We start from the raw sequence: 60,775 nt of genomic DNA on the forward strand, positions 1-60,775 counted from the left end.
GCTCCTCACCAGTTCCAGGGCCTGGCTTGCCAGGAGCAAGGGCACAGGAAGTGCCATTGTTCTGGAAAAGCCTCCCCATCCTGCTCCTCTCTGCCTTGGGCCATCCCCTGGCCTGTCGTCAGCCGTCCACAAAGGCTGCACTGTGTGACCCTGCGAGCAACTTTCCATACATCAGACAGCGAACAACCAAACCCTTGGGCTAAGTGGCCACGGTGGTGACTGTTGTTGAGGCAGGTGCACAGCACCTGGCTGAGCGAAGCGGGTCAGAGGGCCCAGGTGGGGAGGTGCTGTTGTTTCTGTGGGTGCTGCGGAGGGTGGATCCGCTGGCCAGACTTGGTAAATTGTTATTTACAGTTTCTGAGCCTTTAAAAGAAGAGCTTCCGCAGAATCGGCCCTGATCCCAGACCTGCAGCATCATGACAGCTCTGGTCACACTGCTGTTCCTGCTCCTGCTGGGGGCCCAGACCCAGCATGGGGCTGAGTGGACCTACTCAGGTAAGGCCCATCCCAAGGGCTTCGTGCTCCCTTCCTGCCCTCCCCAGGGAGATGATGCCTGGCCTTTCAGATGATGGGGTATGGCACCTGTTGGATCTCCTCCCAGGGGCTCAGCATCTCCGGCCAGGTAGAGAGCAGCTGACCTCAGACCTAGGTTAAGGAGAAGAGGACAGAGATCCCCCACCCCCAGATCCCTGATTCACCAGCTGGGTTCTTGCTTTTCCGCCTCTGGTGCTAGCTTGAGAGCCTGCTTCCGACAGCAAAGCCATCTGCTCTCTTGCTTTATGGAGATGGAAAATAAAGCGATTAGAGGGGGCGCTCCAAGGCCCCTCAGAGGGTGTGCGAAGTTTGTGAGAGCTTTCTTCCAGGAAGTTTCATGATACCTGGTTTATCCAGAACCTCTGGATTGGCGAGAACCCGCAGTCTCCATGGTTGGCTTCTCTTGGTCACCATGGCCCTGCCGAGACCTCAACCTCACATCCTGAATCCCACTTACAGAACGTGAAGTTGAAAATCCTAGCATCTGGAGTTCCTGTTGTGGCTCCATGGAAACGAACCCAACTGGTATCTATGAGGACGTGGGTTTGATCCCTGGCCTCGCTCAGCGGGTTAAGGACCTGGCGTTGCCATGAGCTGTGATGTAGGTTACAGACACAGCTCAGATCCCAAGATGCTGTGGCTGTGATGTAGGCTGGCAGCTACAGCTCCGATTTGACCCCTAGCCTGGGAACTTCCATAGGCCCTGGGTGCAGCCCTAAAAAGACAAAAACAAACAAACAAAAAACCCCACAACAACCTCAGGGAGCAGTTCCTGCTATTGTGGAATGGGATTGGTGGCGTCTTTGCAGAGCCAGAACGCAGGTTCAATCTCCAGCCCGGTGCAGTGGCTTAAAGAATCTGACGTTGCCGCAGCTGTGGCATAGGTCACAAGTGCGGCTCAGATCTGATCCCTGGGCTGGGAATTCCACTAGCCTCGGGCTGGCCCCAAAAGAAAAACAACAACGACATCCACGAAACCCCCAAAACAACCTAAGAGGGAAAGAGACCTCGATTCTCTGTTGCAAATGGGGGAGACCAGGCCCCACAGCTGTTGGAGGTCAGGTCACCCTGGTAGTGACTAGTTTTTATCACTCTCTCCACTATGACTAGGAACCCCCTTAAAAAGAGAAATCTCCTTACTTTGGTATTTTTTCAAATAATCATTCTAGGTCAACTTTGACCCTGATGCTTCTTTCTTGCCCTGAGTCCACAGGTGTGAACCCAGCGGTCTTTACCAAGCTGAGAACCACTGAAAGTGGGGGAGCCAGAAGGAGGAGGGAGGTCCTGCCATAGAGCATGGAGGGGGCTGTGATAGAGGTGGGGGCTGGGAAGGGGCAACAGCAGTTCACAGGAAGAGAGGAAAAGCCCCAAAGCCCCTGGAAAGTAACCTGGGAAAGCCAAGCTCAAGGAGCCCCCAGCACATTTATCACTGACAGTGAGTCGAAGGAAAAGCCAAAGCTGTGTATTAAATACATTCATTGCTTTCCTCACACTGAGTCAGATTTTCAGGACCTGTGGTTGGAGCAGGAAAGTGAGGGATCCGTGCCAAAGCCCCCAGCCACAAGGTCTATGGAACGGATTTATTTTTTTTTATTTTTATTTGCCCATTTTTGGTGGCCCCTCGGCATATGGAGTTCCACGGGCCAGGGATCAAATCTGAGCTGCAGCGACGCCCGATCCTTTAACCCATTGTGCCGGGCTGGGGATTGAACCTGCATCCTGGCGCTGCAGAGATGCTGCCCATCCTGTTGTGCCACTATGGGAACTCCCCTGGAGCTGATTTAGATGTGACGTCCTTCCTGCCTCCTTTCTAGAAGGCAGACCTCTGAGGGTGGCCTCTGTGGGCCTCCTGCTGGGCGGGCCCTGCTCTGAGCTGTCAGCACTGGCCTCCACGCTGGGTGAGGGGCCCCCGGGGAGGGCCCAGCTGGGCAGCCCCTACACCTGTGACCCCGTTGGCTCTCTCCTGGGTCAGATGGGGAGCTGGATGAAGCGCACTGGTCCAGGGAGTACCCCGACTGCGACGGGAGGAGACAGTCGCCCATCAACGTGCAGAGGAAGAGCGTGCAGTACAACCCTGCCCTGAGGGCCCTGAGCCTGACAGGCTACGAGGCCCAGGAGGGGGAGTTCTCCATGATCAACAACGGCCACACAGGTACGGAGGGCCACAGGCTCCCGTCCCCGGGTGGGCAGCAGGCTGGCGGGGAGTGGCTGTTGGCAGCTGTACGTGCAGAGATCCTCGGGCTGCAGGCCTCAGACTTGGGGTGGAGGGGCTTTGAGGCCCTGAGACCAGGTGACTCTTCCCAAGCTTTGCGGCATCTTTCCACCGACTCCGTTCCCCGCTGGCCCCTTCCTTGCTCACTGGCCTCTTTCCAAGCTCGCTCGGACTCCAGCAGCCCCCTAGCGGGCAACTCAGCCGACAGAAAGGCAATGCCGTCTAGTCACACGCCCCCCTGTGTATTCCGTTGATCTGTGCCCTGGTCTGACCTGCCATGGTCTCTATGTGTGAAGGTCAGACCTGAAAAGCTGGGACTTGAGAAGCCTGGAGTGGCTGATTGTAAAATCCTGCTTTTCATCTGCACACAGCCCTCTGATTGTTCCGGTGGGCTCGTCTCCTCCGAGTCTCAGGACAAGCCTGGGGGGACGGGCAATTTTTAGGTTGAAACCAGAGGCTTTGGGAGGCCGAAGGACTTCACTCAGGCTCACCCAGTCTCTAGTGGCGAGCAGGACCCAGACCCCGGATGTCTGCTTCCTAGGCCATGTCCTCTTTGGAAAACGTCCTTCTCCACCCCCACCTGGGCTGGGCCAATTTACAGCCCATTAGCACAGGTGGGAGGGGGCATGTCATAAGACTGAGATTTACTGTTTGCACGATTGAGGAAATAAAACCAATTGCCTCCGAGATACACAGCAGCCCTCAGGTAACCCATGGTTTGGATCACTCAACGCCACAAATCATTCATGAAAGTCTCATTTCATCATTCATGTCGAGCTCCTGTCTCCAAAGTTACTCTCAGAAGCTTCCAGCAGGTGGGCAGAAGCATGTAGCTTGTTCAGATTGCCTTCTTTCACTTGGTCACATGCATTCGCGATTCTTCGGTGTCTTTCCATGACTTGAGAGCGCCTCTCTTTTTAGCCCTGAGTGAGAGTCCATGGTCTGGAGGCACCAGTATGTTTATTCATTCCCCCCACTGAGAACATCTCGGCTGCTTCCAGGTTTCAGTAATTATGAAGAAAGCAGTGTGTAGATTTTTGTGTGGACCTAAGTTTTTAATTCTACTGGGTAAATGCCCAGGGGTGTGATCGCTGGATCGTATGGTGAGAGGGTGTTTAATTTTGTGAGAAACAGCCCCACTCTCCTCCAAAGTGGCTGCACCTTTATGGATTCCCACCAGCGATGAATGAGAGCTGCTGCTGCTGCTCCGCAGCCTCATCAGCCTTTGGTGTCATCAGTGTTCCCGATTTTGGCCTTTCTAATACAGATGTACAGGGGTCTCAGTGCTGTTTGAAGTTGTGCTTCCCGTGACACACAAGGTGGAGCATCTTTTCATATGCTAATTTGCCATCTGTACATCTTCTTGGGTGAGCTGATGGTCTCTGGGGTATTTGCTCTCTTATTGTTGAATTTTAAGGGTTCGTTGTGTATTTTGAATAGCGATTCTTTACCAGAGGCATCCTGGGGAGCCATTTTCTCCCAGTCTGTGGCTTTCCTTCTCCTCCTCTTGATAATCTCTTTTGCAGAAGAGAAGTCCTACATTTTAATTAGGTCCGGCTTCTCAATTCTTTCTTTCATGGATCACATCTTTGCTATGCTATCTAAAAAGGCATCATCGGGAGTTCCCCTTGTGGCTCCGTGGTAACAAACCCAACTAGTATCCAAGAGGATGCGGGTTTGATCCCTGGCCTCACTCAGTGGGTTAAGGATCTGCTGTTGCTGTGGCTGTGGTGGAGGCTGGCAGCTAGAGCTCCAATACAACCCCTAGTCGGGGAACGTCCATATGCTGCGGGTATGGCCCCAAAAATCCAAAAAAAACAAAAGGCATCATCGTACCCGAAGTCACCATGGTCATCTAGGTTTTCTCCTATGTTATCTTCTAGAAATTGTGTAGTTCTGCACTTTACATGTAGGTCTGTGATCCTTTTTTTTTAGTACTCTTTTGTTGTTGTTGTTGTTGCTATTTCTTGGGCCGCTCCCGAGGCATATGGAGGTTCCCAGGCTAGGGGTTGAATCGGAGCTGTAGCCACCGGCCTACGCCAGAGCCACAGCAAGGCGGGATCCGAGCCGCGTCTGCAACCTACACCACAGCTCACGGCAACGCCGGATCGTTAACCCACTGAGCAAGGGCAGGGACCGAACCCGCAACCTCATGGTTCCTAGTCGGATTCGTTAACCACTGCGCCATGACGGGAACTCCTGTGATCCTTTTTGAACTAATTGTGGGAAGGATGTAAGGTCGGTGTCTGGATTCTTTTTTTTTTCTGCATGTGGATGCAGAGTTGTCCCCGCACTGTTTGAGGAAGAGACTCTCTTTGCTCCGTTGTATCGGCTTTGCTCCTTTGGTAAAGATGAGTTGAATATACCTAGCGGCTATCTTTCTGGGCTCTCTGTTCTGTCCCACTGATCTATTTGTGTGTCCTCGCACCAGGACCACGCTGCCCGCATTACCCAAACTTTATACCAAGTCTTGAGGTTGGGTAGTCTTGGGCCTCCGTCTTTGTTCCTCTCCTTAAACCCTGTGCCAGCTCTCCTGGGTCTTCTGCTTCTCCACGTAAACCTTCAAACGAGTGTGTGGGTAGCCAAAAAATAACTTGCTGGGATGCCGACTGAGATCCCACTGAATCTATGGGTCCAACTGAGAAGAACCAGCATCTCTGAGTTGTGAGTCTTCCTATCCAGGCATATGGAATCGCTCTCCATTTATTTCGTTATTCTGTGATTTCTCTCATCAGAGTTTTCCACTTTTCCTCATATGGATCTTGTATGTAGTTTGTTAGATTTGTACCTATCTATTTAATTTGGGGGACACTCGTGTAAATAGTATTGTTTTTTTTTTGATGTTGTTATTGTTTTTGTCTTTTTTTTTTTTAAGGGCCATACCCGCAGCATATGGAGGTCCCCAGGCTAGGGGTCTAATCAGAGCCGCAGCTGCCGGTCTACACCACAGCCACAGCAACGCGGGATCCTTAACCCACTGAGCAAGGCCGGGGATCGAACCTGCAACCTCATGGTTCCTGGTTGGATTTGTTTCCCCCTGCGCCACGATGGGAACTCCAATAGTATTGTGTTTTTAATTTCAAATTCTACTTTATCTGTCCACTTTATATTCGTATCCTTCCATTTTTATTTTTAGATTAGAATGTAGACATAAAATTACACTTTAACAAAGAGAAATTGAAAGCACTCTTGCAAATTGAGACAAATTTGAATTGCCACAAAATTTTCTAATGCGTATTCTCAGTTTCTCTATTCTGTTGTGGACGTAACAGTTGGTGGACCAGTACTGATCGATTAATAGTGTTTTTTGTTGTTGTTGTTGTTGTTGCTATTTCTTGGGCCGCTCCCGAGGCATATGGAGGTTCCCAGGCTAGGTGTCTAATCGGAGCTGTAGCTACTGGCCTACACCAGAGCCACAGCAACGCGGGATCCGAGCCGCGTCTGCAACCTACACCACAGCTCACGGCAACGCTGGATCGTTAACCCACTGAGCAAGGGCAGGGACCGAACCCGCAACCTCATGGTTCCTAGTCGGATTCGTTAACCACTGCGCCATGACGGGAACTCCCGATTAATAGTTTTTAAATTCCCCAAAACACATATGCCTAGGTTCCAGAAAATCTTAAAGGTGGGAGGTACTAGGCCCTTAGTGTTCAGGAGGAGAAACTGCACTGCTCTCTCTGTCTCCATCTTTTTTTTTTTTTTTTTTTTGGTCTTTCTAGGGCTGTACCCTCGGCATATGGAAGTTCCCAGGCTAAGGGTCGAATCGGAGCTGCAGCTGCCTGCCTACACCACAGCCACAGCAACATGGGATCTGAGCCGGGTCTGCGACCTACACCACAGCTCATGGCAATGCCGGATCCTTAACCCATTGAGCAAGGCCAGGGATGGAACCTGTATCCTCATGGATACTAGTCAGGTTTGTTTCCTCTGAGCCACGATGGGAACTCTGAATACTGCTCTCTTAATAGGTACTATCAGCCACTCCATTTGTCTGGCTCCTTGAAAGGAAGGACGACTTCTCATTCATCCTCGTAGCCTGGCATCTGGCACAGAGTCTGAATAGATGGATGCATCCAAGGGGGAAAGACTTGTGCATGAGAGGACAAAGCCCTAAAAAGCCTCCACGAGGGAGGCAGGATTCTGAGTAGGTTTTGATCTTTGAAAGCTGCAGGAGCAAGGCCGGTTTTGTCTTTGTAAAAAAACGTCTATTTTGAACTCGTTTTAGGCTAGAAAAAAAATGCAGCAATAGTACAGTGTATTCCCAGGTACCCTCCTCCCGCGCCTTCTAATTTTTACCTCTCATAACTGGACTGTGTTGGTACCACACAATTACTCATTCAAATTGCATCCTTTGCCCACAGTGTCCTTCTCTGGGTCCACGATTTATCCAGGATCCCACGGGAGAGGCCCTAGAAAAGGCAAAAAGACAAAACAAACAAACAAAAAAAACCTGGGGTCTTAAAAGAACTTCGTTTCAAAAAAAGGGGAGTCACCTCTGGAAGATCAATCAATTGATTTCGGGGGGCGCACAGATCTTTGTCCCCTGCTTTTCACGAGCTCAGTGATAAGCTCAGAAGTGCTGCCGTTCTCCAGTCTCGCTGTTGTGATTCTGGGGCTAAAGCTGGAGAAGTGAGACGCTGTGTCTGCAGAGAAGTGTGTTTCAGGGAAAACAGGCTGGGCATGGTCTCTGTTACTCCTCCTGCGATGCACTGTCCTCAGCTCTCCAACCTCTGGACACAGATGGCCGCACTTTTTTTTTTTTTTTGGTCTCTTTAGGGCCACACCCATGGCATATGGAGGTTCCCAGGCTAGGGGTTTCATCGGAGCTGTAGCCACCGGCCTACACCACAGCCACAGCAACGCGGGATCCAAGCCACGTCTTCAACCTACACCATAGCTCACGGCAACGCCAAATCCTGAACCCCCCGAACAAGGCCAGGGATCGAACCCGAAACCTCATGTTTCCTAGTCAGATTCGTTTCCGCTGCAACACGACAGGAACTCCTGGCTGCACCTCTCTCTTGTGTGAAGCTGGCCGCATGTTAAGCACCGAATACAAAGCACCTGTTCTGCCAAAGGGCATGTAGAAATTTCTGAGGCTGGTTTCCTCCTTACGAATGGCCTTTTCTGTTATGAAGCACAGCTTCCTGCTGCTTTAGACAGTTTGCAAGGGAAGAAGGGGACACTGAACAATATCAGATACCTAATATTTGCTCTTTAAGAAAACTTACTTGTTGGAGTTCCCCATGTGGTGCAATGGGATCAGCGGTGTCTCTGCAGCGCTAGGACACGGGTTTGATCCCTGATCCAGAGCAGTGGGCTAAAGGATCTGACGTTGCTGAGGTACAGGTCACAACGGCAGCTCAGATCTGATTCCAGGTCCAGGAACTCCATATACTGTGGGGCAGCCAAAAAAGAAAAAGAAAGAAAGAAAACTTACTTGTTTATAACCACCTTTGATGACTTATTTATTTATTTATTTTGACCATGCCCGCAGCATGTGGAGGTTCCCAGGCCAAGGACTGAACCTGTGTCACAGCAGCGACAATGCCGAATCCTTAACTGCTAGGCCACCAGGGAACTCCTTTGATGCCTCTGAGTAAGAAACCTTTGTTAACGGGACAGATGTTACGGTCCCTTTCCAAGTCCTAAATTATACCGTCACCGATATTTTTCTTGGTCCCTTTCTGGGGTCATGGTTCATGTCTCCCTTCTGCCTGGCTCACTGCAGAATAAAGAGGTTTTTCTAAGGCCTGAGCCAGTGGCATGAACAGGGCCCCTGTTGGGCCAGAGTGACCTCCCTGTCGGACGTCTGGAGGGCTTGAGGCAGGAAGAAGCTGGAGGAGGGATCCGCTTCTCCATGGGCAGGAACCTGACATTGGAGCTTATCTGTTGATAATCACACCCCATTCGATTCCAAGCCGAGAGCGCCCGTGGTCCCTGACTTGGTGCAGAATTTGGTCTCTTGTCTTCTAAAGACTCGCTGAGGCTGGTCACTGGCTGTGCGCGCCCAGCTCTGGCCCAGCTCTGCCCCAACCGGGGTGACTCCTTTCTCCGCCGCTGGGTCCCCTTGCCTGTTCATAAAATAGAAGAATTGAAGCCCTGCCCCCCCCCCCGGGCTGCTCCCTTCTATGAAGTGGGATGCGGCTGTTAGCTGGGCTGGTTCTAGAAGCCTGCACGGGATGGAGATTTTAACCACATCGTGGAAAAGAGAATCTCCTCAACTTGACCTTACAGAAGACTCGAGATGTGTAGTCAAAGTAATCAAAATAGTCCCAAGAGGCCCTGTTTCTGGCTTCTCTGCTGTGGGCAAGTTCCAACACCAGCCAGGAGGGATTCCACACTCTTGGGCCACCTTTTATCAGGGCTTCCCCCTTCCTTCGGGCTAACCGCTTGGTGGTCCCTCCTCTGACCTTCGGGTCCTGGGTGGGAAGCTTGTGCCCTGGGAGAAGTGCTTGTCCAGCCCGGGTTACTCAGTGCCTGGTCCCCATCCTGCCCCATGTGCTGTGGCCTCTTCGCCTGGGTGGCCGGGCTGGGGACAGTCTAAGCCAGTCTGCAGTACCAGCTTGCCCCAGGAGAGGGCAGGCGACCAGAGGAGCTGCCTCCCCTGGTGGCCTGACCCATCCTCGCCCATCAGAAGACGACCTGCCCCCACCCCCCTCGGTCTTCTCTTCCAGTACAGATCAGCCTGCCCTCCACTATGCGCTTGACGGCCCCCGACGGCACCCAGTACATAGCCAAGCAGATGCACTTCCACTGGGGTGGTGCGTTCTCCGAGATCAGTGGCTCTGAGCACACCATTGATGGGATCAGATATGTGACCGAGGTACCTTGAGGTCCTCTTTCTTTCAAGCCCCGTAGTCACTTTTCTTTTCTTTTCTTTTTTTCTTGGCCTTGCCTGGGGCATGAGGAAGTTCCCGGGCCAGGGATCAAACCTGCGCCATGGCAGTGACCATGCTGGATCCTTAACCTGCTGTGCCACTGGGGAGCTCCTCACTTTTCCTGTTAAAAGAGCCAAAAAGACTTGGTGCAATGGCGAGTCAAGTCACCCTGAGGTTGAGTTTATTTTTATTTTGTGCCTTTTTAGGGCCATACCCGCGACGTATGGAGGTTCCCAGGCTAGGGGTCGAATTGGAGCTAAAGCTGCTGACCTACGCTACAGGCCCAGCAGTGCCAGATCTGAGCTGTGTCTGCGACTTACATTATGGCTCATGGCAATGCCGGATCCCTGATCCACTGAGCAAGGCCAGGGATTGAACCCACATCCTCATGGATACTAGTCAGATTCATTTCTGCTGTGCCACAACGGGAACTTCTGAGTTCGTTTTTCATTCATTCACAACTATTCACTGATCACTGCTTTATGCTGGGAGTTGAGGCAGGGTTCCTGCCCCGACAGAAGTCACCCCAAGGCGGGAGTTTACAGCCCACAGACTGGGACAAGCCCTCTTTGATTTCAGCTGGATTTCTGTGTGGGAGGTTTGCTGGTTCCCTCTCTTGCTTAGGATGACCACGGGTTCACAGTGGCCTCCTGGGGTAAAAGGGGCTCATGCGCACTCTAGGGAGACCTCAGGAGGACCCCCTGGCCTCACAGGACCCCCTGGGCTCTGCCAGCTTGTCTGCCTGGGGGATGCTGAACTGCCGTCTCCCCAGAGTCCCACTCATGCTCTTTGCACTCTTGGAGAAACTTCTGGTCTTGATAGACCTCGTAGCCCAGATAGAGGGCCGTTATTGACATGGGTCAGGCTGAGGCATCGCACGATGTGTCATTTTTTGTGTTCCTCCTTCTCTGAGAACCTAAAGCCCTTGAAGTCTGCAGGAACTGCCCTTGACCTTCGCTTTCCTGCTCCTGCAGGTTCACGTCGTCCACTACAATTCCAAATACAAGAGCTACGATGAAGCCCAGATGGCCCCGGACGGCTTGGCTGTGCTGGCAGCCCTCTTCGAGGTAGGCCGAGACGGCACAGGCGATGTTATACACGGGTGGCAGAAAAGTCAAAAATCAGGGAAAACTTGCAGCTGTGTCAGTTTGAGATTACAGCCCTCGTGGAGGTGGGGGGCAAGCGGGAGACCAATCCGAAATTTAACTGGAAATGCAGCCGCAAAAAAGAACAAAATCATGCCATTTGCAGCAACATGGAAGGTCCTGGGAGTCTCATATTAAGTGAAGTTAGACCGTGGAAAACAAACATGGGATGATGGCGCTTACATTCGGAAACTTAAAAAAGGATACAAATGGGAGTCCCTGTCATGGCTCAGGGGAAACCAATCTGACTAGTATCCATGAGGACGCAGGTTCGATCTCTGGCCTCGCTCAGTGGGTTAAGGATCCGGCGTTGCCATGAGCTGTGGCATAAGTCACAGATGCGGCTTGGATCTCACGTTGCTATTGCTGTGGCTGTGGTGTAGGCTGGTGGCTACAGCTCAGATTAGATCCCTAGCCTGGGAACCTCCATATGTTGCAGCTTCGGCCCTAAAACAAACAAACAAACAACAATCAGAACTGGGATTTGCTACTATATACTATCTAAAATGTGCAGTGAGGGACAAAAAGTTGGACATGCAAAGAAATGGGACAATGAGAATCATATTTAGGAGAAAAAAAATAGTCAATAGGAACTGACTCTGCGTAGACCAAGAGTGACTCGGGAGATAGAACTTTTTTGGCTGCACCTGTAGCATATGGAAGTTCCTGTTGCTGTGAGCTGTGGTGTAGATATCATTCCTATTTTTTTTTTTTTTTTTTGCTTTTTAGAGCCACACCCACAACATATGGAAGTTCCCAGGCTAGGGGTCAAATTGGAGCTACAACTGTTGGCCTACACCACAGCTCACGGCAACACTGGATCCTTGACCCCCTGAGCAAGGCCAGCGATCAAACTCGCATACTCATGGATTCTAGCTGGATTCATTTCCACTGTACCACAACAGGAACTCCCAGTCTTGTCTTCTTTTAATTTCTTTTCTTTCTTTCTTCCTTTCTTTTTTTTTTTTTTTTTGCTTTTTAGGGCCGTACCTGTGGCATATGGAATTTCCCAGGTTGGGGGTCAAATTAGAGCTACAGCTGCCAGCCTACACCACAGCCACAGCCACAACAATGTCAGATCCAAGCCACATCTGCAACCTATATCACAGCTCATGGCAATGCTGAATCCTTAACCCACTGAGGAAGGCCAGGGATCAAACCTGCATCCTCATGGTTCCTAGTCGGGTTCATTAACCACTGAGCCATAAAGGGAACTCCTAATTTCTTAAAAAAAAAAAACAAAAAAAACAAAAACCGTTAAGATTGTTGAAGCAATAATTACACCCTGGCAGTGTTAGCTTTACAATGTATGTAGATGCTACTATATATATGACAGAAACAGAAGAAAAAGGATGGGGAAGAAATAGAGCTTATATTGGAACAAAGTTGCTCTGTTTTACTGGAATTAAGCTGGCATTAGCCTGACATAACTGTGATAAGTCGTATATTGTAGTCACTAGAGCAATTACGAGTACACTAAAAACATTTGACACAAGAGGTAGAACAGAGGAACCAGAAAGAGATGAGAAGTTCCCACCGTGGCTCAGCGGAAGCGAATCTGACTAGTATCCCTGAGGACGCGGGTTCCATCCCTGGCCTCGTTCAGTCGGTTGAGGATCTGGTGTGGCCGTGGGCTGTGGTGGAGGCTGGTAGTTACAGCTCTGATTCAACCCCTGGCCTGGGAACCTCCCTATGCTGCAGGTGCAGCACTGAAAAAACCAAAAAAATAAATAAAATAAAATAAAAGAGGGGTTTAGAAAACAGACTTATGGCAGTCAGAAATCCAAAAAAGTCTAAATTTATTTGAAAATTGTGTATCGAAGTGTAGTTGATGTACAGAATGTTGATTTTTGCCGTGCAGCAAAATGACGCGGGTATACACATACGTATTCTTTTTTCAATATCCTTTCCCATCCTGGTCTATCCCAGCACAGTCCCTTGTGCTGCACAGTAGGACCGTGTTGTCTCTCCTTCTCTATGTAGGAGTTTGCATCTACTAACCCCAAACTCCCAGTGCCTCCCCCCCAACCCCCTTGGCAACCACAAGTCTATTCTCTAGGTCTGTGGGTCTGTTTCTGTTTCATAGATAAGCTCATTTGTGCCATATTTTGTTTGTTCGTTTGTCTTTTCTAGGGCCGCACCCGTGGCATATGGAGGTTCCCAAGCTAGGGGTCTCATCAGAGCTGTAGCTGCCGGCCTACACCACTGCCACAGCAACGCAGGATCCAAGCCACGTCTTCGACCTACACCATAGCTCACGGCAATGCTGGATCCTGAACCCACTGAGCAAGGCCAGGGATCGAACCCTAGTCGGATTCGTTAACCACTGAGCCATGACAGGAACTCCATTCGTGCCATATTTTAGATTCCACATGTAAGTGATATCATATGGTAATTGTCCACTGAATTTATACCCAGTGGGAGAATGAACATCAGTGATGGGAGAGGACCACTGTCCACAGACTTCTATTCACCAAAAGCAGCTTTTATGACTTCTAAAAAGTCAACACTGGTACAAAAAATAAAGGGTGGCAGCATTCAGAATCGGAGCAGTTTTGCCTTGGACATCTGGGTCTCCTCCGCCCGGTCTAAAGTCCTGAGGATGCAGAGGGAGCGCTGGAGAGGGAGCTCTGGAGAGCAAGCTGCTCTCATCAAGCATGCATCAGCCTATGGCTGACATTGCCCCCGGCAGTCACTGGGGATATTTGAATAGTGGCTTTTGGCCACGCCTTGAGGACACATCACCCGTCACCACCCAGAAGCTCCTTTCCCTGGAAGCTGCCCAGATGCTTTAGATCTTGTGCCCCTGGAGGAGACTGGTGAGCCCAGGCTGCTGGTGGCAAAGTGCAGCTAGACCATCTCCCCCAGAGCTCCTAGGACATGGACGGGCTGCCATGGATGGGCTGCCTCCATCAGCTGGAGGACCAAAGAGCTGGACTGGGGGAGACAGTCCTGGTTAGAGGGCCCGGCCCTGTTACAACTGCTCTGCTTCTCCTGCAGATCAAGGATTACGCCGAAAACACTTACTACAGCAACTTCATTTCTCACCTGAAGAACATCCGGAATCCAGGTAGGAGAGACCAACGGTGGCTGCAGGAAGGAAAAGGGAGGAGCGTGTGTGCGATGGGGCACAGGGGAGCGGGGACGTGTTGCTGGTGGGGAGGGTGGCAGGTGAACCTGCCAGAGGGCACTCCCCTCCCCGTGCCAGGTCTCTCTCAGCAATTCCCGTGGTTGGCACAGGCTGTGCCCGCCTCTGAGAACCTGTTCACACACTCCCCCTGTCGACTCCCACGACTGGAATGTCTGGAGGGCCAGAGTTCCTCTGATGCAGGAGAGCTTCATTTAAGTGCTGCTCACCTCTGGCCCCCAGGGGGTGGTGATGACTCTGGTCTCTAGAGAGGGTGTCTTCCTTGGCGTCAAGCTGAGAAGACTCTGGAGCGTGAAGCAACTCATCATGGGGACGATAGCTGCAGACGCCGGGCTGGACTCCCTCCTCTCTGCCACCAGAAGGCGGGGTTCTTGTTAGAGGGTTCACCCATGCCCCTGGTCCACCCTTGACCTTGAGCGGTAACCACATCCGTATTGTAGCCTTGGCTTGAAGCATCCCATTTTGGCCACATCCCCCAGACGCCAGCTCCTTGACCTCGGTCCTCACCCCTCCAATCCGGGGCCTCCACGTTCTCACTGCTAGTCCCGTCGCAGGCCTCTCACCCGTCTTCATCCAGCTTGGATTCCACGGGCACATGCCCTCCGTGACCTTGCCCCTCCATCCCACCACAAGCTCACTTGGCAAAGCCCCAGACCAGCTCCCACCTATTCACTGCCTGAAGCCAAAGGGCTGATTATGCCTGGAGAGAAATAGCCTCTAACTTCATTCATAGCCTCAAATATAAGCACATACTAACACTGCCCAGGAATCCTAAAATACCACTCTGGGTGTTGGCTTTTCCCCTCTCCAAAATTACTGCATCACCTCTTTGCCTCTCTCCAGAAGCCCCTCCTCCTTGGCCCCAGACCCCTCCCTGGCTCTCCTCGAAGGGCCTTGCATTCGCCTTGCACTTCATGGAGAAGAGAGTCGGCAACTCTCATCTTCTTAACCCTCCCTACCTGACCAAACTCCAGATCCGCTCCTGGGTTACTCTTTTTTTTTTTTTGTCTTTTTGCCTTTTCTGGGGCCGTTCCTGCAGCATATGGAGGTTCCCAGGCTAGGGGGCGAATCTGAGCTGTAGCCACCAGCCTACACCAGAGCCACAGCAACGTGGGATCCAAGCCATGTCTGCGACCTACACCACAGCTCACGGCAACGCCAGATCCTTAACTCACTGAGCAAGGCCAGGGATGGAACCCACAACCTCATGCTTCCTAGTCGGATTTGTTAACCACTGCGCCACGACGAGAACTCCCTGGGTTACTCTTGAGGTGAGGTCCCCACTCTGGTCCAGGACCGCCCTCCCATGGGGGTGCCAACCCTCATTCTCAGGGTCTTTTCTCCTGCCCGTCCCCCTTCACCCCCCGCATCTCACTGGATTGCTCCACTCAGCACCCGGCTCTGGGCTCACGTTCCTTCCACTTCCAAAGACAAACCAAAGTCTCTCTGGACCCCACCATCCCCTGAGCTTCCACTCTATCCTCAGCTTGAACCCTTGAAAGAGTTCCTATTGCCCTCTTCTCTTTTCTGACCCCAAACCTTCAAGGTCGGCCCTGGGGTCAGACCTCCTGGCCACACTTCTGCTCTTAACCCAGCTCCAAACATTGACCTGTTACACGCGGCCCTTACTCGGGGCACGCCCCCGCCCCAGCCCTGCTCCCTTGCTCTCTCTTCCGGGCTCCTGCCCTAATGAGGGGGGGTGTGTGTGCCACCACTCTGATCTCTTGGGGACCTCATTTAGTCCCGGGGGCTGGACCACCATCCCTAGGCTGTGGACTCCCCAGTTCTCTATCTGCTCCTCCCGCAGCCACGGCATTAGTAGGACAGGTGAGGCGAAATCAAGGCGAGAGCCATCTGGTTGACCTACAGACCGTGAACAAAGCTGTCAGGAGACGCCACAGGCCTGCGGTAGATCCAAGAGTTTCCTTGAACTCACCGCCCTCAGATAGTCCATTTCTGCTGATGGATCCCCACACCTTTCCTGATTCAAAAAAATTTCCCGTCCGATCAATAGGGCCCGCAACACCAGCGTCCCTCTGAACTCTGGGTTCCTTCATCCAGCTGTTTACCTGGTGTTGCCAAATGGATCCAATACGTAATGCGGCCAAAACAGAACTATATTCCTGGCCCGTTGCAGGCTTGTCCCTAAACCGACTTTCTCATTTCAGCAAAGGGCGTCCTCCTCCAAATCTTTCTTGACTTTCCTCTTTCCACAAACCCCCCACACCCGAACCATCAGCTGGTCCTGTTGTTTTCCGCCCCCTGCTTTCAATTCTTTGGGGTCTATTCCCAGAAATGGAATTGCTGGACGATACGGTAATTCTATGTTTCATGTTTTAAGGAACTACCACGTGGTTTTCCACAGTGGCTCCACCATGGTTCTGGAATTCTCTACTCACTTAAATGTATTGGAGTTAGGAAACAAAAATCTCTGCTCTAGAGCCCTTTAGAAGGGTATTTCTTGAAACCTCTCCAGTAACAATGAAAGAGAAATCTGCCTACTCAAGGGATTGTGCGTCTGCTAGGCTTCATGGCCTTGGTTAAACAAGCCTATTGAGGTATAGACCAAGGTATTAAACAAAAATGCAAAAGTGCTCCGGGAAAGTGAAGCAAAATTCAACTTGCCTCCATGTTGCTTTGATAATTTCATGCTGAGTTCGGGGACTCATCGTCACTCACATCAACAAAAGAGGAATTCTCTAGATGCAGCGATAACTGTGGGTGCCGTGGAGGCTTCGGAGGCCCGTAGGAAGTCCCCCTCCCTACACCCCACCTGGGGCTGAGCTTGGTTCCCAGTGGGCATGGTGGGAAGGGCTCGCTTAGCTCTGATTCTGCCTTTCTCCTCTCTCCCCTACTCTCCCCCCATTCTTCTAAATGAGCACAAACCAAGGACTTTTCTTCTGTCCTTGAGAGCACTTACCCCACAGTGCCCAGGAGTCATCATTAATTTCTTTCATTTATCGTAAAACGTGTCCTCTGCCTGACAGCGATGATGGGGGGTGGGGGCTACACTTGTGAGTACTTTCCTGTGTGCTGATCCAGTGCTGGAACTTTATTTATTTTTGCTTTCTAGGGAGGCACCTGAGGCATATGGAGGTTCCCAGACTGGGACTGAATTGGAGCTGTAGGTACTGGCCTATGTCACAGCCACAGCAATGCGGAATCTGAGCTGCCTCTGCAACCTACACCTCAGCTCATGGCAACACCGGATCCTTAACCCACTGAGCAAGGCCGGGGATCCAACCTGCGTCCTCCTGGGTGCTAGTCGGGTTCATTAACTGCTGAGCCACGATGGGAACTCCAATGCCAGTACTTTATACGCAAACTCCCCTCTACCCTCCCTTTATCCAGACAAGTGAGCACCCAGCCAGGGCCCCTCAGCCAGGAGGAGGTCTTCGAGTGGGTCTCTCCCCAAAGTCTTTGTGCTTCACCCTTTCCAGGAAGCAGCACACTGGTGGATCGTTTCCATGTCCCTCTGCTTACATCAGGAGATTAAAAGATGGGGAGGTTGGAGCCGGAGCTGTCCTCCCAAGGGCAGCAGTGGTCCTTAACTTCCTGAATCTCTCGTCCCTTCTATTAGGACAAACCACAGTTCTGAGCAGCCTTAACCTTCAGGACATGCTCCCTGAGAACCTCCACTCCTACTACAGCTACCAGGGCTCACTCACGACTCCTCCCTGTACTGAGAATGTCCACTGGTTTGTGCTTGCAGATACTGTCAAGCTCTCCAGGACGCAGGTAATGCATGGAGCCACTTTATCAAAGTCCCTCCTTTTAATGGCCTGGGTTCCAAGAATGCTTTCCCACATCTCACCTCCTGCCAACTCCTGGGATCCTACAGTGTTCTCCGTGCTCAGGGCTGCAGTGCCTCCCCTGTGTTGCCACGGGTGGTCTCACTAGTGCTGTAGATGAGATGGACAAACAGGCATCAGGGAATTCAAGAAACTTACAGGGCCTGCAACAAAAGGACTGGGGCCTGATCCAAGTTGTAGGAGAAGAATTGCACAGTAAAAGCAAATATTGATTGAGTGCTGCTCTTGCCAGGTACGATTTTAGGCCTTTGATATATAAAACCCCTGTCCTCATGGAGCTTACATTCTCACTTCATCAGTGACTTCCTGCAAGAAGGACAGCTTCATATGTTGCCCATTACAGTTGAAAATGCCTGTAGCCCTTTGAGGAGAGGAGCTATATCAGACACCTTTTGTCCTTCAGCATAGCACGGGCAGGTAATAAGCATTTGTTAAATTAAATAAGGACGAATGTTACTGAGGTTGCAAAGCAAAGCTATTTCCTTCTGGGTGATGGTCTTCCTCAGAAACAAATAGTTTTCCTTTTGTTTTTGTTTTTTGTTTTTTGTCTTTTTAAAGGCTGCACCCATGGCATATGGAAGTTCCCAGGTTAGGGGTATAATTGGAGCTGAAGCTGCCAGCCTACACCACAACCTCAGCAACACTGGACCCAAGCTGCATCTTCGACCTACACCGCAGCTCACAGTAATGCCAGATCCTTAACCCACTGAGCAGGGCCAAGGATGGAACCCACATCCTCAGAGATACTAATCAGTTCATTACTGCTGTGTGCCACAATGGGAACTCCAAGAGTTGTTTTTTTTAAACTTTCCATTTCCCTACTCTCGGAAAATGTGGAAAGACCCCTATCCTTATACCCACACAAAAACATTTACAACCAGATTGGAAGTGCCCCTAGTTGCCTAACAAAAGTCAGTGTCAATTATCTCAGGAAAAATGCACCTTAAATCCAGATCTAGAAGAATTTCCGTGAATAAAGTTACCTGAAATGAGCTCAATTTTTAAAAAAAAATCACAAAATACCAGGAAGAAGGCACTATGAGTGAGTGTCAGCAGAATTAGTCCTACAAAGATTTCAGATAGTGTAATTGTTGGTCAGTTAATATAAAATGTGTTTAATATATATAAAGAATGAATATATGTACAATTAAACACATGTAATATGTACAAGAGTTTTAAACATGAGAAAACAGCAAAGTATAAAAATGACCAAGTAGGAGTTCCCATCGTGGCGCAGCGGAAATGAATCCAACGAGGAACCATGAAGCTGCAGGTTCAATCCCTGGCCTCACTCCGTGGGTTGGGGATCTGGCGTTGCCGTGGGCTGTGGTGTAGGTCGAAGATGTGGCTCGGATCCTGCGTTGCTGTGGCTGTGGCATAGGCTGGCAACAACAGCTCCGATTAGACCCCTCCACATGCTGTGGGTGCGGCCCTCAAAAGACAAAAAATAAAAATAAAAAGTAAAAAGGGAAAAATGACCAAGTAAACTTGAATTTAAAAAATGAGTTGTTAATTTCTAGAAATGGAACAATAGTAACTGAAATGAACCACCCAACGAATGGGTTTGATAACATGTTAGACTCAGTTTAAGAAAGAATTAGTCAACTGGAGGACAGGGCTGAGAAAATTATGTAAAATGTAGCATGAGAAGAAAAAGAGATGGAAATATGAAAAGGAAGTAAAGAGATATAGAGACTATACTAGAAAGAGCCAACAAAGGTCTAGTTGAAAGTGTAGAGGGAGAAGACAGGTAGAATAAAGAAGGATACTTTGAGAAATGTTGGCTGACAATTTTCCAGGGGGTTGAAACATACCACATCATGTATTCAGGAAGCCCAATGAATCAATGAAAACAAAAAGAAGCCCATACTAAACCCATCACAGTGAAACCACAACATATCAGAGTCAAAGAGAAGATTTCAAAATCAGCCAGACAGAAAAGACAAATTTTTAGAAAAGAAATATCATTAGATGAAAAGTTGGTTCAATGCAGCAACAACAAAAGTCAGAAAGCAGTGGAACCGTGTTTTCAAAGCACTGAGAGAAGTGAATAGCCAGCCTAGAGTTCTGCATGCAGCAAAAATGTCTCTCAAGGATGTAGACAAAATACAGACATTTTCAGATAAACAGAAATTGACCTTGGTATTTGATATGTCTCTTTACTTCTTTCTCTTCTTTCTACTGTTGACCAAATACTCATAGAAAAAGATTAAAAGAGATGGTTGGAGAAATGGATGGATGGGTGGATGGATGGATGGATGGATGGATGGATGGATGGATGCTATGCCTGGCGCATAGTACCCAGAACCATTTCTGGACTTGAAATCTCACCACCATTTTATCAGGGTTATATTAATCTCAGTCATAGTTCAATTGCTAACTAAACTTTAAAAAAAATCACCCAGCACCTCTTCCTCTTCTGAAGTCCCTTTATGCTGCCCGCAGGTTTGGAAGCTACAGAATTCCTTGTTGAATGACCAGAACAAGACCATCCACAATGATTACCGCAGAACCCAGCCCCTGAACCACAGAGTGGTGGAGGCCAACTTCAAGTCTCTCCCTAACCCTCGTGAGTGAAATCAATGCTTGTTTGTTTCGCAGTCTGCAATTCTAATTTCCTTCCCTGGGTGGACCCATCTCTTCTGGCGACAGTAAGGCAAGGAGAGGCATCTAAACAGGAGGCGGCGCAGGGGGACCGGTCTGTGCAGGGCTTGGGCAAAGTAGAACAGGGAAGGCGATGGGGATGAGCAGCTAGGTGATTTATGACCCACCTCGTCTTGCCCAGAGACACTAGGAGAAGCAAGATGTCAGCAACATCCAGATGCTCCCATAGAAGTGCAGAGGCTCAAGGTAACCGTATCAAATCCAGCTCAAATTATTTCCCACACACATCTCTATCTGTCTATATTACAAACCCATCCCCAACTCCTCTTACAAATTCCCTCAAGGTGGGGAATAACTCGACCACGTGTTGTGTACTACACTTTCCTGAGGATCGAGCCCCAGGCCCCAGGGTGCTGGAAATAGGCTCGAGGAGTCCATCTTCCCCTGGACCCTTTAATCCAGTGGGTCAGGCTCCAAACCGCATTGTTGGCTCACCTCGCTTCTATGGTTGCAAGCATATAAATATTCTGTGATTTCTCATCTTTATTTTGTCTGATTCTCTGTAGAGGTGTGGTGAACTCTACAACTCCATGAATGCACTGTCCTTACGATATATTTCTGTTAATCCTCCCTCATGCCTTTATATCCTCTAATACAATATCGGAGAATTGGTCCACACACATCTTTCAAATCTTTAAAATACCCACGCACACTCCCCAACACAGTGAAAGTCCAGAACAAAGAACTGGGCCCATCACTCCTTCCTGGTTCATGTGCTGTTTTCCTCTGCATCAGTTTGAGCCTTTAATACGATACTAACAGAGGAAAAAATGACACCAACGATAATTACAAATTCCCCAAATTATATTTAATGCTGTATTAACAGTGATGATTTCTTTTTCTAAGGGGAGGCATCCTCCTAACAGGTCCAGGCTCTAGCAGGCTAAACAAAGGGAGCTCAGACCCACTGATGGGTCTCCTTGTTCTGATCTTACTATGCTCCCTGTTTTACCTAATAAAATTGAACACTATCCTTGCAAAAGGCACAAACAGATGATAGCGTTTCCTATCTGCCACATCTCAGTTGCTCTTTCCATGGGGGGTGGGGGTGTCACTCCAGTGTACCCTCGGGAGGGAGCTCAGGTGTTCTAGACGTAGATGAGAGTGTCCTGTCTTGCGGTATGTCCATCATGGCCCTCCCGCCTGGGATTTGATATTTAGGATAATTATTCCACCTCCCAGTAGACAGTGAAAGGACTTCCTCTCCCGCCCCGGCCAGGGGATCTGAATGATGGTCTCCCTTTGCTGAGAGGAGAACAAAGAACTGAGCCTCATCGCCATCTTTCAGCTCCATCCTCCTTCTGGGCCAGACTTCTAGGTAGCAACCCAGTTGTGTGACCCTAGTGATAGTGCATAATTCTACAGCATTCCATAGCAGATGGTTGATAGGATCAATGCATCAAGGACAAATGACTGGCGAAACCAAGGTCAGGTATAAACACAAGACAATGGCCAAATCCAGCCCTCTTGCTATGTATTTATTAGAAAACAGCCACACATTCTGAGCATAAAGTCTACTGAGCATCGCATGAGAAACCAAGGTGGGTAGAACCATCTTGGACATGTCACCCCTTGGATTCTGGCAGCGTCCAAGCCTAAATTCAGACATGGCAAAGATGTTTGAAGCCAATGGATGGGACCACGAAGGCCATTCGGAGGAGTCAAAAATACTTCCTGTGTAGGAATGGGTGTCTGGCAGTCCTGCAGTCCTTGTTTTCGTGGGGACCCAAAGTTCTGACTTTTTCTTCACTCTTCTTTTGATATACTTTAGGCTCTGAGCTCCATTTTTATCTAAACAATATTGAAAATAACCTGGAATACCTGAGAAGAGTTATTGAACAGAAGAAAGCAAAGGGAAAAAGACCATGGTAATGACCTTGACACGTAAGCCCCGCCTTGTCTCCACGGAGTAAAAATGACCTTGATGTGTAAGCCCTGCCTTGTCTCCACGGAGTCCTGGAATCCTGAATATCTGATCACACTGCTCCCATTGAGGCACCTGGTTCATCTCCGATTGAAGCAGGAGACACCATCACCCATGAAGGGAAGTGAGAAGGGACTGAGTTAGACATTACCCGTGGAAATTGACTGGAAGAGACTTTTAAAGAACCCGGAGCCCTAACCAGCCTCCTCTAGAATCAAGCACATTGATTTGACTGCCTTTCAAACCCGCCCTGTAGCATTTAGATGGAATAAAATAACTTCGGAAATTTGCTATTTAAAACTTTCTCTTTCCTCTTCCCTTGTACCACTTCAAACGTCCCTTCGCTGCCTCACCCTGAGGGACCCAGGTGATGGGGCAAAGATCAAGGTGGGAGGAATTTCCAGGATGGAGATGAAAAAAAAAAAAGGAAGAGGGTGTCCCTGTGGTGGCTCAGCAGGCTATGAAACCAACTAGTATCCAGGAGCATGGGGTTCAGTCCCTGGCCTCACTCAGTGGGGTAAGGATCCAGGGTTGCTGAGGCTGTGGCGTAGGCCTGCAGCTGCAGCTCTGATTCCTAGCTGGGGAACATCCATAGGCGGCAGGTGGAGCCGTTAAAAAAAAAAGAAAGGAAGAAAGAAAAAGGAAAGAGACCTTACATTAGGAACGTGTCGGCGGGAGCTCTGGAGTAGTGACGGTGCCCAGAGTCAAAGAAACAGAAGAGGGAGGAGGCAGGCTCCCTGGAGGGGTGAGGGCAGCCCTGAGATTTGTCCTCGTTGGTCCACTGGTGTCCTGGGTCAAGTGCCAGTCCTGCCACTTACTAATCATGTGGGATAATGACCTGTTTGGTGGGCTGTGGCTGCAGTTAAGGAGAAGCAGCCAGCAGAGTGGCGGGACCTCTACGGGTCAGTTACACGAACTCTGCCTGGAGGACCTTCCTGGCTCATCTTCAGCTTCCTTCTCATCCCCGACTGAGCTCAGCTTCACGCTTCTGAATTCCTTTAACCATGTCGTTATTCACTGGCTCCGAAGCACGTTCACCCGTGACTTCACTGACTCCTCCAGGCCATCCTCAGTGAAGCTGCTTTAACCCCAGTTTACAGACAAAGACACTGATTTGCAGAAAGGCCTGAGATGGCCCAGGTAGTACACGGTAAAGCCAGGATTCCAACCCAAGCCTTTGTATCCAAGTTCTTTTAACTACAGATGGCATCACTTTCACGTATTCAGCAAGTTTGTAAAGCATCTGCTGCCGTCAGGCTGAGACGTGGGGGACAGAGACGGGGGCTCCCCGAGCTGGACAGGTATTTCTCCAAACAATCACCCCATGGGGGGAATAACTGAAACCACCACAGAGGGGCTGGTGCTTGGTGGGGGGTTGGAAGGCCGAGCCAAGTGGGGGGGGGGCAGTGCTGCCCAGGGAAGTGAGAATAACTCGGTGTGGACCAGAGGACCAGGCTCAAGGGAGCTGGCAAGGAGCGTGGGGGTGTATTGGGAGGAAGACAGACCCCCATCATTAGTGCTTTTCTGTGCCACTAAAGGTTTGGGTTTTCTGCAGGGGATAATGTGAGGACACGATAACAATCATTCTTTCAACCAGAAATGAGAGCCTGCGGTGCACTGGAACAGAAGCGGTGACCGAGGTAGCCAAGGGGCGACAGATGCTATAAACAGGCAGAGAGGTAGACAAACAGGATTACACAAGCCTGTTTGTGCTTGAAAAGAGAACAAAGAACCAAAATTAATGACAATGGTTACCCAAGGAGGGGGCAAGGAGGGGACAAGGTGGAGGATGGGCTCGAAGATGGACTTTTCTGGAAGCGCCTCGTTTGGTAGTTTTAACATTGCAATCTTGGGTTTTAGATAGCTATACAATTAAATTAGATGTAAATGATTTTTAAATACTCCCTAGGAGTTCCCTGGTGGCTCAGTGGGTTAAGGACCTTGTGTTGTCACTGCTGTAGCTCAGGTTTTATCGCTGGGGAACTTCTTCATGCTGTGGGTGTGATAAAAAAAAATCCCTAAAACTTTAGTTAATTTAAAATGTAAGAACATAGTGAAATGATTGGACAATCATACATTGTAGCATAAACACACAGAGAAGTGTTTTTCCAGGTTCTTTTAAACATGGTGTTTTTATAGCATATCTAGTGGGGTGTATCCCAAGAACAAGAGGAACGTGTGTGAATTACTGTCCTCTAGGTCTATATATACATAAACAGTTATGTTTCTCTCTTTAGTAACATGATTTTCAGCATAAAAACACAGAGCTCGAAATACAAAATTAAAAAAGCTAAGTAAAAGCCCTACAATCATAAATTTGAATACATTTGAAAACATCAGTGTGAATGTGTAAGTTCTTTTTCTGTTTCTAAAAAGCGTGTGTTTTCCAGCTCTACCCACTCAGGGGTAGACACACCAGTGATTCCTTACAAGGAACACGCTTGTACCCAGATAGCGGTCTCTCTGTGTCTTTTTCCACCATGAGGAACCACCTCCTTGGAGAAATGGCTGATTCCAGATCTGGGGCAAGGATACACAAGATGAGCCTGGGACATCTTTTTAGGGCCGAAAGCAAGAAATCTACCCAGGCTACTGGGGTCACGCCCCAAAGATACAGGGGCCATGTTGAAGGGGCTCCTGGATCAACTTAAGCATCAAAAAGATTAATATCAGAGTTCCCGTTGGGGCTCAGCAGGTTAAGGAACCAACGTTGTCTCTGGAAAGAAGTGGGTTTGATCCCTGTGAGGATGTGGGTTTGATCCTCAGCCTCACTCAGTGGGTTAAGGATCTGGCGTTGCTGCAAACTGAGGCATAGGTCGTAGATACGGCTCGGATCCAGTACTGCTGTGGCTGTGGTGTAGACCTCAGCTGCAGCTCTGATTTGACCCCTGGCCTGGGAACTCCCGTATGCCACAGGTGCCACTGTAAAAAGAAAAAAAAAGAGAATAGTATCAGAAAATAATAACTGCAATGGAATGAAATATAGCAAATGCATAGGAAGACATGAGCTCATAATGGTACTAAAAACAGCGGAGCAGGAATTTGGCTGAATTGAGTTTAAAAACTAAAACAAAAGGAACAGGAGTTCCTGTCATGGCTCAGATGTTGACGAACCCAACTAGTATCCATGAGGACGCAGGTTTGTTCCCTGTGAGGATGTGGGTTCGATCCTGGCCTTGCTCAGTGGATTAAGGCTCCAGCATTGCCTCGAGCCGTGGTGTAGGTGGCAGATGCAGTTTGGATCCCATGTTGCTGAGGCTGTGGTGTAGGCCGGTAGCTGTAGCTCCAATGAGACCCCTAGCCTGGGAACCTCCATATGCCACCGGTGTAGCCCCCCCAAAAAACCCCCAAAAAAACAAAACAAAAAAACCCAGCAACAACAAAACACTCAAGGAAAAAATAAAACGGCTTCAGGTGATATTCATTTGGGGCTGTTTTTTCTCTAGGCTGTCCTTGTGAACACTTTTTAAATTAAATTTGCTGTCAACTTCATTTTCCGAAAGTTTTCTCCTGGGAGCTGCCAGGGATGGAGGCCACATTCTCTCCCAGTGGCAGCAGAGGGTGTCTGCTCTTTAAACAGCCCCCAAACCAGCTCCCGGTTGGCAGTGGGAACCAAGTTACCCACGGCTCCCCTCATGGGCAAGGCTGGGCCCCCTGGAGCAGGAGCTGGGAAGTCCTTCTTGGCACGCCCTGGGATTTCAGAACTCCAAAACTGGTTTCTGTGAGTTTGTGGTACTTGAGAAAAGTTTTGAGAAACAAAACATCCCTTTGAAATAGCTCCTTAACTGCTCCATGGTGCTCAGAGCAGCTTCCCCAAATGTCCCCAAAGGCCTTCTGTGTTGGTGCCATTTTGTGCTGTGTTTGCAGGGAAGGTGCTGCCCTCCAGTGGCCATTATGAGGATGGTGTCACCCGTGCCCAGGGGACCTTAGAGAGCCAGGCCACCGCTCCCACCTGAAGTCCCCAGGACGTCTAAGGGTCTCCTGTAAGTTACAGGCATATCAGGGACAACAGCACAGTGCATGTCCCTGGACTCCCGCCCTTTCTCACACAGTAAGAGGGGAGGTCGCGCTGGGCTGTGGTCCCTCTTGCCTCCATGTCCTGCTTCTGGAATTTCAAAGCACTGTCACTCCTGGATGATAGATGCCCAATGCTTTCCACCCACCCTCTTGCCACCTGGGGGGCCACCTTTCCTGCCCTCGCTGAATGGACAGGCTGTCCCCTCAGATGCCCGCCCCCGGGCCTGAGTTAGTGACAGCAGCCCAGATGACATCAGACCAGGGCTGGGCAGAGGGGCCCAGAATGGCCACCTGGCAATGCTGAACCTCACACCAGTGGACACTGGAGGCGCAGAGGCCAAGTCCTGACAGGGACAGCTGCTGTCCAGGCAGAGGAAGCAGGCACTGGAGACAAGTAGAGATGGATCTCAGAGCAGGGGGTGAGCGTGGCTGAGGGTGGCAAGAGAGGAGCTGCTGGTGACCACTGGCCCAGGCTGTACTTCCTGCCCTTGGCTTCTCAGAAAACCCACCCCCAAGCCTCAATCCAGCAGGTGCGATTGTAGTTTTGTTCTCCACAAACTCATGCTCTCCATACCACACCTCTACTTTTGTTGGAGCCTCAGAAGCAAGGTGGAGGGCCCAGTTTGATCATCTCCATGTTACAGGTGAGGAAACTGGGACCAGAGAGTGTGCTCTGACACACAGCATCTTAGTGGGGAAGCAGGAACTCAAGTTTAAGTCTCGAGTTCCAACCACTTTCTCGTCGACCCTTTGGACCACTGGGACTGGCTGGCGGGACAAGTCAGGAAGAGGTGGAGGTTCATTTTTGGGGGGTGCGGCTCATCAGCCTCAGATCCTTCAGGGATGAGTTTTAGGGTGTCAGGACCCCAGCATCTTCCAGATGCATGCTAAATGCTCCAGAGTTCCCCACTCCACTCTTGATAGTATAATAAGCTCCTGGGGGTGGAAGCCAAGAGCGAGGCCCCTGACTGCTCCAGGGTGGGCTGCTCAAGGACTGGCCCCTCTTCTGGGGGGACACGGGAAAAGCCTGCTGGTGCACATCTTGCTTAGAGGCAGATACATGTGGACATGTATCTGAGCAGATACATGTGGACATGTATCAGAGCATCACTGACTCCTGGCTCAAAGGACCACTGGCCTTTGTCTGGAAGAGGAGGACCTATACTATCCATGGAGGGGGCCGCTGAGGCAGTGCCATCCTCATGCACGAGAATGAGGGTGTCATTTGTGCCACTCGCTCTGTCACCCCTTCTCCACCTCATCCTTCAGGGGCCAGTATCCCCATCCACGTCATAGTCAGGGCACCCCTACAATGCACATTTAAAAGCAAGGAGCAGAAGCCAGGAGGTTAAGCAACTTGTTCCAGGTGCCTGAGGGACCAGAGGGCAGAGCAAGATCTAGAACCAGATCTCTTATTTCTTAGGTTAGTTGTCTTTTATTTTTTATTTCTTATTTTTTGTTTTTAGGGCCACATCCACAGCTTATGGAGGTTCCCAGGCTAGGGGTCCCATCAGAGCTACAGCTGCTAGGCTACACCACAGCCACAGCAACATGGGATCTGAGCCGTCTCTGCCACCTACACCACAGCTCACGGCAATGCCGGAACTTGAGGGAGGCCGGGATCGAACCTGAAACCTCATGATTCCTAGTTGGATTTGTTTCCACTGCTCCAGTTATCTTTCTACTAACATCCCATTTGAGGGGAACCAGAAGTTTATACCATCGGAGCTGAAAAATTCTTTATGATCAACAAGCTTCTCTTTGAAAACACACACACACTGGGGAAAGTTCATACCTTGGAATGTTACTAGTTGTTTAACTCTTAGTGTGAATGAAATGGCACAGCTCAAGCCTGGGAGTATTTGCGGGGTGGATGGTGATCCCTGCCCTTTGGGTTTGGAGTGGTGGTTGGCAAGGAGGAAGAGACAGGAGTGATTGGACTCTCACAGGCTGAGGGACGGCTAGGCCTGGGCGAGGGCCTGAAGTTGCTGGCTTAAGGATTCACGGATACAGTGATGAGAGAGGGCCTAGAAGGTGAGAAGATGCTGGAAACTTTTTTTTTTCTGTGCAGTGGGTCATGTGATCAAGTCTTCCTTCAAGCCCAGTGGGGACCCCCAGCTCACCCACCAGGGGGCCAGAGCTGAGTTCACCCTCCCTCAGCCCCGCCCTTCTTCCCCTGGCTTTGCTCTGCGGTTAGGTGGTCCCCCATGGTGGGCACCAGAAGCTCCAAGATCGTGGGCTCAGCAACCAAGGGGAGGAGGGGAGGAGGGCCCCCTCTCTAAAGGGGGACCCTGGGGAGCAAACCTTCAGGTAAAGGAGAGCAGGAGAGAGATCCACTCAGGAAAGGGAGGCAGCTGGGAACCTGGGTGCGCAGCTCGCAGACGCAGGCAGAGGAGAGAAGGTGGGCCTTGAGTGGTCCTCAGCACCAGCTGGCCTTCCCAGGCTTTAAAGTTCAAATCCATAGGATCTGGAGGTCCTGCTGTGGCACAGAAGGTTAAGAATCTGACCGCAGCAGCTCAGGTCACTGTGGAGGCTCAGGTTCAGTCCCTGGCCTGGGAACTTCCATATGCCACGCATGCGGCTGTGAAGTTTAAAAAAAATTTCACATTATCTGTATGTTAAAAGGATACACATGCACACACACATTCAACGGGGCGGCGGGGGGGGGGGGGGCACACAACTAAACAAACAAACAAAAAGGAAATTAAAAACTCAAAGCTGGAGTTCCCACTGTGGCTCAGCAGTAGCAAACCCAACTAGGATCCATGAGGATGCAGGTTCGATCCCTGGCCCCGCTCAATGGGTTAAGGATGCAGTACTGCTGTGAGCTGCAGTGTAGGTTGGCAGCTGCAGCTCCTATTCGACCCCTAGCCTGGGAATCTGTATGTGCCACAGGTTTTTGCTCTAAAAAGCAAAAACAAAACCAAAAACTAAAAAACCCTCAGTGGCACTTCCTGGTGCCTGATAGGAGCAAACACAGAAATATTCTGGGGGGCCACTGTAGAGATTTGAATATGGCTGGAATATCAGGTAATGTGAAGGAATTATTTAAATTTAAATTTTTGTATGTGAAATTAAAGTAATAAAAACATGACTTTATTGTTAGAAGACCCATAATAAGATATTGAGGGATGAGATGTCATGATATCTGTAATTTACTTCATTTTTTTTTCTATATTTTCTTTCTTTCTTTCTTTTGTTTTTTGTTTTTTTTTTTTTTTTTTTGCTTTTTAGGGCCACACCCACAGCACATGGAAGTTCCCAGACTATGGGTCTAATCAGAGCTGTAGCCGCCAGCCTACACCACAGCCACAGCAACACCAGATCCAAGCCACACCTGTGACCTACACCACAGGTCACGGCAACGCTGGATCCTTATCCCACTGAGCGAGGCTGGGGATCGAACCTGCAATCTCATGGTTCCTAGTCGGATTCATTTCTGCTGCACCATGATGGGAACTCCTGTAATTTACTTTAAAATATTTCTGCAAAGGAAGAGGAGAGAAAATATGGCAAAGTTATCAGTTTTGTTTTGTTTTTGTTTTTTTTTTGCTATTTTTTTGGGCCGCTCCCACGGCATATAGAGGTTCCCAGGCTAGGGGTTGAATCAGAGCTGTAGCCACTGGCCTACACCAGAGCCACAGCAACTCGGGATCTGAGCCGCATCTGCAACCTACACCACAGCTCATGGCAACGCCGGATCGTTAACCCACTGAGCAAGGGCAGGGACCGAACCGGCAACCTCATGGTTCCTAGTCGGATTCGTAAACCACTGCGCCACGACGGGAACTCCTTGTTTTTTAATTATTACTGGGACCTTGTCTGTGAGTTTGAGGAGACTGGATCCTTCGAGACCTGAGAATAAGGAGTTCCCGCTGTGGCGCAAAGGGGTTGGCAACATCTTGGGAGCCCGGGGGTGCAGGTTAGATCCCCGGTCCTGCACAGCAGGCTAAGGATCTGCCGTTGCCACAGCTGTGGCTTAGGTTGAAACTAAGGCTCAGATATGATCCCTGGCCTGGGAACTCCAAATGGTGCGGGGTGGCCAAAAAAGAAAGAAAAAAAAAGGACAGGAGTGGGGAGTAGGGAATGGGAATGGGGTCTGGGCCCTTCTGAGTTGGTCACCTTCTCTCCCCTCACAGAGGAGCAAAGCATCTAATTGCGAAGGCAGGGAAATCAACGGGAGCCCTGACCCCTGTCCGCTCCTGTTTCCAGCCTTGGCCAAAGGTGTTGACCCGTCCCTCTCAGAGTCCCAGGCTGGTGACCTGGGCATAGGGCCAGGGTGCCAGCCCCCACCAGTCTGTGCGTGTACAGACTGCCAGCATCGCCCAAGAAAAGTCTTTCAGCTCACAGACCTTGACTGCTCTGAGGTCCTGTTAGGATGGAGGGATGCGGGGGAAGCCCTTCTACATCATTGGGCTCCCTTTTTGGAGCGAGGCCCCAGGTCAGACCCTGCAGGGATGTTGAAAGAGGGATCCTACGGGGAACAGGGACTGAGAGACAGCGAGGATCTCTTTCCATCTTAAAACTAAGATCCTGGAGTTCCCGTTGTGGCGCAGTGGTTAACGAATCCGACTAGGAACCATGAGGTTGCGGGTTCGGTCCCTGCCCTTGCTCAGTGGGTTAACGATCCGGCGTTGCCGTGAGCTGTGGTGTAGGTTGCAGACGCGGCTCGGATCCCGCGTTGCTGTGGCTCTGGTGTAGGCCGGTGGCTACAGCTCCGATTGGACCCCTAGCCTGGGAACCTCCATATGCCGAGGGATCGGCCCAAGAAATAGCAACAACAACAACAACAAAAAGACAAAAGACAAAAGACAAAAAAAAAAAAACAAAACTAAGATCTTATGAAGAGGCAGGGAGAGTATATGAAATTCTAGTCCAGGCAGCCAACCTAGGTGGCTCTGATGCCAAGAGATGGGTGGGAAGGGCTAAAAGAAATCCCTGGATTGGATTTTCTTTTTTTTTTCTTTTCTTGTCTTTTTAGGGCCGCACCAGTGGCATATGAAGGTTCTCAGGCTAGGGGTCAAATCAGAGTTACAGCTGCCGGCCTACACCACAGCCACGGCAATACCGGATCAGAGTCACGGCTCACGGCAATGTCAGATCCTTAACTGACTGAGCGAGGCCAGGGATCGAACCTGGGTCCTCATGGATACTAGTCAGATTTGTTTCCACAGAGCCACGACCCGAACTCCAACAAGAGTTTCATTGCCAATATATATATTTTTGGCCTTGGCATGTGGAAGTTCTGAGCCAGGAATCAAAACCACCCCATCGAAGCAGCCTGAGCCGCCGCAGTGACAGCGCTGGATCCTTAACCCACTGCACCACAAGGAATTCCACCAGTATTTTCTTTTATGCGTGAAACCTGAATTGCTACGGTTCTTTAAAAGTTAGTTTCCTGGAGTTCCCATCATGGCTCAATGGTTACAGATCCGACTAGTATCCATGAGGACGTGGGTTCAGTCCCTAGCCTCGCTCAGTGCGTTGAGGATTCGGTGTTGCCATGCGCTGTGGTGTAGATCAAAGACCTGGCTCAGATCCCCGCCTTGTTGTGGCTGTGGTGTAAGCCAGCAGCTACAGCTCAGATTCAACCCCTAGCCTGGGAACCTCCATATGCCACCGGTGTGGCCCTAAAAATGCAAAAAAAAAAAAGTTAATTTCCTTTAGAGGACTTCCCATTCACACCCACCCAAACTGCCACTCTTGGCACACCAAGTCCAAGTGTAATGGTGAATTCCAAAGAGCGGGGTCCGGCCACACCCTGAGCCCTCGGTTCGCTCCCTTCCTTCCTGGGAACCTTGACCCGGGCGTCCCTCCTTATCTGCAGTCATGGCTTTGCAGCACTGGGCTCAGGCATCAAGATGAGTGAGTCCGTGTAACCCAAGCAAAGTTCAAGACCTTGTTTGCATCTCAAACAAGACACGAGCCGGGGCACGTGGAGGGACTCAGTCTGAACCCCAAGCCTCAGAACAACATCGACCAGGTCGCCCAGGGGGATGCTGCAGCTGTGACAACTTGGAGCCACAGGGCACGTGACCTTGGTTGAAAGCCAGTCAACAAGCATTTGTGGAACACCTGCCAGAAGTGCTGATGAGGCTCCCCACTGATTATCATCAAGACTTTGCTCTCAGAAGTTCCCACTGTGGCTCAGCGGGTTAAGGACCTGAGGTTGTCTCTGTGAGGATGCAGGTTCGATCCCTGGTCTTGCTCAGTGGGTTAAGGATCTGGCATTGCCACAAGCTATGGCATAGGTCGCCGCTGCAGGGGTGGGGGTGGGGGAATGATGGAGGGACTGCTGTTCCCGTGCCGCTGACAAGGGGAAGGAAGCCCAGGAAATTCAGGGACTTGCATTAGGGTGTGATGTGCATGCAAAGTGCGGGGGGACTTCAGGCCTCCTGATTTTCAAGGTCCCACAACTCCAAGAAACGGTGTGGTTTACCAACAGGAATTTTGAACATATTTTTATTAGCCATTTTATTCCTTATTTAATATGTACAGTTTGTTTTTGTTTTTGTTTTTTGTCTTTTTAGACTACATCTGTGGCATAGGGAAGTTCCTAGGCTAAGTGTTGAATTGGAGCTGTAGCTGCCGCCTACTATGCCACAGTCGCAGCAACTCCGGTATGAGCCGCATCTGCAACCTACACAGCAGCTCTCGGCAATGGTGGATCCTTAACCCACTGAGTGGGGCCAGGGATCGAACCTACGTCCTCATGGATACTAGTCGGGTTCATTACCACTGATCCACAGCAGGAAATCCCCAATTTGATGTTTTGACATTGTACACATCCATGATAATGATATTTTCTCTGCAATGATGACAGCGAGCATTTCTGTCATTCCAAAATACCCACCGCCCTGCAAGCACTGAGCTGTTTCCGGTCACTATAGATTAGTTCGCATTTCCTACAATTTTACACAATTGAAATGGTATAGTATATATTTTTTTGTCTGGCTTTCCCCCCCCCCCATTTTTGGCTGCACCCATGGCATACGGATGTTCCCAGACCAGGGATCGCATCCAGGCCAATCTGTGACCTATGCCACAGCTGTGGCAAAATCAGATCCTTTAACCCTCTGGGCTGGGGATTGAACTACCAACGGCCACAGAGACAAACCAGACCATTAACCCACTGTGCCATAGCAGGAACTCCTATCTGGCTTCTTTCATGTCTCACAATTACTTCGAGATTCTTGCCTATTGTAGCATGTGTCAACAGTTCATGTCTTTTTGTTGCTGGGAAGTATTTTACTGTATGGATATATGCGACAATTTATCCACTCACCCAAGGATGCACTTTGGTATCGTGTCTGGTTTGGGGCCATTACCAATGAACCTGCTGTGAACATCTGGGTATGTTTGAACATAAGGACATATGCTTTAGTTTCTCTGGGTAAATATCTAAGAGCAAATGCTGGATCTTAGGTTGAAGCGATTGGCCAACTGTCTTTGAAAGGAGCTGTACCGTTTGCATTCCTACCAGCAGTGTACAAACGAGATCCAGCTTCTCCACATCCTTGTCAACACTTGATCCTTTTAATGTGAGGTATTCTAACAGGTGTGTAGTGGTATTTCCTCGTGATTTTCATGTGCATTTCCCTCATTACTAACAAAATAAGTATCTTTTCGTGTGCTCACTTACCATGATATGCTTCTTTGCTGAAGTATTTACTCAAATCTTTTGCCCCATTTAAATTTTTTTTTTTTTTTTTTTGCCATTTCTTGGGCTGCTCCCACGGCATATGGGAGGTTCCCAGGCTAGGGGTCGAATCGGAGCTGTAGCTCCCAGCCTACGCCAGAGCCACAGCAACGCCAGATCCGAGCCGCGTCTGCGACCTACACCACAGCTCACGGCAACGCCGGATTGTTAACCCACTGAGCAAGGGCAGGGATGGAACCCACAATCTCATGGTTCCTAGTCAGATTTGTTAACCACTGCGCCATGACAGGAACTCCCCCATTTAAAAAAAAAAAATTGAGTTGGTGGTTTCCTTATTACTGAGTTGTTGTTGTTGCTATTGTTGTTTTTTTTATGGCCACTCCCAATGGATATGGATGCTCCTGGGAGAGGAATGGATTCCAAGCCACAACTGTGACCTATGCCTTTCACTCACTGTGCCAGGCCAGGGATCGAACCCATGCCTCTCCAGCAACCCAAGTCAGATTTAGTCCACTGTGCTATAGTGAGAACTCCTTACTGAGTTTTTTTTTTTTTAATTTTTTGATTATTATTACTATTATTATTATTTTGCTTTTTAGGGCCGCACCCACAGCATATGGAGGTTCCAAGGCTAGGGGTCAAGTTGGAGCTAAAGCTGCCGGCCTACACCACAGCCACAGCAACACAGGATCCTTAACCCACTGAGCAAGGCCAGGGATCGAACCTGAAACCTCAGGGATCCTAGTCAGATTTGTTAACCACTGAGCCACAATGGGAACTCCTCCTTACTGAGTTTTGAGAGTTCTTTATACATTGTACATCTAGATATGAGTCCTTCTCAGAGATACAGTTGCAAATGTTTTGTGCCAGTCTGTGGCCTGTCTCTTTATTTTCATAACAGTGCTGTACAAATAGAAGAAATTCTTAATTTTGTCCAAATCCAGTTTATCAGTATTTTCTCGTATGGGTTGTGCTTTTGGTGTTGTTTGTGTAACTCAAGTGCACAAATATTTCTCTCTTTTATTCTAGAAGTTTTATAGTTACAGGTTTTCATTTAGCCCTACCACCCATTTTGAGATAATTTTTACATATGATGTAAAGTACAGATAAAAGTGGGGGGGTTTGCATATTCATATAATTGCTCCAGAACACTTGTTGGAAATATTATCCTTTTACCATTCAATTGCTTTTGTCAAAAATCAGTTGTATAGAGTGAATAAGTCAGAAAGAGAAAGACAAATATCACATGATATCACTTATATCTGGAGTCTAATCAACAGCACAAATGAACCTCTCCACAGAAAAGAAACTCATGGACTCGGAGAATAGACTTGTGGTTGCCAAGGGGGAGGGGGAGGGAGTGGGATGGATGGGGAGCTTGGGGTTAATAGATGCAGACTATTGCCTTTGGAATGGATTAGCAATGAGATCCTGCTGTGTAGCACTGGGAACCATGTCTGGTCACTTATGATGGAGCATGATAATGGGAGAAAAAAGCATGTGTACATGTATGTGTGACTGGGTCACCCCACTGTACAGTGGAGAATTGACAGAACACTGTGGACCAGCTATAATGGAAAACAATAAAAATCATAAAAAGAATCAGTTGTCTATACATGCATGGGTTTATTTTTGGGTTCTTTATTGTGTTCCTTTGATCCATTTGTGGTACCATACTGTTTTGATTACTGTAGCTTCATAGTAATTTTGACTTAGGTCATATTAGTTCTCCTACTTCATCTCTCTCAAAATTGTTTTGGTTATTCTAGCTTCTTTGCATTTCTACATAAATTGTAGAATCTGCTTGTCAATTTTTATCCTCCCAAGACAGCCTGCTGGGGTTTTGATTGAAATTTTTTTGAATCTATAGATCAATTCAGGGAGGATTAAGCCAAACTTTCATTCCTACAATAAGCTCCACTTGGTCAAAATATATTTTTATCCCTTATAACACTATTCTATTTGCCAAAACGTAGTAATAAGTTTTGTATGTATGTTTATAAGGCATTGATCTGCAGTTTTCTTAGTTTGGTTTTGGTATCAGAGTAATGCTAACTTCCAAAATGAGCTAAAAAGTATTCCTTCCTCTTTAATTTCCTGGAAGAGTTTGTGTCAAATTGTTATTATTTCTTCCTTAAGTGTTTGGTAGAATTCGCCAGTGACTCCATTTGGGTCTGGGGTTTTCTTTGTGGGAAGGTTATTAACTACCTTTCAATGTCTTTATTGATGGAGGACAATACAGGTTATCTACTTCTTTTTTCTTTTTTTTTTTTCTTTTTGTCTTTTTCAGGGCTGTACCCGCGGCATATGGAGGTTCCCAAGCTAGGGGTCTAATTGGAGCTGTTGTCGCCGGCCTACGCCACAGCCACAACCACGCCAGATCTGAGCCATGTCTGCAACCTACACCACAGCTCACAGGAACGCTGAATCCTTAACCCACTGAGCGAGGCCAGGGATCAAACCTGCAACCTCATGGTTCCTAGTCAGATTCGTTTCCAGTGCGCCATGACGGGAACTCCTCTTTTTGAATAAGCTTTGGTACCTAGTATTTTTTGAGGAGTTTGTCCATTTCATCCAAGTTGTCAAATTTTTGGCGGAAACTGCCCACAATATGCCCTTATTATTCCATCGCTTTGCTGTATTCTCTTGGGTAGAAGCGAGTCTGCTTTGTCCAGATCCAGACTATACGTCCACTCCATCAACCACAAACGCACCAGACCATCTTCTAGTTTATTCCAGAGGCAGCTGATGTGTTTGGATGACCCTGGGCTCACCAGCCAACACCATGGTGAGTGTCGTTTATTGTTTTGATCTTGCACCACTAAGTGGCCCCAGCACCGTGAGACCTGGGCTTCCCTTCAGGACAGGCTTATCTGGGTCCTGGGAAAGGCTGGTGGAGAAGACCTCCGGCTGGGTGTGTGATCTTGGAAGGGAAAGTCAGCCTTTTGGGGAAGAATCACGGCAGGTCCCTGGAACCCCGAATGAAACACTCAGGCTGGATGTAGGACCCGCTGGGACCACACCTTGAACTTCCTGAAGATTCAGTCGCTGCCACAGGGCACTGCAGAGATCCTCCCACATAAAGAGAATGAAGCCTGGTGGGGCCTGCTGGGGGACTCAGCTATCAGATGTGTTATAACAACAGTCAGAAAAATAACCCCTGACTTTTGTAAAATGCTTCGTAACTTAACAAGCATTTCCACCCGGTTTATGTAAGGCAACAACTATCAGCCTTAACTCAGAGATGCAGAAACTAAAGCTAAACAAGATTAACTTATTTGCCTAAGGACCAGAAGAGGCAAAAAATTGGGGTCAAAATAAAGGTGATTCTGGATTTCCGTTGTGGCACAGCAGAAACGAACCCGGCCAGTATCCATGAGGATGTGGGTTCGATCCCAACCTGCTCAGTGGGTTAAGGATATGGCATTGCCGGTCAGCTGTGGCGTAGGTCGCAGATGCGGCTCAGATCCTGCGTTGCTGTGGCTGTGGTGTAGGCCAGGAGCTATAGCTCTGATTAGACCCCTAGCCTGGGAACGTCCATATGCTGTGAGTGTGGCCCTAAAAAGCAAAAATAAAAATTAAAAAAACAGTGGTTCTAAATGATTTTGGCAATTTTTTTTTTGACATGCCTCTGCTCGAGACGTGCATTCTGACTCCACCCACCCTCAGCGTGGGCTGGAATGAGTGACTAGTTTCTAAAGAACAGAATGTGGCAGAACGAATGCTATCTACATGACGTTCAAAGCTATGGGTGTGAGTCTGTCCGCAATTTCGTTTCTCTCTCTTCCTCCGCTCCCACCTCCCAGGAATCCAGCCACTAAGGTATGAGGAAGCCCAGGTTGTGTGTCAATTTTAGCATCAACCATTGGAACTCGAGTAAAGGACCCCTGCAAGGTTCAGTGGGTTAAAGGATCTGGCCTTCCTGCACCTGCAGCATAGGTTGAAGTTATGGCTTGGACCCAATCCCTGGCCCAGGAACTTCCATGTGCTGCGGGTTCAGCCTTTAAAAAAAAAAAAAAAAAGGCATCCATCCATCACTCAAGTTTTGATGCTGATGTAGAAGCAGAGAATATATTCTTGCTGATCAATTCTCACAAACCTGCCCATCCCCTACGTCATTTCTCCCAGGGTTAGAGTTGGCGGCTAACCACCCACTTCTCAACCAAATCAGGGACCAAGCATCCCACTGGCTTCCCACTGCTGCCGCCTTGGGCAGGAAACCTCACGGCTGTTACCCTCCCTCAGGACCTGGGGCAGAGTTCCCCTCCTCAGAGAAGGAAGCCTTGAAGGGCCACTAAAAGGACGTCTCTTTGGCAGGGAGAGATGGAAGGTGACGGCCAGCATCTGCGACTTCTCCTTTCTCTGGAATCTCTACTCTGTTTCTCTTGGCAAAAATTCGGTTTATCTCCACAAATGTTCGGCCCTTGGTTTCAGGAATGACCTCATAGATGTAAACAGCCGTGAGGAGGCAGATACCCGCAAAGATGATGAAGCTGTAGGCGCCAATGACCTCCTAAGCCAAGAGACCAGAGAACAGGAGGGGGCGGAGGAAGAGAGACACGACAGGGACAGCTCTGGATGAGGCTTTTGTGAGTCCCACAGGGGCTTCTTGGTGACCAGTTCTACTTTGCTCCCAGAGGACTGGAGTAGCTAGAAAATTGGTTTCTGCTCTCACATCACAAAGGATGCTGCCTTCTAACAACAGGGCCACCATCTCCTCTAAACTTGAACGCACTCCTCTAAACTTGAACCCCCTCCACTCGCTCCCTCTCCCTGGCTCTAGCTAGATTTTTTTTTTTTTTTTGGTCTTTTTAGGGCCGCACCCACGGCATATGGAGGTTCCCAGGTTAGGGGTCGAATCAGAGCTGTAGCTGCCGGCCTACACCACAGCCACAGCAACGCCGGATCCAAGCCGCGTCTGCAACCTACACCACAGCTCACGGCAATGCCGGATCCTTAACCCACTGAGCAAAGCCAGGGATCAAACCCGCAACGTCATGGTTCCTAGTTGGATTCGTTAACCACTGAGCCACGATGGAAACTCCTCTAGCTAGCTTTGACCTTGGCCAACCAGAGCCCCTATATAATCAGCCTTTCAGGGCCTGGCTGCGGGGAGCTCCCTTCAGAAGACGGGAAACTGGTGTAGTTATAGTTTGGCCCAAGTGGTTCCACGTGTGTTTTATGGACCTTGAATGCGTCCGAGAGCACCGCCCCGCCTTGTCCCCTCCGCAGATGTTCCTAGCAGAAGGGGCCCCCCTATTTCCTGAATCTCCTTCGGCTTGGGGCTGGGGCAGGGAGTGGGGGCAAGGGGCCGCCCCTCCCCCCCACTCCCCACGGGCGTCCCCTCACCTGGATGGATGGGAACACGAAGCCCACGATGAAGTTGGTGAGCCAGTGCACAGCCCCGTCCACCAAGAAGGCGGCCGGCCGCGAGGACTGCAGGAAGATCTCCGTCCTCACCACGGAGGGGACAGGACCTCGGGGCAGAGAGCACAGGAGAGAGGGGCACGGTGGGCTCGCAGTCCCAAACCCACGCTCCCCTCGGAGCACAATCTCTTGCAGATGCCGAGGAAGGAAGCGCACATCTCTCAGCCAGCTGCTTTCATCCCCCGGGCTCCTCCGCGGTGCACCCACAGCTTAGCTCCAAGCTGAGCCTCTGAGGGTCTCAAGGTCACACCAAGGCCACTCTCCCCCACATCCTGAAATTCTCAGACGCGGAAGGGGAGCGGAGCTGAACAAGCGCTGGTGCCTGGGAAGTGCTGCCCCCTGTGGTAGATCTGGGAATGGCAGGCACCCTGCCTTAGGGCGGTTTCCAAACTTTCTTCATTGCGGAGACTTGCCAAAAATGTTTAAAGCCATTTCCCTCCTTAATCACCAGCCCTCGTGAAGTTTTAATAAGAGAGATATATCTGTTTATATACAGTATGTCTAGCTAAGTCTTTGTACATAAAAAGCATAAGATTCTGTCTCTTCCCAATCAGTTCCCAGCCGTCAGCAGGAGGGTGGAAATGGCCACGTTGAAAATGCAGTTTCAGTGGGTGGGAAGGGAAAGGGATTCAGAGCCTTGGAATGAGCTGCCCTTGGGCTGTCAAGTGGAAAACTCCTGCAAGCTGGTGAGGAGGGGGCCCTTTCCTCAGGGCTTGTGCCCAGAGGGGGCAGCGGTGAGGAAGCTACCCATGCTGTCCCCCTCCTCCTGTCCCCCAGGACTGGCAGCCAAGCGGCTCACGTGTCAGTCAGTCCACGATCTGCCCCCAGCAGAGGGGATGAGCCATGTTTTTCCCGGAGGATCCTGAGGCCAGGAGAAGCACAGCGGCTCCCTTCAGTGGGGGCGCAATGGCCCCAAACACACAATCCTGTGCCCAACAGGCTCTCCTGCCTCCACACTGGAGGCATGCTGGGAAACTCCCACTTCAACATCCTTCGACGTGACTGTTGGGTGGGTTCACAGCTGTATCCCCTGCCTGGCACAGCACAGGCGAAGCAGGTGTTCCCTCAGTGTGTGTTAGTGGAGCAATACCTTTATTTAGGTTTATGGACACCTTCTTCAAAACCAAGATTCTGGAGCTCCCATCGTGGTGCAGCAGCAACAAATCCAACTAGGAACCTTGAGGTTGTGGGTTCGATCCCTGGCCTCGCTCAGTGGGTTAAGGATCCGGCATTGCGTGAGCTGTGGTGTAGGTCACAGATGCGCTCGGATCCTGCGTTACTGTGCCTGTAGTGTAGCCTGGCAGCTGTAGCTCTGATTGGACCCCTAGCCTAGGAACTTCCATATGCCACGGGTGCAGCCCTAAAAAGCAAAATAAAATAAAATAAAATATAATAATTCTGCCGAGAAGATTCTAGTCCTAGGAGTCAGAGCTGCCTTTCCCCAAGCAGTGAGAACTGGGTTCAATTCTCAGGAGGACACACAGGGGAGGGGGAGCCTGGGGTCTGGAGGCTGCCCGAGAGCAAGGAGAAGTTCCCTGCCGGCATGTGGACAAAGGGATAAAGCAACAAGGGACTATAGCTGGAGGTGGGGGTGGGGAACCAAAGCCACTTGGGGTGGGGGGTGACCTTTGAGGCTAAAGTGAACGTGTAGAGGGTTTGGACACGAACTGAGGTGCCCCACTGGGGTGTGGCTGGCAAGAGTTCCCTCTCTGCAGAGACTCACCTCCTTGCTGGTCAGTGGACCTGAAGCTGGGCACCTCTGGGAGCCTCAGGAAATGGGGGAAGGCAACAGGGCTATGGTGCTGGTTGGCAGTTAGGAAATGTTTTTTTCTTTTTAATTGTTATTTCCCCAATACCATTTTTTTTTCTACTGTACAGCATGGTGACCCAGGAAATGTTTGTTGAATGAATGAATGTGGGCTGGAGAAAGGTAAACTGAGCTGAGGGCTGCCGGGTGGGTGGGAACCGGGGAGGAGTGGGGAGAAGGTCATGAGAACACAGTGTCGGGGGCGGGTACTCACTGGGCCCCATGGAATGTCCGGCGATGTAGGCGAAGACACAGATGACACTCAGGTATGACAGCTCAGCCACCGCGCTCTGGGGGGAGAGGCAGGGAGGTCTGCAGCCTGGGACTTCTGAGAGTCTGAGGCCAGGACCCCCGTGGGCAGATGAGCCCACCTTCCTGCCACAGGAAGGAGCCATGCTGGGATTTCTGAGCACCGACGTGGGCCTTCTGAGGGTAAGAGGGGGAGGAAGATGAAGCCAGCATTCTAGCCAGCAGCGGCCTCCGAGAGCCTGATCCAGAGCACCGCAGCAGGAAGAGCGCCGGCTCTTATGTATTCTCTGCCCTTCACGAAGCTAACCCACCGAACCTTCAGGACCCCACCCCCCACCCCCGGGGATGTCATCCTTTCAATCCTACAAATGTGACCCCCGAGAGCCTGAGCACCGGCCAGGAGGCCCACGGGTCCCTCAGGGATCAAGCAATGGCCCATGTCTGATGCTCAGCAGAGACCCGGACTCTACATCTTCCCACTGAATTGGACCAGGACAGCTGGCAGACCCCCATCTGTGCTCCCCACCACCAGGGCAGCAGATGGCACAAACTCAGGGCACAGACTTCAACCAAACTAACTACGCAGGGAACTATTTCATGACAGTTATGAAAAATGCCTAGAAAGAGGGATCAGCAAAGGGCTGGCATCGGAGGTCGACTGGGCATAGCCCCTTCAATGACGTCTCCAAGCAGCAAGATGACAGGTGACCTGGGAGAGGGGCAGCCTCCGGGAATGGGAGAGAAGGCTGCTGAATGACTTGGGGCTGCTGAGCAGAGGCGTGTGACAAGCTTGGATTCATGATTCAATTGGGACAACTGTGGGCAGAAGCAGGCAGGCAGGGTGGGTCCATTTCAATGCTTGAAGCAAAAGAGGAGACAGCTGTAGCTGGAGGGTCTTCCTGGACCCGGTGCCACCTGGGCAGCTGCCCAAGACAATTTTTCAGGCAGAGCCCATACGACCGGCCCATAGGTTGGAAGGAGGGAGTGAGAGGAAAAAGAGTGGATGCCACCAAGATTTCCAAAAGGCAACTGGCAATTATCTTTGTGGGCAATCACGAATTTTGTTTACTTCTTTTCACTTGCCTAAAGTCCCTAAACGTTCTACGAAAAACTTACTTTTTTTTTTTCTTTTTTAACCACCCTGAGGCATATGGAGTTCCCAGCCCAGATCAGATCCAAACCACAGTTGTGACCTATGCCACAGCTGGGGCAATGCTGGATCCTTAACCCCCTGTGCTGGGCCGGGAATCAAACCTGCAGATCCCACTGTCCCATTGCACCACAGTGGGAACTCCTTAGGTTGTTTTGTTTTGTTTTGTTTTTCGGTCTTTTTAGGGGCATGCGTGGCATATGGAAATTCCCACGGCTAGGGGTTGAATGGGACAGCTGCTGGCCTACAGAATGGCAACGCCAGATCCTTAACCAGCTGGGGGAGGCCAGGGATAGAACCTGCATCCTCATGGATACTAGTTGGGTTCATTACTGCTGAGCCACGATGGGCTCTCCCTTAGGTTGGTTTTAAAATGAGAACATAAGGTCTTTAAAAAGGAAACTTTGAAGTTCCCTGGTGGCTCAGTGGGTTAAGGATCCTAACTTGTACACCAGGGAGTCGTGGAGACAGACACGGCTGAGAGGGGACCTCCTTCCTCCTCCCCTCTCCCCCGGCCCCCCCAACCCCCGATCCCTCCCCAGGACCCCCTCGCCCCCCCATGGGCCCCGCCCTTACCCCCCACCCCAAGAGGATGAGGTCAGACCTGGAAGAGCAACGCCAGTGTCAGCACCAGGCAGGCGGAGCCGCAGATGCCGTAGCCGACCAGCAGGAGGCGCCGCCGCCCCAGCCGCTCCACGGTACCCGCCTGCAGGGCAAGGGAGGGCAGGGAGGAGCCTCAGTGGCGCGGGACGGGGAGTGGGTGCGCCCGGGATTCTTGGGCCTGGGCCCCCATTCCTTCCTTAGCCCCTTCTGCCCTTGCTGCCTGCTCTGTAGGCCGCCTATCCTGATTTCCGTGACCTTGACATTTGTGCCTCAGGCTCTGCACCCCTGCCCTTCTGTGTCTCAGGTGTCTGCAGACCATACCTCGGCTCCCTGACACACTGTGTAATAACCATGTTTTCTAGTTAATGCTTTTGATGCTTTGACATCTGGGGGCCTTGCTGACCTGGGAGGGACTGCGGCTCCTACTTTTAGCCAACTTCTAGAAATAGCAAACAATTCAGCCGCAGGCTAGGCCTTCATATGAAACCAACCCAGAGTCTACCCCCAACCCCATCGCCACCCCCTGCTCCATCAGGCTTTCATGCCCCGAGCCTGTGTCCTCCTGTTGGGATCATGCAGGGCAGGTACCAGACTACCAGGCACAGCCCCGATGCCCGGAACCCCCTGAAGTCTCTCAAAGTAGCCAGGCCTAAACCTGCTTACCCCGCCTGGCCTGTTTCTTCCCACCAAACCACAATAAACGCTCTTGTCCACCTAGGTCCCCTCGCCTCCCCGCCCGCCCTGGCGCTTCTCCATGTGGCCCTGTGCCCCCTCCCTTGGGGGCTGTGAGCAACAATCCCCCTTTCAAAGGCAACCATCTCCTGATCTGTCGTCCTCAGCACACCCACAAATAATAATACAACCTACATGTTCCAGTGGCACCTGCCATGACCTGCAGCTTCAGTTCACATGAGACCGCCGAGACCCTGGCCTCACACCATGAGGGTCCTCTCACCCACACACTTCCTTTTCCACTTTCAGGACACGCTCCTCCTGCTCAGCCTGCCCCTTCTCGATTATTCCCAGCTCGGGTCATGCTCCCTCCGACCAGCCTGCCTCTCCTTCTCTTTCTAATGCCGTTTTCATTCTACTCTGTGCAGCATCCCCAAGGGCGCCATCGCCAAGGCATCACCTCCCTCCATGCCAGGCCCTGGACAGTCCCTTTACACATGCTCCTTCCATTGTCCCAACAACCCTACAGACGGGGATACTCTCTGGCATTCAGTGAGGGCCCCACAGGAGCACGATGGCAATCGGCAATCGCAGTATTGCATAAAAATGTTAGGGGAGTTCCCTTCGTGGCGCAGTGGTTAACGAATCCGACTAGGAAACATGAGGTTGCGGGTTCGGTCCCTGCCCTTGCTCAGTGGGTTAAGGATCCGGTGTTGCCGTGAGCTGTGGTGTAGGTTGCAGACGCGGCTTGGATCCCGCGTTGCTGTGGCTCTGACATAGGCCGGTGGGTACAGCTCCAATTGGACCCCTAGCCTGGGAACCAACCAACCCAAGAAATAGCAAAAAAAAAAAAAATGTTAGACCTAAGACCAACTTTGCCGTCTATGCTCGGTACCCAGACGCTGCTCCTCAGGCAGAGAGGGGGTGCTGGGGGTGCTCCTGTCTTCCTGGCTTGGGTTTATCCAGGTAGGATGAAGAGGAAGAGGTCCCCTGCTGTGCCTGTGGTATACTCTAGAGGAGGAGGGCTCTGGGGACAGAGGGTGGATCCTGTCCTGGAGGAAAGGGGAGGGGCTAAGGGACTCTGCAGGAGGAAGGGGATGGACAGACTCCAGGAAGGGTGGAGAATGGGGTTAGGAGCCTCACAGCTCCTCCCAGAATCAGATGAGCAATATTTTCTAAAACCCGATACCTGCTCGGTAACTCAAGGAACAAAATAATGGGGAGTTCCCATCATGGCAGTGGAAACGAATCTGACTAGTATCCAAGAGGACGGAGGTTCGACCCCTGGCCTCGCTCAGGGGGTCGGGGATCCAGCGTTGCCATGAGCTCTGCTGTAGGTCGCAGATGCGGCTCGCATCCCGAGTTGCTGTGGCTGTGGTGTAGGCCAGTGGCTACAGCTCTGATTGGAGCCCTAGCCTGGGAACCTCCATATGCCTCAGGTGTGGCCCTAAGGAAAAAAAAAAAAAAAGGCAAAAACAAAGAAACAAAATACTGGTAAGATAACTTAAAAAAGTTCTATAGAAACGGCCATTGTGGTCGCCTGACATTGTAAACCTCCATCAGTTCACTTTTTTTTTTTTTTTTAAGCACAGGCATAAGTGGTTCAGATTTGAAATCTAAAACTCTGGCATAATAGTTTTGCACCAGCAATAAATAACACGCACATAGGTGCCATAACCATTGAACAAAGGAAGAAACGTGAGTGTGAAGGTATTTCAGTAGCTTGGTCAAGGTCACAGAAGCGGTGAGTGTGTTCAGGTCCCTCCAGCAACCCCAGGACCCATGCCCCCCAGCACCTCTCCGTAGCCTGGGGGGTTGGGGGGGGGGACTCCTGTGTGCCTACAGGGCACCAGCTCAGAGATGCCCGGGGGGAAGGACGGGCTGGGCTGCTCACCGAGATGACGGTCATTAGTATGTTGACCACGCCGACCCCCACCGTTATGTACTGGGAGTGAGTGGCCGCCACGCCAGCCGATGCATAGATGGTGTCCGCGTAGTAGTTGATCTAAAACACAAGCCCAAGGGCTGTGAGGAGAGGTGCAAAGGCCCCGCGCATGGCTTACCTTTCCCAACGACAATGCACAGTCCTGAGAGCCTAGGGGACCCTTGGGCCGGAAGGAGGCGGTAGTTGGCAGAAAAGAGCTGTGACCTGGCGCCTCGAGACTCGGCCTGGAGCGGCCTCTCCTCCCCAGCCAAGCCAGCAGCTGGCTCAGCTTCTCTCCTGGCCCAGCCCCAAGGATGTGGGTGACACAGCACTTCGGAAAGCCACCCATGCTAGGGCTCCTGCCTGGGCTGTGTACCACTCCGTGTCTCCGGTTAAGTGCCCGTGAGTCCCGCAGGCCTGATGCCACCTCTTCCTGACATGTCCCTTGAGCACCAGCTGGGTCACCCATCCAACCTCTGACGTTTCTGGAAGCAGCCCCCCACCCCTGGTTTTGCAGCTCTCCACCCTTCTCCCGATACCATCGACAGACACAATTATAGCAGAAGAACCGTGTTCACGGAGTTCCTACTGTGGCTCAGCAGATTAAGAATCCACCATAGTTTCCGTGAGGATGTGTGTTTGATCCCTGGACTCGCTCAGTGGGTTAAGGATCCAGGGTTGCTGCGAGTTGCAGCGTAGGTCACAGATGTGGCTCAAATCTGCTGTGGCTGTGACTATGGCTGTGGCTGGCAGCTGTAGCTCCAATTTGATCCCTAGCCTGGGAATCTCCATGTGCCACGGGTGTGACACTAAAAAAAAAAAAAAAGGAACTGTTTGTTTTCCACCACTGATGATGGCTGTGCTCCTGACCTGAGCCGTGTGGACCAAGCACCCCCCCGCACCCCCCACACCCACCCACCCCCAACCCTTCCGCACCCTCCCTGGGAATTGGAAATGGGTTCCAGGAGGTCCCAGCTCATCTCAGAGGGAAAGGGACTCCTGGCAGGAGATACTTTCTCCGGGGACTGAGAAGCAAGTCTTGTTCTGCAGCAAGAGAAGGACGAGGCTGTTTTGGGAGACAGAGGCCCCCAGGTTTCCTCCCCACTTCTGGGCTGCTCCTGACCCCCAGCCGCATCCCTGGCCTTCTGTGGTGAGCTGCTTCTGTAAATGACGTCTGGTTTTGCGTGAGCTGTTTCCAGGGTGCCTCGGTCTTTGCCAAGATAGAGTGTCCTGGGTACCTGGCGGCCCCAAACCTGGGACCACGGCTTCTCCCAGCTGCGGCCTTTCCCTCCCACTCCTCCTGGATGCAGGACTCTGCTCCGCACGCTCCGAACTCCGTGATAATACCAACACCACAGCGCTGGTACCAATGCTGCTCGTGAGAGTTGGGTTTGATGGACTCCAGTGGATGGCCGTTCTGAGAGGCAGCCTTGCACGGACACGTCCGGAGCCCCCTCCGGCCTCCACCCCCACCCCGCCTGGCCTGCGTGGGGCACAGGACGCCGTCGCCCGCATCCGTCACCCGCATACCGCATTGATCCCGGAGAGCTGCTGGCCGGCCATGAGCACTATGATGGAGATGAGCTGCCAGCGGACAGGCCGGAAGGTGAAAAGGTTGAGCACGGACAGGCGGCCCTCGGCCTGCTCGGCTTGGCCCTCCACACGCATCTCCTCCATCTCATCCTCCACATCTGCCCAGCCCCTCAGCCTCCGCAGAGCTGCAGGGAGCAGAGCGGGCCTTGCGCATCGCTGACAGATGTCGGGGCCCTGCCCCGGCCACAGGTTAACCCTTTTCCCAGGGTGGAACGACCCCTGGACCCCATCCAGTTCCCCAACACTGACAGTGTCCCCGCACCCCGGCCCTGAACCAGCTCACAGCAGTCAGCACGGGCCAACCATGATGCTGGCTCTGACCTTGACCGTGTTCCCTGAGGGACCACACCCCAGAGCTGCGCTGGGGTCACAGCACCCACGGCACGTCTGTCCCATCCCATTGGTGCCTACGTCTTGGAGGGCCTCTCCCCACCCTGGCCCTGCCCGTTCTCTGCTCTGGGCACTAGGGAGGGACCTTTGGCAGGCATGGGCAGGTGGCAGGGAGGTGAACAGGTGAGACACTCTAGGCAGAGCAGCCTGTATCTTCACTACCTTGTCGCGCTGTTTCTTCATCTCTTTTCTGAATCAGGGTGTAACGGGGGCTCTCGGGGAAGAAGGGCAGAGAGAGGAGCTGTAACAGTGCAGGGACTCCTGTGATGGCCAAGAGCACAGGCCAGCCTGGAAGGGACCAACATGGAGAACGTGAGACCAAAGCCGCAGGGAACCCTGGGCTCTGGGAGCCTCCCGCCGCCTTCTGCATGTTCTGACTCTCCTCTTACAGAGCTGCTCACCACGTGGTTCCAGCCCTTGGCCAGAGTCAAGGACAGCAGGGACTTAGTCCTTGCCAAGATGGGGCTGCCTAGGACCCCCACAAAGGGGTTCCACATTTGAAAACGGAGAAAAGAATTATAATTTTAAAAAGATTATGCTGTTATTTCACTCTGCAGGAAGAACTTTGCTTTTCTCAGGAACAGTATATGATTTCAAAGTGTGATCCCTAGAGAATGGGAAACTGTCTTATTGCTCACTTTATGGATCCATCTCAATAGAGGCTGGGGTCGGGGAGGGGGCTGGAGCCAGCACTGTGGCTGTGTGAGCTCCTTCTGGAAGGTCTGGGTTAAGGGGCAGTATTGCGAGTTAACATAGCCTTGCTAGCTCTGATGGGAACTGCATGCGTTATTTAACTTCTCTAAGCTTCAGTTTTCTCATCATATCATAAAGACGACGACGATGATGGTGATACAATGCCGGCTAAAGGGAGTTCCCGCTGCGGCACAGTGGGTTAAGGATCTGACGGCAGGGGCTCAGGTCGCTGCAGAGATGCAAGTTCAATCCCTGGCACAACACAGTGGGTTAAAGATCCAGCATTGCCACAGCTGTGGCATAGGTCTCAGCTGCAGCTGGATTTGATCCCTGGCCTGGGAACTTCCATATGCCATGGGTACAGCAAAAAAAAAAAAAAAAAAAAAAAAGCCCTCTAAAAAGTGGTGAGAGTGAGAGGCACACACTGGGCATCAGTAGAGGCAGCTCTTGGCAGTAGAGGCTCAGCCGGGTTTCCATGCAGATCCGATTTGTTCAGCTGCACTGGGGCAGTTTGGGAATCCTTAAAACTAATAACCTTGGGAATTTTTTGTGGCTCAGCGGTTAACCAACCCGACTAGAATCCATGAGGATGTGGGTTCGATCCCTGGCCTGGCTCAATGGGTTAAGGATCCAGCGTTTGCTGTAGCTGGGGTGTAGGCCGGTGGCTATAGCTCCAGTTCAACCCCTAGCCTGGGAACCTTCATATGCCGTGGGTGACGCCTTAAAAAGCAAAAAAACATAAAACAAAAACAAACACCTAATGACCTTTCACTCAGCACCTCCTGGGTTCTGAGTGTTTTCAAGATACTGTGGGGAATTCAAAGACACAAATCCATCCTTGAGGGATTCCTATGGAATTCAGGTAATTTGAAAATGTTTACAAAAACAACCAAAACCAGCTGAGGAAACAGAACCAACCAGAAGGAAATACCAAGTGCCACAACCACCCAGGTGACAGTGACAGCGGCTCTAGACCCACCCCCTCTGCATCCAGTGCCCTTGCTGCTGGACCATTCCTACAGCAGCCAAGTACGCTCTTAGCTGTTTCCCAGCTGAAAAAAACAAAACAAACAAACCCAACTTTCTCTCCAGCTTACTTCCCCCCCAGCTACCATCCAACCTCACTCCTTCCCTTTAAAGCCAAACCCCCAAGGATCGTGTAGGCTTGTCTCCCATCCTGCCCTCCCAGGCCTGAGCACAGTTTGTCCACATCGTTCACCCAAACTGCCCTTCGTCAAGGTCACCCGTGCCCAGCAAGCCATGCATGGCCCTACCTAAAGGTCACCTCTCTGCCTCATCTGACTTGACCCGCCATTCCCAGGGGCACACCTGAGCAGTGCTGGGACCCCAGGCCCGCGGCCCCCATGTGACTCTAAGGCTCCCTCTTCCCCTGGACCTTGGTGAACCATGGGTACCTGTGGGGTTGCCTAGGATGGCCTGCAAGCTGAAGATCTGTGCGAGGAAGACTCCCACGATGCCAAAAACTTCTGTCATTGTTCCCAGCGTGCCTCTAAGGTTCTTGGGTGCTAGCTCTCCCAGGTACATGGGAAGGGCACTGTAGGAGATGCCTGGATGTGGGCAAACAAAAGTCAGAGGAGTAGAGACACAGTCCCAGCCTCCTGGGGCCCTGGGAGCCTGAGACTTAATTCATCTCATAGTCCCTGAGCTTCTTGGTGGGGTCAGCCACCTCTGACAGCTGGCACAGCCTCCTCAACTGGCCCCCGCCTCCTTCCATGGAGATGGAAATAGGGCCACGTGGACTGTTTAGTTCTCACTCCTAAGGAAACCCTTCCAGGCTCCTCCGACGCCCAGGGGACACAAAAGGCGTGATTAGGGTATCCTTCCCTTCCCAGCTGCAGAGCTGGGAACGCTGTGTGCCTGGAGGGTGGCACTTAAAGACAAGACTTTGGGAGGTCCTGATGTGGCCCCATGGAACTGGTGGCATCTCCACAGTGCCAGGACTGAGCTTCAATCCCCGGACTAGCAGAAAGGTTTAAAGAATCCGGCTTTGTTGCAGACGTGGAGTAGGTGGAAACTCCAGCTCAGATCCCATCCCTGGCTTGGGAACTACACATGTCCCGGGGGGGCAGCCAAAAAAAAAAAAAAAGAAAGAAAGAAAGAAAGGAAAGGAAAAAAAAGAAGTAAATCTTTGGCTTTGGATTATTTTCTGATTTTTCTAAAGCACAGCTTCTTAATTGTATCACTTTTTAAATTTTTAATTAGAAACTACTATAGTTAAGAAACCTTCCTGGCCTGCTGAGCGAGGCTCCAAATTCTGTATTCCTTTTGTTTGAAGCCCCTCCTCCTCAGCATGAATTGTACATCCTCCCTGGAAAAAATCTTGTAAAACTTTATCAGTTTATACTTCAAGGTAGCAGTTCCCATCCTGGCACAGTAGAAACGAACCTGACTAGGAGCCATGAGGTTGCGGGTTCGATCCCTGGCCTCGCTCAGTGGGTTAAGGATCTGGCGTTGCTGTGAGCTATGGTGTAGGTCACAGATGTGGCTTGGATCTGATGTTGCTGTGGCTGTGGCGTAGGCTGGTGGCTACAGCTCCGGATGGACCCCTAGCCTGGGAACCTCCACATGCAGCAGGTGTGGCCTTAAAAAGAAAAGATATATATATATATAATCAAAGTAAAAGTGTGTTTTTGAAAATCCTTCCCTGATAGATTTTGTTAAATAAGGGGAAAGGGAGAGAGAGCATGAGGTTTGCAAGGGACTGGGGATGGAGACAAGAAGACACCCCCAAAGGGGAGTTCCCTGGTGGCTCAGGGGGTTAAGGATCTGGCGTTGTCACTGCTGTGGCACAGGTTCGATCCCTGGCTCAGGAACTTCACATGCTGCAAGTACATCCAAAAAAAGAAGGAAAAAAATAAATAAAGAAAAAGATACCCCCAATGGGAAAAGAAGCATTCAGAGCCAGAAAGACCCTTTGCTGGCCCTGCTTCCAGCCTTGGCCGATGTACATGACTCAGACCCTTCCCCCCCACGGGCGACCCTGAGCTCCAGCTTGGGGCGTCAGCCGTCACTGCAGGCACCTGCACAGACTCCCAGCATCACTCGAGAAAAGATGATCAGCTCGAAAGCCTTGGCCACTTTGCTGACTCCCATCAGGATGGCGGGGATGATGGCGAAGACGTTGTTGATCAGCAGGGTCCCCTTTCTGCAAGGACAGCAGAGCCCAGAGGGCGGGGGCTGAGGCGGCAGAGGCACTCCTGACACCCACTCCTAATCTCCAGGTCAGCTGTTTCAGAAGTGCCAGGAATGTGCCTGAGAAGGGCTGCCGGCTGGGAAGGACAGAGCGCAAGGACCAGTGGGCAGAAGTCCCAGGAAGGGGGGGTTTGGGGTCAGCAGGGTGGGTCTGGGAACAGTTGGAGCTTAATGAAACCAGTGGGGAAGGAAAAAGGCCTGGGCTGCCTCTACAGGTAGGGAGCTTCCTGTCACTGGTGGTATTCAAGCAGAGACTAGACTAGAGGAAGACTGTCAGGAATGTTGAACAGGGGAGCCCCACGAGTGGTGGGAGACAGAGTTGGATCAGATGATCCCTAAGACTCCTCCCAAGGCTAAAACTCCCATGAGTCTCTGAAGGGGAGAGAGGGAGGGTTTGAAAAACAGAACTGTGCTGGATGCTCCTGATTGCCCCCGAGATCCACCCCTACCTTCCAGAACGGGCTCTCTACCTCGTGCTGACTTGCACCAATGGCTCCCTTGGCCCCCTCACCCCATCATCTGGCTCAGGTCTTGCCAAAGACGAAAGCAGCAGTGGATGGGGAAGGAAGACGGTGCCCTCGCTGTAAAGGGGCTGTCGGCTGCGTCACCTGTTCTGAGTTCCCCGTGTTGCCGTGAGCTGTGGTGTAGGTCGAAGACGTGGCTCGTTCCGGCATTGCTGTGGCTGTGGTGTAGCCGGCAGCTGTAGCTCCGATTCCACACCTAGCCTGGGGACCTCCATCTGCCGCAGGTGTGGCCCTAAAAAAAAGCCTGAATTATGAAAAAACTGCAGTACACTGAATGTCTTCTTTATTTAAGTTCATAACAAATGACAAATTAATTGTTAATCAAGTCTCCATAAGAAGAGGTCCTATGGATCCTGCTTTAATAAACAATGAATTTTTTTTTTGTCTTTTTGCCATTTCCTGGGCCACTCCCGCGGCATATGGAGGTTCCCAGGCTAGGGGTCCAATCGGAGCCGTAGCCACCGGCCTACGCCAGAGCCACAGAAATGCAGGATCCAAGCCGCGTCTGCAACCTACATCACAGCTCACGGCAACGCTGGATCCTTAACCCACTGAGCAAGGGCAGGGACCGAACCCGAAACCCCATGGCTCCTAGTCGGATTCGTCAACCACTGCATCACGACAGGAACTCCAACAATGAATTTTTAATTGCCAATATTTTCTTTTATGCATGAAACCTGAATTGCTACAGTTCTTTAAAGATTCGTTCTCTTCAGAGGGCTTCCCATTCACACCCACCCAAACCACCACTCTTGGCACACCAAGTCCAAGTGTAACGGTGAATTCCAAAGAGAGGGATCCGGCCACACGGAATTCCATGGGCCTCACCGTGAGCCCTCGGCTCCCTCCCTTCCTTCCTGGGAACCTTGACCCGGGCGTCCCTCCTTATCTGCAGTCATGGCTTTGCAGCACTGGGCTCAGGCATCAAGATGAGTGAGTCCGTGTAACCCAAGCAAAGTTCAAGACCTTGTTTGCATCTCAAACAAGACACGAGCCGGGGCACGTGGAGGGACTCAGTCTGAACCCCAAGCCTCAGAACAACATCGACCAGGTCGCCCAGGGGGAGGCTGCAGCTGTGACAACTTGGAGCCACAGGGCACGTGACCTTGGTTGAAAGCCAGTCAACAAGCATTTGTGGAACACCTGCCAGAAGTGCTGATGAGGCTCCCCACTGATTATCATCAAGACTTTGCTCTCAGAGGCTACACCGCCTCTGCGGGGGCGGGGGGTGGGCTGGGGGGCAGGGGGTAGCAACTGAGGGACTGCTGTTCCCGTGCAGCTGACAAGGGGAAGGAATCTCAAGAAATTTAGAGACTTGCTTTAGGGCGTGATGTGTATGCCAAGTGGGGCTGGACTTCAGGCTTCCTGGTTTCAAGGTCACCCAACGCCCCACTGTCAGGGATGCACAATCGCCGAGAGACAGCGTGGTTTCCTAAGGTGGATTCTGAGTGACGGCAGCACCCCTTCTCTTTACCTGCCACATCTGTCAACCAGCAGGCCAACAACCAGCGACCCCACCAAGCCGCCCAGAGGAAACACAGACACAGTGCAGGACCAGAGCAGCAGCATGACCTTCTCGTCCATGAAGGTTCCATGTCGCTCGAAGAAGGTTTCATTATAAAAGGACTTCAGGACCTGGAAGACATTGTCCCGGCCGCAGCCAAGAAGATGGGGTGACTCGTGAGACATGAGGAGGTAATGTTCTCAACTGCCTCCTGTGACTGCACTGATGTACCTGTGCCCCCGGAACACAAGGATTCTCTACCATTACGTGGAGGTAAAAAGGCCTGCTGTGTGATGGGGTTACTAGACTGCACAAAAAGCTGTTGCACATTCACTGTTAAAAATTCACTTTGGGAGTTTCCGTCATGGCTCAGTGGTTAACAAATCTGACTAGGAACCATGAGGTTGTGGGTTCCATCCCTGGCCTCTCCCAGTGGGTTAAGGATCCGGCATTGCCGTGAGCTGTGGTGTAGGTCGCAGACTCGGATCCTGCGTTGCTCTGGCGTAAGCCAGTAGACCCCTAGCCTGGGAACCTCCATATGCTGCAGGTGCAGCCCCCCCCCCCCAAAAAAAATTCACTTTGGAGTTCCCATCATGGCTCAGTGGTTAACGAATCTGACTAGCATCCATGAGGACGCAGGTTCGATCCCTGGCCTCGCTCAGTGGGTTAAGGATCCAGCGTTGCCATGAGCTGTGGTGTAGGTAGCAGACACGGCTTGGATCCTGCATTGCTGTAGCTGCGGTGTAGGCTGTGGCTGCAGCTCCGATTAGATCCTTAGCCTGGGAACTTCCATATACCGCGGGTGCGGCACTGAAAAGACAAAAATAAATAACATAAAATAAGATAGCATAAAATAAAATAACATAAAATAAAATACAGCAGGACTCATATACCCAAATGAATGGGAATAGACACTGGGCCCTGTCATTGCCCTTCCAGGGACTTTCTTCCTGTGACTGTTCTCTGTCTGTCCTACATCACTGGTCCTTCCTTCTTCTTCTTTTTTTCTTTCTATGGCTTCACTCTAGGCATATGGACGTTCCTAGGCCAGGGATCAAACTGGAGCTGCAGCTTCCAGCCTACGTCACAGCCACAACAACACCAGATCCGAGCCACATCTGTGACCTACACTGTAGCTCATGGCAACACAGGATCCTTAACCCACTGAGCAAGGCCAGGGCTGGAACCTGCGTCCTCATGGATACTAGTAGGGTTTGTCACTGCTGAGCCACAAAGGGAAAACCTCCTTCTTTTTTTTTTTTTTTTTGCTTTTTAGGGCTGCACCTGCAGCATATGGAAGTTCCCAGGCTAGGGGTCAAATCAGAGCTGCAGCTGCCGGCCTACACCACAGCCACAGCAACACAGGATCCGCGCTGCCTCTGCAGCCTGCGTGGAACTCCTCCTTCTTTAAATCATCTTTCTTGTCACTATATGAACACGACTCTCACCCTGTAAAAACCTAACCCAACCCCCTCATCTCCTTTCACGAAGCTTCATTTTTTGCTCCCCTGGGCTGCAAAAAGCTCCACTCCAACCCCTTCTCCCTTGAACCCACTCCAATAAAGTTTTTGCGCCCAGCTCTCAACTCAGCTGCTCTGGTCAAGGTCAATCATGCCATTAGGTCAAAGACAGTGCTAAGCTCTCAGTCCTCATCTGGACTCATCATCAAGGCCTGTCCCTCCCTTCTGACTCACATGCTTCTCTAGGTCTTAGGGACAACCTTTTTCCTTTGCTCCCCCTTACCCCAGTCCCGGCCCCCAAGGGTTTAGTCCTTGACCCCATTTTCTTTGTCATCTGCAAGTGGCCTTCCCAGAGGGAGGGCAGTAGGATCAAGGCCCAAAGGGACTGGGCTGGGACTCCAAGCTGTCCCCTCTCACCCCCTTCCCAATGTGCCTAGAAAGGCTGACACCCCTGGAATGAAGCACCCTAACAAGCCTGGCCATCCCCAGGTATCCGGGGAGGATTAAAGGAAGACCACAGCTTCCGGGAAGAGACGGCGCCTTCCTGAAGGAAGGGGGTGGGCTCCCCAGAGTGAGATGGCAGCCGTCCCCTGCCCACCTCATGCCCACCTTATGTGGCGTGTTGACCACGGCGACGTTATAGCCGTACTCGAAGGCCGAGCCAAAGGCTGCACTCAGCGTGGCCAGCACCAGCGTGGGTTGGAGCCGCTGCAGAAGAGGAGGTCTGCGGTCAGGGACTCCTTGAGGCTGGTTTGGGGAGCTGCCCGAAGTGGGGGGAGAGGACCGCAGGCCGTGCCCAGGGAAGTGGGGACAGCGGCCCGAGGCCGGGGGCAGTGGATGGCATCATTCCCTGTTCCTCGCAGGTATCCTTCAAGATGGTTGAGCATCACTTCTGGGCCTGGCCCTTGGGTGAAGTAGGGGGATGCGTCTGGGAAAAGGCCCAGCGTGCCCTGTCCTGTGGAGCTTACCTTCCAGGGAGGGGAGGCCGGAAAACCAAACCAAAATGAAACAAAAACGACAGGAACAAATCACGCTCTAAGGGCCATAAAACAGGTAAAGGGATAGACACCAATGGGGGATGGGGTGGGGCGGCCTCTCAGACAGGGTGCTTTTGAGACAAGACCCGGATGGATGAGATGAGCCTGTGAGCATCTGGGGACAGAAGAGTCCAGACCGAACGGAGCAGCAGAGGCCAGAAGGACACGCGTGGCTTGTATTTCCCTCCAGGACAGGCCCCCAGGAAAACCAAGGCTACCCTCTCCCCCCGCCCCCCGCCACCCCTCCGCACCCAGGCCAGCTCCAGGGAACTGGCCCCAGGGCCAACGAACTGGGGCAGGGTCTGTGGCTGCCCGAGTCAGCGCCCCTCCGGGCTCTACACCCCGGACCCTCTCTCCCCACCTCCTCTGCTTGCCTGTCACCTGCACCTTTGATCCCCACCCCCACCATCGGCTGCCCTCCTGCAGACAGCCCTCAGCCCTGTGCTGCTGGCCAACCAGCCCCGCAGAGAAGAGCAGAATCAGGGCACCTTCAGAGGCTGGGGGAGCAAAATGGGGGTGAGGATCTCCCACACTTCCTTAGACGTGGAGCCCCTCCCCTCGCTTGTGTCTGAGCTGAGATGTTTGGGAAGCTCTCTCCCACTGCCCCCTGCGTTCCCAGGGCTGGGGGCTCCCCAGGAAAGGCAGGGGTGTTCTCTCCTTGCTAGAAGCACCTCCCCACCCTGCACAGTCCCCTCACCTGGTGGCAAAGGGATAGTGAGTTTCTCAGACTTGGCACTTACCCCCTCCCTGGGTGGAGGCGTCCCTGCCTCTTTTTTCTCCATTCTCCTTCAGGAGAGGAACAGGTGCGCTCTGCTTCCCAAGTGACATCTGAGTCCTGCTTGGGGCAGTGAGGTTTTATTGCCCTTTGGTCTCTGGACCCTGCTAACTTTCCCCAGGAGCACTGTTTTCCTTGGACGGGTTGATAAGATAAGATTCCACACGCAGCATGAATTTTGTCTTTGCCTCCATCCCACTTCAAATGCAAAGTGCCCCAGTTGCACCAAGGAGAAGAAAAACACCATGTGCCCTTGGCCCCCAGAAATGAGGCGTCTTAGAAACCAAGTCAGGCCTGGTTGCCCGGATCTTTGATGCGTCTCCTGTGTTCTCTTTATCTGGGCTTCCTCTTCCGAATTTGGACTCATTGTCCATTTTGGGGAAAGAGCAAATGAAATACTTTTAAAGAAATACAACTTAATTACTTTTAATTACACTTATTAGTATAAAATAAGTCAAAATATTGAACAAAGCGGCTCATTGCAGAATGAACTCCATTAGCAAAAAAAAAAAAGTAGAAATTTACTGGGAGTTCCCACTGTGGCTCGGTGGGTTAAGAATCCAACAAGTATCCATGAAGATTCGGGTTTGATCCCTGGCCTCACTCAGTGGGTTAGGGAGCCGGCGTTGGCATGAGCTGTGGTGTAGGTTACAGATGAGGCTCAGATCCCCAGTTGCTGTGGTCGTGGCATAGGCTGAAGTTCTGATTCAACCCCTGTCTGGGAACTTCCATATGTGGCAGGTGCATCCTAAAAAAAAAAAAAAAAAAAAAAAGAGTAGAAGTTTAATGAATAAATTATGAGAAATCAACTGATTGGAATGCCAGGCTGTTGTTTCAAGGGATAATTATGCAAATTAAAAAAGGACATGGAAATAGCTTATGAATGTTACATTAAGTGACTAAAGCAAAATACTCTCGCGTGCCTGGCTAAAAATGTGGACAGCCACAGGGATACGAGAACGTGGGGGTCCTTTTTTCTCCTAACTATCTGCACAGGACAATTTAGCAAAAAAGAAAAAGGAATGAGCCCTGGGCCCGGGGCACTTCCTTGCCAAGAAGAGCCTTCACAACCTGTGCTGGGCTAATCACCCAAGGAGTACACTCTGCTTAAAGCAAATGCACCGTTGGCCCTCAGGCAGCCCCCAGCTTCCTCTATTCGGTATTTCAGACTCCACGAGTGGGGGAGTTAGTTTAGGGTCCTCCCACATAGCACCACCAAGTGAGGTGCCTGCAGCCACACTGCCTTCCAGGGCCTCGGAGTGGATCTGCTGGCCTTGGGAACCAGACAGTTGCCAGAGGCTGGATCTCACGCCCTCTCTCTTCTCTCTTGCAGTTAAGTTCCCTACTGGCTTAGTGGACTAAGGACCTGGCATTGTCAGCACTGTGGCTCAGGTTGCTGCTGTGATATGAGTTCAAATCCTGGCCCAGGAACTTCATGCTGTGGGCACAGCCAACAAACAAATGAACCAACAAAAACATGGCAAGACATGTTTCGCATGCCAGAGTGGGCTTCAGATGCTGCCCCCCAAACTCTTCCACGGCAAAAACCACCAGCCAATGTCGCCGCCCTCCTGTTCCCGAAGCCTGTCTCCTGGGGGTTCAGTGACATCAGGAGAGAGGGCAGTGCAGTGAGGTTTCCACAAAGAAAAATCTATCCCATTTAAAGGACTGTAATGGATTCTGTGGTCACAGCCTTCCTAGGTGGTAACACGCCCTTTCTTTCAAATCATCTGCTTCTCATTATGAAAGTAGGTGGAAGTTAGTTATCTAGATTTTTACTCAGGAAATAAAAAGTAGGCCAACGTTAGTTCACCAGATTTTGGTCTGTGAAATCCAGAAGTGTGGAAACCACTGGCAAAAGCTGCTTTTCAGGTGCCTAACGGGGTTATGAACAAGTTGCCGCAGGGCTGGCAACACCTCCCGTTATGCTCATCCCCACGGCAGCCCAGCCTCCCGCTGCTCGTTTTCACCACATAAAATCCTCTCCACCAAGGTTCATCCATTCAGGAGTTCCTCTGTGGCTCAGTGGTAATGAACCCGACTAATATCCATGAGGCTGTGGGTTCGATCCCTGGCCTTGATCAGTGGGTTAAGGATCTGTCGTTGCCGTGAGCTGTGATGTAGGTCACACACGTGGCTTGGATGTCTCGTTGCTGTGGCTGTGGTGTAGGCCGGCAGCTGCAGCTCTGATTCAGCCCCTAGCCTGGAAACTTCCATATGCTGCAGATGCGGCCCTAAAGACAAAAAAAAGAAAAAAAAAGGCTAACAAGACTCAGACATTCAAAACACCAGGTGAGCCCTGCTCTGTGCCAGCCCTTGCCTTTGGCACTGTGGAGACCCAGCAGTGAACCAGCAGGGTCTGTAAGCCCTTCTCCTTCATCTCTTTCACTAGCTAACTGCCCTGACCTTGACTGACCTTGATCAGCATCCGAAAATCTCCCATCTTCTGACATTTCCTAGTGGAAGGACTCTTTTTATTTTTTTGGCATGCCCAAGGCACGCAGAAGTTCCCGGGCCAGGGATCAAGCCTAAGCCCCAGCAGTGACCCAAGCCACAGCAATGACAATGTTGAATCCTTAACCACTGGGCCACCAAGGAACTCCTGCAGTGTCTCTTTAAATTGCAAATCAGATGGGGACAGTCTGACTCAAGTCTGCCAGTGACTTCCCATCATGTAAAGAATAAAATCCCAAACCTTCCTGGTGCCCTGCTCAGCCTCTGCCTGGTACCCCCCTCCCTCTCCCTTTCTGCTCCAGCTCCACTGACCACTCGGCACTCCCTGGATGGCAGCCAGCTGTCTCTCACTTTGGGACACTTGCACCAGGCCTGTGCTTGTCTGGTGGCTGCCCCCTGCCATCCCCATTCAGAGAAGGCTTCTTCTGCCTCTGTGGGAAAACAGCATTTTCCCACCTGTCACCCTCGCACTATCCCTTTTTTCTTTTTTTGGTTGCACCCACAGCATGCAGAAGTTCCCAGGTTAGGGGTCAAATCCATGCCACAGCAGCGACCTGGGCCACTGCAGTGACAACACCGGATCCTTAACCCGCTTGGCCACAGGACAACTGCCCTATTTTTCTTTATCACACCTTTCACGCTACCCCGTGGTTTTCTTCATTGCTGCAGCCCCAGTGCCTGGAACACAGGGATGCTTGAGAAGTAATATTGCTTTCCCCAAATCTACACCCCTGCTGTCCTGGCTCCAGAACCTTCTGGCCACCCTCCCTCTAGACAGCTGTTGCATGTCCTAGGAGCGGCCCCATCTCAACAGCTCCCCCAATTTTCTAGTCTTCTCCCCAAACCTGCCATTCAGCTCCTCAAACCCTTCACAATTGGCCCCTGTTAGAAACCTGGCAGGGCTGCCCAGTGCCTCACCCGTGATGGCCAAGGGGCTCCTAAATCCTATCCAATCTCTCCCCCTGAATTCGGCCTCACTCAGCCCCATCACTGCTGGCTTTACGGGGCTCTCACTATTTCTCACCAACCAGTCTCCCTCCCCAAGTCCTGCCCAGTCCCTGTCACTGCTGTGGCACTATCTGAAACTCAGCCATCACCTACCCGTGGATTAGCTAAAGGTCAGGCTCAGCTTGGCTCGCAGGGACCTGCAGGATCCATTTCAGCCTTTCCAGCTTCACTTTCACCGCGAGCCACCTACCTGGCATCCCCTCAACCCCTCTGCGTCTCTCTGGCTGTTCCTCACCTGGAACAACCACCCTTTTCTCCCTCCCTCCTCTTCGCTCCCCTTTTTGTGGTGTAT

The 60,775-nt window shown here is 51.1% G+C and overlaps 2 protein-coding genes across 3 annotated transcripts; one reads left to right on the top strand and one right to left on the bottom strand.

Annotated features, from left to right (window-relative positions):
• The first annotated feature begins 208 nt into the window (after window positions 1-208).
• Window positions 209-22,623, top strand: CA6 (carbonic anhydrase 6). Its single transcript, XM_047791557.1, has 8 exons — window positions 209-495; window positions 2,507-2,686; window positions 9,427-9,575; window positions 10,605-10,697; window positions 13,776-13,845; window positions 17,504-17,661; window positions 20,181-20,304; window positions 22,171-22,623. Exons 1-8 carry the CDS (start codon window positions 417-419, stop codon window positions 22,269-22,271), a joined length of 954 nt encoding a protein of 317 aa, XP_047647513.1. The 5' UTR covers window positions 209-416; the 3' UTR covers window positions 22,272-22,623.
• Window positions 22,624-38,034: 15,411 nt separating this feature from the next.
• On the bottom strand, window positions 38,035-57,028 carry SLC2A7 (solute carrier family 2 member 7). 2 transcript variants are annotated; one of them, XM_047791546.1, is made up of 12 exons: window positions 56,987-57,028; window positions 55,819-55,917; window positions 53,720-53,880; window positions 51,550-51,674; window positions 49,924-50,076; window positions 47,978-48,103; window positions 47,363-47,550; window positions 45,803-45,913; window positions 43,238-43,339; window positions 41,449-41,524; window positions 39,350-39,477; window positions 38,035-38,513 (listed from the first exon to the last, which is right to left on the bottom strand). In XM_047791546.1, exons 1-12 carry the CDS (start codon window positions 57,026-57,028, stop codon window positions 38,295-38,297), a joined length of 1,530 nt encoding a protein of 509 aa, XP_047647502.1. In that variant the 3' UTR covers window positions 38,035-38,294. The 2 variants fall into 2 exon arrangements, with proteins under 2 accessions (XP_047647502.1, XP_047647503.1); XM_047791547.1 differs by lacking the exons at window positions 55,819-55,917; window positions 56,987-57,028 and adding an exon at window positions 52,181-52,183 and having other exon boundaries at window positions 51,550-51,670; window positions 53,818-53,844.
• Window positions 57,029-60,775: the final 3,747 nt, after the last annotated feature.

Source organism: Phacochoerus africanus, chromosome 8 (assembly GCF_016906955.1).
Source record: "Phacochoerus africanus isolate WHEZ1 chromosome 8, ROS_Pafr_v1, whole genome shotgun sequence".
Taxonomy (NCBI): Eukaryota; Metazoa; Chordata; class Mammalia; order Artiodactyla; family Suidae; genus Phacochoerus; species Phacochoerus africanus.

Excerpts from the sequence above, each read along its gene's own strand:
- CA6 (XM_047791557.1), top strand. The coding sequence starts at position 417 with ATGACAGCTCTGGTCACACTGCTGTTCCTGCTCCTGCTGGGGGCCCAG. Across the intron at positions 10,698-13,775 it reads TGCTGGCAGCCCTCTTCGAG|ATCAAGGATTACGCCGAAAA; the intron begins GTAGGCCGAGAC and ends CTTCTCCTGCAG. Across the intron at positions 20,305-22,170 it reads CAAGTCTCTCCCTAACCCTC|GCTCTGAGCTCCATTTTTAT; the intron begins GTGAGTGAAATC and ends GATATACTTTAG.
- SLC2A7 (XM_047791546.1), bottom strand. The coding sequence starts at position 57,028 with ATGGAGAAAAAAGAGGCAGGGACGCCTCCACCCAGGGAGGGG. Across the intron at positions 45,914-47,362 it reads AGCTCTCCGGGATCAATGCG|ATCAACTACTACGCGGACAC; the intron begins GTATGCGGGTGA and ends CTTGTGTTTTAG. Across the intron at positions 39,478-41,448 it reads CGGACATTCCATGGGGCCCA|GTCCTGTCCCCTCCGTGGTG; the intron begins GTGAGTACCCGC and ends CTCTGCCCCGAG.